This window comes from Hevea brasiliensis, chromosome 13 (assembly GCF_030052815.1).
Source record: "Hevea brasiliensis isolate MT/VB/25A 57/8 chromosome 13, ASM3005281v1, whole genome shotgun sequence".
Lineage (NCBI taxonomy): Eukaryota > Viridiplantae > Streptophyta > Magnoliopsida > Malpighiales > Euphorbiaceae > Hevea > Hevea brasiliensis.
In genome coordinates, this window is record NC_079505.1 from 63,133,849 (window position 1) to 63,205,937 (window position 72,089).

At 32.9% G+C, this 72,089-nt stretch overlaps 1 protein-coding gene and 1 pseudogene across 4 annotated transcripts; both read left to right on the plus strand.

Annotated features, from left to right (window-relative positions):
- The first annotated feature begins 41,878 nt into the window (after positions 1-41,878).
- On the plus strand, positions 41,879-51,805 carry LOC110662041 (AUGMIN subunit 8). Of its 4 annotated transcripts, none has more exons than XM_021820906.2 (7): positions 41,879-42,098; positions 43,761-45,197; positions 45,670-45,789; positions 48,275-48,391; positions 48,477-48,566; positions 50,099-50,206; positions 51,448-51,805. In XM_021820906.2, exons 2-7 carry the CDS (start codon positions 43,905-43,907, stop codon positions 51,556-51,558), a joined length of 1,839 nt encoding a protein of 612 aa, XP_021676598.2. In that variant the 5' UTR covers positions 41,879-42,098; positions 43,761-43,904; the 3' UTR covers positions 51,559-51,805. The 4 variants fall into 4 exon arrangements, with proteins under 4 accessions (XP_021676598.2, XP_021676600.2, XP_021676599.2 ...); XM_021820907.2 differs by lacking the exon at positions 41,879-42,098 and adding an exon at positions 43,120-43,453; XM_021820905.2 differs by lacking the exon at positions 41,879-42,098 and adding an exon at positions 43,121-43,657.
- A 6,226-nt stretch (positions 51,806-58,031) lies between these two features.
- On the plus strand, positions 58,032-59,271 carry LOC131172169 (UPF0481 protein At3g47200-like; annotated as a pseudogene).
- Positions 59,272-72,089: the final 12,818 nt, after the last annotated feature.

The following is a 72,089-nucleotide window of genomic DNA, read 5'->3' on the forward strand; positions in this document are numbered from 1 at the left end:
AAAAAGAAAGCAAAACCAAGGTTGATCCGATGGATCCTTCTTCTATAGGAATTTGAACTTAAATTAAAGATAAAAAGGAGATTGAAAATGTGTTGGCAGACCACCTCTCCAAACTCAAGCAAGAAGACATAGGGATTTCTACTGAGGGCCTGCCAATTGATGACTTCTTTCCAAACGAACACCTCTTAGCAATCTCTCAACCCCCATCTTATGCAGATATTGTTAATTATTTTGTACATTAATCTCTCAACACCAAATATGTCCTACTAGGGCTGTGCACAGTTCTTGGGGGAATTGAACCGAACTAAAGAACCGTACCGAACTGACAGAAACCATATCAAACTGAATTTATTTTGATACTTTGGTTCGGTTTTGGTTCTTCACTAAGAACCGAACCGGAACCGTACCGAAACTGAACTGGAACCGCACCAAACCGGTACCGAATTTATATATATGCTTTTCTATATTTTTTTAAAATGTATTATATACTTTCAATATAATTATATATACTTACGTATTTATATATAATTATGAACTAAATATAATTTAATATTACATTTCATTTTTTTATATTTTCTTCATAATTTTAGTTAAAAATATATTAAATTACCTTATGATTCTTAATTATAAATATACTATTATCTTATATTAATATATATATATATATATATATTAATTCTTAATTATATTTGTATCTTATAGTTAAATATTATATGATTAATAAATAGTTAAAATGTATATTATATGATATACTATTATATTATATAATATATTTAATCCTAAGTTATATATGCACCTTATAATTAAAGATTATATAATTTAGGTATAGCTAAAAGATATATTATATGATATATTATATATTAATAACTCAATTCAAAACTTAAATGCTAATTCAAGTATGACTTTTTAAGGAAATAATTATATAAAATTATTTTAAGAATCGAGAACTGAACTGGAATCGTACCGAACCCAATCCAAACCGAAGAATCGAGAACTGTACCAAACTGAAATCGAAACAATGAAGAATCGAACTGAAACTGTACCGAATTTTCAAAATTCTGATTCGGTTCCGGTTCCTAGGCTAATCCTAAACTGAACTGGAACCGAACTCCCCTATGTCCTACCAGTAGAAGATGAAGTTTTTATATGATGTAGGAGGCTATACTGGGAGAAACCTTTGTTGTACAAGAGATGTAATGATAAGCTTATTAGAAGATGCATACTGGAGGAGGAAATAGAAAATGTGCTACAGCATTGCCACTCATCACCTTATGAAGGATACTTCAGCACATCCAAGATAGCAGCGAAGATATTACAAGTATGGTTTTATTGGCCAAACTTGTTCAAAGATATAAGAAACTTTGTACTGATATGTAATAAGTGCCACAAAGCAGGAAACATTTCAGGAAGGTACGAGATGCCACTCCATGGAATACTTGAAGTTGAACTATTTGATGTTTGGGGTATAAACTTTATCAGTCCATTCCGATCCTCATTTGGCAATAAGTATATCATTATTGGTGTAGATTATGTATCAAAATGGGTAGAAGCAATAGCCTCACCAACAAATGATGCCAAGGTAGTGATCAAGTTCTTCAAGAAATACATCTTTACAAGATCTGGCATGCTAAAGGTGATCATTAATGATGGGGAATTCACTTCTGTAATAACTAATTCAAAGCTTTATTAAGGAAATATGGAGTGACTCACAAAGTGGTAAACCATACCACCTTCAAACAAGTGGACAGGTGGAGATCTCAAATAAGGAATTGAAGAGGATTCTTGAGAAGACAGTAAATCAATCAAAGAAGGACTAGTCCCTGAAATTAGATGATAAACTATGGGCCTACCGCACTGCCTTCAAGACACCTATTGGAACCACCCCCTTTCACTTGGTGTATAGGAAGTCATGCCACCTCTCTGTTGAACTTGAGCATAGAGCGTGTTGGGCAATTCAAACCCTCAATTTCAACCTAAATACTACTGGAGAAAAAAGGCTTATACAGCTCAACCAATTAGAAGAAATTAGGCAAAACGCCTTTGAAAATGCAAAAATCTTTAAGGAGAGGACTAAAAGTTGGCATGAAAAGCATATCACAAGAAGAGAAATCAAAGAAAGAGATCTTGTCCTGCTCTTTAACTCCAGATTGAAGCTATTCCTAGGAATGCTAAGGTCTAGGTGGTCTGGCCCCTTCAAAGTTCTGCAAGTCTTCCCACATGGAGCAGTAGAAGTATGGAGTGAAACCTTAAAAGCTTTCAAGGTCAATGGCCAAAAGCTAAAGCCATAATTCTCAGGAGAGCCAATAGACAAAGGAGCCACACACTCCTTGAGCAACCCATCTGCACAGTAATAAGCCAGAAGCAATAGTCAAGCTAATGACTATAAACAAGCTCTTCTTGGGAGGCAATCCAAAACTTTAAAATTTTTTTAAGTTTATTTCGTTTTTGTTTTCTTTAAGTTTTATAAGAATCTCAAACCATAACATTGGACATTGTAGGAAAAACCAAAGAGCGAAGAGTAAGGAAAGGATGGAAACGATAAGTCAAAACCACACAATAGAGAAAATTTCAAAACTAGGAAAGTATTTTTGTTGCTAACCTTTGTTATGCATTTCATTCATACATTTAGAAAGAAGTTAGCATCGAAACTTATGGAGATAGGGAAAAGAAAGCATTTAAAATGCCTAGAATTTTGGTCCAGAAAGTTACATGGGGTACCTCGTGCAAAAACAATGGCCCGTATAACCTACTAAACCCAAGAATACACACATGAATGCACTCCAGAAAGTTAACAGGGTGAGTCTCATACAGTGACACATGGCCCGTGCAACTAAGGAAGGAGAAAAGAAATTTGAGAAATAGAAACTTACATGGGGTGCCTCGTGTAATTCTACATGGACTCGTGCAAATTGATTAGACAAAAAGAGAAGGAGTAAAGAGAGGTAGAAAGTTACACGGGCCTGATCGGTGTAGTGATACACAGCCCATGTAACCTACCTAAGTTCGAAAAAAAATTAGCAGAAGATTACATAGGGTGACTCGTGTAGTGACACATGGCCCCATGTAATTCTTCACAGACTGCATACCGAAGAGGCTTGAAAAATTTCTCAAACGATGTGCCCATCCCTTTAAATCCCACTTAAATGTTCAAGCTATAAAACCCCTTGCTCTTCAAGAATCACTCACAAACTCTCTCCCTCTCTCTCTCTCTCTCTCTTGATTTATTCTCACAAATCCTAGCCCTTTCTTGAAAACTCTCTTAATGGCTCCTATAAAGAAATCTGTAGGAAGGACTGGTTCTTTCTCAAGGGGAAGGAATGACTCACCATCGCCACCCCAGAGGCCAAGAACAAGGCAAGTAAGGCAAGAAGAACCATAACCCCAACCATAACCATAAACCCAACTATAACCCAATTTTTCTTTGGCCTGGCAGTTCAAGAATGCCACCCATAGAGATATTTATGCCAGGTTGAATAACAAGAGGATCATATCCACCAAATACATGGATACAGAGTTGCTACAGCAACTGAGGCTCAAAGAAAAGGTGGATAGGTTATTGGAAAACATTGGATGGACTCGATTTGCCCAACTGCACTACCCAACGTATAGGGACAGCACCCTAGAATTTTCAGGTAGTTTTTAGGCCACCCTTTGGGCCATGAACAGGGGAGATAGGGACAGAATTGAGTTTAGACTCTTGGGTGTTAATAGGGTCATGAACATGGATGAATTCAACGCTGTCTTTGGATTTGCAATGACAGACTCCAGGAGATCCCTCAAAATAGATTGGAGTATGACAGCATCGCATTCTGGAGGACCATCACCCCAAATATAGATACAACTCCAACGGGTTGAAATCATTGGGATTGGCCAGCCTAGCATTGAGATACTTACATAGGCTCAAAGCACACACCATTATAGGGCACAGTGATAGCCTAAGCATGGTCAATGCCAATGAGTTGTTCTTCCTATGGTGTATGGTAAATGGTAAGAGATGTAGCATTGGATACTTCTTATGCCAGTACCTAAAGAGGATTTCTTATTAGGCCACTAGTCACATAGTGGTGGGAGGCCTCATCATAATGCTTGCCCTACATTATGGGTTCGTGCCAGCGTATGTTAGGCTGCACCCCATCCCAGGCATAACTAGAATATATCAAACTATCTGCATATCTATGGGATTATGCAGAAGAGTCAGGGACATATGCTTACTGCTCGATGCAGAGGAGAATGTCATTCCCAAGAGGACACTGGCAGTAGCAGCACAAGGGGAATCTTTCAAAGCATAAGAGCAAGCATGGTAGCAGCAGCAAGAAGAGTTGGACCCCCTCCTTGAAGGATCATTAAACAGGGTCTCTCCATAAACACCACCACTTACAGAGATTTTCCTAGCATATCGGTAGATGGAGATGACCATTAACAATAGAATGAGGACCCTAGAGACCACCATTTTAGACAGGATCGGAGCTATAAAGGATAGTCTCCAGGAAGCCCATAACAAACTGGATATGATCCTTGAGAGGCAGGGTGAAGGGGTACCTTCCTCACCATCACAGACTTTTTAGGCATAGGACAGTAGACTAGGACACATTTTGATGACCTATATAGGCATAGGCATTAGTCTTAGTTACTACCTAACCTAGTTGGTTTATTTTATCCAAACTATGCTCTTAATGTTCATATCTCTTGCCTTAATATATATATGCTTTTTTATTATCTGGTGTTTATTGTTTTATCTGTAATTAGCTTGCATACTATGTTGCTATTGAGGACAATGCCAAATTTGAGTTTGGGGGTGCATTCATGCGTTCATGCATTGCATTTTGTCTTTATTATTTCATATGGCTTTATTATACCTCTATCATACTTGTGCATCAAAATCCAAAAAAATTTTGGAAAGTTTGAAAATTTTTTAACTTTTTTAAAGGATTTTTTTCTCAGAACTATAACTAAAAAACTTAATAAGCTAATAAATTGTGACACAGCAAGTTATGCAGCACTCTATTTTTATCTTAATTAATTTTTTTATCCTAATTTTGAATATAACTTGTGAAATATAATTCATTTTAAGCCATTTATCGAAATTATTATTTCTTTGAGGTTGAAATTTTATAGAAAATCCTAAAAATGGAGAAAAATACTTCCTATATTCATTTTCCATCATCTCAACTCCATTTATCAAATTCTCAACAATGTTCAATCTCTCATTCATCCATCTCATATGATACCATGCATAAATCATAGATAAACATTCACTTTTCCATTTACAACCACACTTTTCATTATATACATGAATATCAAAATACATTACATAAGTTTCAAATACATATGAGAAAATAAAATCAATTACAAAATAAAAAAATGACATCTAGCGTCCTACCAATGTGAGGTGACCATAAAGCTTAGTGGTGCAAATAATAAAATAGAAAGAAATAATATGCAATATAAAAATCATAATTTCTTAGCCATTGTGTTCATAAGAACTGAATAATTACCAACTTAGTGTTTAGTCGAGGGCTAATTACGTTTTATGATATTAACTTCTTCATGAATTTTAAGTTTTCATTGTATTCTATCGTAATCATTCCTGATATTTAGTTTTCGTATTTTCTTAAATAATCAGTTCAATTATAGTTATACTTTTACATGCCCAAGTAACCATACCATGGCAACCACGATGGCTAAAAAGCCATGATATCACATAATCGGCATAAAAGCCATGAATACGGGCATAAAAGCCATGGATACGGGCATAAAGCCATGAATACATAAAAGCCTTTGCTAAAACAATACCCTATTGGCATGCCAAACTATCCAAACCAATCACATTAGGCCAACTAGGGCATTTTGCATTTTTAAGTTTCACAATTTTTGAATTTCAAGTTTTCATGTCACTATTCATTTCATTAGTCAACTAAAATGTTGACTTTTGCATAAATAATAGGTACATTGGTTTTAATACTCCCAACATACCACATTTTGTATTCAAAACTTGTTAGTTTTGGTCACTTTCTCAAAGTTTAGGTCATTTTGGCAAAATTGCCAATTTTTTTGTTTTGGTGTCACTATTCACCTCATTGGTCAACAAAAATGTTGACTTTTAGAATAAAAATGTGTACATTGACTTTGGCACTCCCAACATACCACATTTGGTGTTTAAAACTTGTTGGCATTAAGTGTTAATACCATTTCCAAGCATTAAACCAAAGAAGCAGATTTTTCAGTTTTGGTGAGTCAACTTCACTGTTCCATTGGACACTGTTACTGTTGGAATTTGAAGAAATGTAAAACATGAAAGTTGTTCCTTATTTTGTCTAGTTGAATTTTTTTTTTTGAATCACTCCATTTGGAGTTTTGTAGCTCCAGATATGGCTCAAAAACCCAAGCTGTCCTGATATGCATTCTGCAGAAATTTACCATATCTATAGTGCATGAACAGTAACTTGAGTCACTTGATTGAATAGTTTCTGGCCATAATTTGGGGTAGGTTCCTTCATGAAAGTTGTTTGTCTATGTCTTAACTTATTGCTGTAAAAATTTCAGGTCAATTGACCAAATCTACAGTGAGTTATGACCAAATGAACAGTTACTGTTCATTTGGTCATTCTGCAGGGGCTGTTTGCAGGGTATCCGGATTGGGGCCAACTTTTGGTCCACTTGCTTTGGTCTTTTGGGCATGGTTTCTTCAGCAAAAATGTGCCATTATAAGCCTAGTTTCATGTCCAATTGGCCAAACACCAATTGGACCTACACAGCCAAAGTTATGGCTGTGTAAATGGACTGAATTTTCAGTCACCATTCTGCACCCTCTAGGCAGTACACACCTTCCCTTTGCCATGCTTTATTCCAGTCCCAATTAAGGTCAAATTCCTTCAAATGGTCACTAATTGACCATTAGGATGTACTTTAACAATTTCATAAGCCAAGCTAATTTTTACTCCCCAAAACCCTAGTTTTCATATTCATTTCATGCAACCTATACTTTATCAACCCATCCATCACATATATACATATCTCATACCATCTCTAGGCAAGTTTAATATCAATTAAACTCATCATAACCGTATACATCAGAGCTGCCAAATTCATGCACACTCCCACAGATATGTTTTGTTCAATTTTTCATCAATTTCTCATTCAATTTAACTTCCTAACAAAATTTAAGAAAGGAAGATAAGTATATGCACTAACCTTTTTGAAACCAACCTTGAGCTTGTTATTCTTCAAGATTTCTCCTAGAACCATAATAATCATAATCAATTATAACTTCACTTTCCTAAATTAAATATCCAATAAAAATTCAATAGCATTTCAAATTGGACTAAACTCCCATCATAAATCTTAAATCCACAACCCATTAATACCCAATCTGGCAGCTTGTGCATTCAAATTTATATATAATGATCTAACCGTTAGATAAATCCCAAATTTATACCATATATTCAAGACATCCCTATACAATATCAGTAAAAATTTCAGCATCAAATCATCTCTATATCATGAGATATCAAAACATTCATTCAACCCTTCACAATCTGAATTTTTGCAGAAATCAGTCTTACTCAGACAGCTCATGCAAAACAATTTATATCTCATAAACCACAAGTCTAAAATTCACCAAATTTTAACACAGCAGCCTCAACATCCCAAATATCATTTGTACCAAATTGCATAATTTTATAAGCATCCTAACTATTTATTTTTCTCAAATTTCAGTAGCCAAAATTCAGAATTCAACCTACAGACAGCCTGTGTTCAACAATATGTTTCTCCAAATCCAACCGTTGAACAATCACCAAATTTTTACCATAACTTCCACACATACATAGCGTAAACATATCCAAAAATCAGCCTTAGATGTTGAGCCAAACTCACCTGGACAGAAAAGAAATATGCTGCCCTGCTGAACCCCTATTTCTGCTACTTCTCCTTCTCCTTCTTCCTTTCTTTCTTTCTTTCTTTTCCTTTTCTCTCTCTTTCTCTCTTATTCCAGCCCGTATGAAGAAGGAAGCTGCTGGTTCTTTTGTTTTTTTTTATCTCTTTTTATTAGTTTTATCAAGTGGTGATTGGGTGGGAGTAAGTGAGTGACATCATGTGATGTCATTATTTGCTTAATTTTTTATTTTTCTTTTCTTTTCTTTTCTACCACATTTCAATTTAATTTTTAGCAATATTTATTTATATTTAAGATCATAATAATTATTTACTTAACTGGACAAGTCGGCCAAAAATCACCTCTGAAGGCGAAATGATCAAAATGCCCTCCGTTTGGCTTAACGGGTCAAAATGATTGAAAAATTTTTCTAAATATTTTCTTGGCATTCTAATGCCATAGGAACCTCAATGACCCTTCTCTGGAGTCCCAAAAATTATTTTATAATTTTTCAACTTTCGTTACCCTCGCTAGGGCACCGGCTCGTTTAACTTGGTTGTATTTTATTTCTAAATTTTTTACTAAGTGTTTCTTATTAATATTTGACTTAATTATGATTCCTGACTTTAGTTTAAATATTTTGGAGGATGTTACATAAATAATATCTCTTGGAAAAAGAAATGGGTGCAACTGCATAGGCAAAAAGACTATAATACATTATTTGTGAAAAATTTAATAGCTTAAGTGAAGTCAAACCAATTAAACCCCTTCATATCCATTAGTTTGTCACATTGAACCTGTAAAACTAGGAGAAAATTTTTGAAATATGAACAAACTTAAATATGCCTTACCAATCATAGAACATGTCTCTTGGACCTATTGAGGTGAAATTCTAGCACATGCTTGATAAATAGATGATTAAGGCATTCTTTGACTATAAACTCATCATAACCTTAGCCATCCAAAATCAAAATTTCACCCCTTATAGCCAATTTGAGCCTACATCTACTCCCTTGAATGTTTTTGGCTAACTAAAAACATTACCTTAGCCCTTAGCCGAAACACTTATCCTACCCTATGAGGAAGCTAAAGTGCATAGGTGAAAGGTATGCTAGGTATTTGAAAAAGAGAAAAAAAGATGCAAAAAAGGATGCAAAATTCAAAAAGAAGTGCAAGTATGTAATCAAAAACTTCAAAGAACTACCCTTCCAACCCATAAAAAACAATGAGTTTGGGGGTAAATACTAAAGGAGCATAAATACTAATTTAATAAAATAATCAAAGTCCCAAATGAGCATCAAGCAAGCATACTTGGCACTAAAACCAAGTTATCAAGAAAATGCTTCCCTTTCCATCCAAAAAAAAGGGAAAGGGGGGGGGGGGGGGGCTGTGGGCGACGGGGGCTAATGTATTTGAAACTTTTGCATGATAGCAATTCTCATACTTGCACTCCTTAAAACCTTTTTCATTACTAGCCAAGTCACTACCCCCTAGCCCCATTACAACCCTATTAAAAATCTTTTGATCTTTTGAAAAGTATATGCTATATTAGTGGAGATAGAAAATCGAGGTATGCCTATGGGGTTAGAGATGTATCACCTCATTCATCATAATCATCCATAATAGAGGCAATTTGAGGTAAGTAAGCATTTCTCAAATCTAGCCTAGTAAAATAGATTATTTATGACTTATTAATGGCGTTGCAAGTGGAATGATTAGTTGAAACTCCATAAGGGGGGTGAAATTCTAACAAGCAACTGTTGATATCTCTATGCCTTGAAGGTAGGAAATTGGTATGAAGGTTGTAAAGAGTCCAATTATGTGCAAGTTAAGTCTTCGATTATAATTCTAAGAAAAGTCAAGTACCCTAATGAGTTTTCAAAGTTTTGTTTTGCTTGAGGACAAGCAAAAGTTTGATTTTAGGGGTATGTGATACGCTTGTATCATATAGGTATTTTAAGGCACTATTGCATTGTATTTTATTGCATTTAGATAGTTAATTGCATGTATTTTACTTAGTTTCATTAGTTTTTATTAATTTTTTTAATCTCTGCTTAATTTAATGTTTTCTGTATCTTTTTAGGTATTTTAAGAAAAAACCAAGGTATGGAAGTCAATTAGACAAATTGGGAAAGTAGGAAAAGCAAGAAGGGCTACTGCATAACATTACATGGGTCATGTAAGGATAGAATCTGACCTGTGTAACCCTCTGGCCAAGAGAAACTAAAGAAGACATGGATAAGCCACAGTACACAGGTCATGTAATAGACCTTGTGTATCTCACATACCCTCATGTAATCTTCTGGAAGCTAAAACTTGGAGAGTCAAGGAGAGATGACAGTACACGGGCCATGCTAATTTCCCCGTGTAAACTCTCTACCCCCATGTAACTTGCTATCTTCCTCATGAACAAAGCCCAAAATTAGTTTAGAAAATTACATGACCTAGGGCCGTGTAGTGCCATACATGTCGCGTACTTTGTAGCAGAAAGACTTCTATTTCGACTCCAATTTCCTTCCACTCATTTTGAAAAAACTTCTAAGGCTCTTAGGACTCTGAAACATGACTCTGAGGCACCTGATGTAAATACTAGAAGACCGAGACATATAGAAGAAGCCTTTAGGTCAAGTTAGAGTTAGTTTTAGTTTACATACAAACCGTAATTTTCTAAGCAACTTGGAGAGAATCTACATCAGCATTAAGGAGAAGGACTCTCAGCTGAAGTTCCAAAAGTTCAAGGTTGCAGAATCATTGTTATGGGTTCTTTTGTTATATTTCTTCAAATTGTCTTATGTTATTTTACTTAATTTTAGTATGTTTGTTAAGCTCACCATGAGTGAGTAGTTTATTTAATTCTAAAATTAGGAGAGTAGCACTCTTAATGTCTGTTATGGATATATACTGAGTTTATTTAATGGATTTGGGTTTTGTTCTTTGATTTTATAGTCTATGTTCTTAATGCACGCTATGTGTTAGTACCCACTTAATCATGACATAAGATACTAGATAAAGAACTGAAAGGTGAATATTAGTATTGGAAATCAGAATTTTGAACATAGGAAATCTAACCTAGAGACAGGCTGAAATCTTTTATGGAATATCATAATTAATCAAAGAGCTTAAAGGGTTTTAATTAAAATTGATCACTACAAAATTAGGGTTTAGATTAACTAAAATATACCTTAAGTGCCTTTGGAGAGGACTTAAGATATCTTAGGATTAATTTCCAACAATACAACTATTCTCAACCTATTAAATAGGTGAAGTTAAGTCCATAATAAGGTTGAAGTGTGAAATCATAATTCTAGAATTGTTTAGTCAATGGATTTCTAATTTAAATTTAGAGCTTTGTCTTCCTTTAATTCTCAGCATCTGTAGTAGTAGTTTAGAATAAATCTCTCAATGCATTCAGTAGTTTAAACAATTAAAATTATTGTCTAGCTTGGTACTTACGCTTATAAATTCCTCGTGGGAATGATACCCTACTCATTACTGTATTACTTGTTCTCGATCCGTGCATTTACAGGGTTGTAAACTAGCAAATAGGTTAAAAGGTTCAAGGTGACCTTCCAGCCATCCTTAAAAAGGAGTAAGTGTTCCTTCGGCCATCATGCAAAACTTCCCCATCGAGTTGCCATGGTCCCCAAAGAAGTAGATGCATAGCTTGCATAGGCACCACATCACAAAGCACCTCATCTTGGCACTTGCCATTGAAAAAGGAATCATCACTTGCTTGGTAACCTTAACTTTCCCACAAGAGTTTAACCATTGCAAACCATATGGCCTTGGATGCTTCAAGGTAGCTAAGCCCAACCTTTCCACCATTAAAGTGTTGGCCGCATTGCAACAACTCCCACCATCCACAATCACACTACTCACCTTATCTCTCATACAGCATGTAGTATGAAAAATGTTCTCCCTTTGTTCCAATTCCCCATTATCAACTAATTCAGCTTGTGTAGTCAAAGTGATCATAGTAATCAAGGTGCAAGCCATATCTAGATCCTCACACTCATGCTCATCCCCATCATCCTCTTCATTATGCAAATTTAGCTCACTCTTGTCATCTTCACTCTCTAACTCTCCATCTTCGGTCAAGATCATAACTCTCTTGTTAGGACACTATAAAGTTATATGTCCGTTTCCCAAACACCTAAAACACTAGATTTCCCTAGCTCTATTAGTGATGTTTGAAGCTACTGAAGTGACATTCTTTTCTTTCACTTCCACCTTCTCCTTTCCTTTCCACTCCTTCTTCTTGGATTTAGGAACAAACTTATCTTCTTTAGCCTTCTCACTATTCAACTTCCATGAAGGCTTAGGAGCCGAATAGGTTGCACTACCTTACTTAGCCCAATTCTTTTTCTTAACCTATTTCTCAACCTTCATGGCCATGGACACCATCTCATTCACATCCATGTAGTGGTGCAACTCCACTATGTTGGCTATGTCTTAATTCAGCCCACTAAGGAATCTAGCCATGGTAGCTTTTGGATCCTCTTCAATATTAGCCCTAATCATGGTAATCTCTATAGCTTTGTGGTAGTCTTCAACACTCTGGACCCTTGAATCAACCGTTGCTACCTTTGGTGAAGCTCCCTATAGTAATGTGGAGGCACATACCTATCCCTCAACAAATTCTTCATCTCCTCCCAAGTTTCTACCATTCGGCCCTCATTCCTCCTCCTCCTCCTAAATTGCAACTAGTCCCACCACACAATATCATATTCCTTAAATTCAATGGCTTCTTCTCTTTTGAATAATGGTGATACTCAAAAATCAATTCTACTTGCCTTTCCCACTCTAAATACACATCGAGATCATTTTTGCCATAGAAAAGTGGTATCTTCATTTTAATGCTCCCTATGTTCCCATCAACTCTCTCTCTCTCTTTTCCATAACCATAACCATCTCTCTCTCCAAAGTCATGTCTTCCCCATTACTCCCTCCTAGGTACGCTACCATTCCTTCTACCTCTCATTCCTCTTCCCCTAGGATGTGGTGGCCGAATTCCTCTCCCGCTTGCCTGAGAGGCATGGTCATCAAAATCATCATCTCCCCACTCTTCCTCATACTGGTAATCTCCCTAATCTAGATCATAAGGTTTTGTTGTTTCATGTTCATTCCTATTTCTCCTATTTTCCCCAATATGAATTCCCAAATTCCCTCTTTTACCTTGCCGCACATCATTCAGTCTACTCTCACTTTCCCTTTCTCTCCTCAATTCCTCAAACTATTCATCATGCTTTTTTAACTTGTCCCTTACATCTCTCATCAAGGCAAACATCCTCTCAAATTGTTGCTCTATTGTTTGCTCTCTCAATGGATTACTAGCTTCCTCATTCCTCCCTTATCTTCTCCTACTACTACTTTTTGCTTCATTCCTTTCTTGTGACATGGTTTAAGCTATAAAGAAACAAAGTTAGCAATAAAAATCCCTTACTTCACTCCCTTACGTGTTTACTTTTAAGAAGGTTCACTCCACTCGTGTCTAGCACAACTGGCTTTTACCTTCTTGCTGTGCTCACAACACTCAAGCCTTTTTCCTTTCAATATGCTCAATCCAAGGTTCTTTTAGAACTCAAATATATCAACACAAGAAATTCCCAAACACTGTCCAAGATTGATATCCACATAAACAAGACAGAACAAAATAAAAATTAAAACATATGTATTGTAACACTAGAAGCAAAGAAAAAAAAAGGTTAACTCCAGAATGGATGTTATGAAAAATAAGATAAGTAATTTTGAGAAACTGTTTTGAAAAGAGATTCAAGCAAATGACGGAAGTTCTTTGCCAAAATTTATCACTAACTTTCCCACATAAAAATTAGATGTTCCATAAAATTTCAAGCTCATTCTAAGTTGGTTTGCTATATGAAATACTTTGACTTATAGTCTAGTACCTGAAATTCGTTCTATAGGCAAACGGTTGAATTTTAACTTAAAATTTAGTGTGGAGACTCCCAATACACTTTCTAGACAACCTATAAAATTTCAAAATTTTTGAGCGGGTTTGCTTTGTGAATAATTTAAAGTCCGATTTATGGTCAAATTTTGGTACCATGCCAAACAGGAGAATTTAGCCCAAAATTTTTCGTAGTATCTCCTCAAACATATCTAGTTGGCCTACCAAGTTTCACAATTTTTTGGGTATGTGAACCAATAAAAGCCCAGTTTATGGCCAAATTTTGGTACTCTACCCAAATAGGCGAATTTCAGCCTGAAATTTTATGTGGTATCTCCTCAGATAGTTTCTAGTTGGCCTACCAAGTTTCACAATTTTCTAGTTGGGTTTGCTCAAGTTCCCAAAATTTAGTCCCAAACCTCCTATTAGGCCAAATCTACCAATTTCACTTCCAGGACTAACCAAGGCAGATTTCAACTCTCAAAATATTAGTTAACTCCTAGCACACATACGTTCAAGATAATACAAGATGCAAAATAGGTTAAAGAAAGGCAGTAAGGAAGAGCAACAACACAAATAGACAAAACTAAGGAAAATGTGATAAGTAAGAACAAGAAAAGAAAATTTTGAGAAGGAGATACAAAGGTACAGCTCAACACAAGGGAATAGACTTTAAAACCAAAGAAGAACAAAACAAAGATGAAAACTCACTTGGTTTTAAAGGCCAAGAGCTCTGATACCAAATGATGCAAGCTCATGTTTAGGCTGGAAACAAGCTCACATTCTATTGAAATGATTTTCCTCTGGAACATCCAAAGCCAAGCAACAATGACAACTTAAACAACTCTTTTACTAACAAGATGATATAAACACCAACATGTGATGAATAACCACTTTGATTAGTAGAAAAAAGTCAATGATCTAATACAAATAAGGCAACTTGTGCCAAATTACACCAAATATTAAAATGAGACAATATAAGTGACTAACTTATATTGAATCTAAGTTCTTAGTGGAACTTAGAAAGAACGTTCATAAAACTCTCTCAAAGGAGTTCTTAAGCTTACAAGCTTAACAAAGGTAGATTCTCCAAAAATTAAAATTAAAAAAATGAATAAGAAAGCCTTATAAGGCTGCCCATCTTTTAGCCAACACTTGGAGTCTTTATCCAAGAGTTTCTCCAAGTGTTGGATAAAATACATTCACCCCTATTTTAGGTAAAAACTACATTTATAAGTCTGAACTAAATCTGAATTTTGAAATCTAAATTCTAAAATCTGATCATAAAACTTTCTTTTGTCTTATAGCTAAAAATGACAATATTGTTTTTTCCTTTATGTTTTGGACAAGAGACTCTCCCACTTTCCTTTGCAACTTGGATAAAACTCACAAGGTGCAAAGCTACTGAATGGACAAAATTAGAGTCTCTTTAGAATGGAAAAGGTTTAGTTTGGAGCACTTAGTTGGACCTTGGTTTGGCTCACTTTGCTGGACCATGGTTCAGTTCACTTTGAATACTGAATTGCATCAACACGTCACACTTGTACTCCTCTTGAATTCCTTGTATGTTAGGCTGCCATACTTGATCAATATGTGCTTGAATTAGTCTTTGCGCCTTGGCCCTAGCTCTTGTGATTGCTCCTTTGAACATGGGAAGTGGTTCGGTCATGTCGCCCTCATGATGCTCATCACTGTGGATGATTGATTCTTCTTCTAGGAAACCCCCTTCCTTAGGGCATCAAGAATTGGACATACACATGACCAGAATTAATAATATCAACAGCAACTAATTCATGGGTTATCTCTTAAATGTATGTTCCCATAATTGTTCACTTTCTCTGAGTCTCTTCTCTCAATAATTCCTCATATTCAGCAACCTTGGTAGCAAGTTCATTGAAGTTTTGAAACTCTATGCCTTGAAATTTGTAACAGCCCAATCCTTCTCTAGCCAGTATTATTCACTTTGGCCTGTGGGCCTCACGGATTTGTCCCTTGGGAGGTTTCATTCCCAAAAGTGAGCTGACCAGGTGAGAAGGGTCCCACATATATGGCCCAAATCTTTGCTTCCCATTTTTTATGTGGGACATGAAGTCCACTCCAGTGCGTAGCTGGTTGAACGAGCACGTCCCAACCCCATCCCTGAGTCGTGACAAGCCCACCAGCTTCCACCTGGTGCATCTTCGCACCACACACCGTACTAGAGGGAGTCCAGCTCTGATACCAAATATATAAATGTAACACTCCCTACCTGGTCTACAGTGTAATCGAGCAAAGCGTGCTACATTCGGTGCCGAAATAACCTATCTTATCTTACTTTATCCCTTTAAAAATTTTGAACTCATTATATTTAAAAATAAATTAAATTCATAGGAGAAACTGACGGATTTTTCCCTAATTTAATTCTATTTGGCGTGTCTCACTATTTACCTGTTAAAATTTTCAACAATATCATCCCATTATAACAATCTCATCTATATTCATCATAACTAATTAGTTTAATATCATTTCCGTAACATTATCATTATCATAATTTCATATATCATCTATATATTTCAATTGCATTTTTATTTCCATACAAATATAATCATACTTAGTTCATATACAAAAAAAATTATCAACTTCATTAATCTACATAATTTAAAAACTAATTACATAAATTTATAATTTACATGATATACAAATTAATTATATATGAAAGAGCTAATCTATTAATTTACATCACATACATATTAAGTACAAATTCTTAATTTACATTACAACATAAGAAATATTTATAATATACCCATGCATGATATGACCTATATGGGTCATATCTATATGCATTGCTAAGGAGGTGATAACCTTGGACACTTTATAGATCCGAACTCCAAGATCCCAGTCTAGTGTCCACTGGGCTTTGTCTTCAGTACCTTTGCGAGGAAACAATCTATCGCGCTAAGCATTTATGCTTAATGGTGAAATAATACAACAAGAAAATAATATACAAATAAAGATAAAAAAAATAAAGCCTAATTCATGTAATAAAAAATTATTTTGTTTTCATATAGAATTTTAATACTAAATATGTTTTGTCATTCTTGACATTCCTTGGAAGCCCTTATCTCTTAATTTCACAGTAATATATATATTATACAAAATTAATTAAAATATTAAAGCTTATATTCGTAGTATTATAGAAGATGTATTTTTAATATTTATTTAAGTTAAATTTATTTTACTAATCTTTTTATCGCTTTATTTCACATTTTCTTATGTTTTAGATCATTTCATAATAAATAAAATTTTATAGCTAATATAGTTCATTTCAGGTATCTCTTACTCATTATTTAATTTCTATTATTATTAATTCCTAATATTCTTAACTTATTTTGCTGCCCAAGTAACCTATAATAGGCTGACTAAACTGGATAAGCGGGTTCATAGCACTGGACACGGTGGTGTTTTAGGCAATCATACCATGGGGCGTAAAATGTCAACCACGTATGCAATCAATATAGCTAAGAAGCCATGATAACAAATAGTTGAGCATACAAGCTATAAATGCGAGCATAAAGCCATAAATATATGCATAAAGTCTTACACAGTACTACTCAAACAATCCCTTATTAGCATATTAATCTATCCAATCTGACACACGTGTCGAGGTAATACATGGGCACATTAGTACTATTAAATGTTCATATACTTTATTATTTCATTATATTTTCTATTAATATTTTATAGCATTTTAATTCTAGTCATGATGGAAGCATAATTTTCAAATCATATTTCTACATAATTTATACATTCATTATATGATCTATATTGATCACAATTCACATCAATTATTTTCACATACCATTACACTCAAAACATTCTTCCTTTCTCTCAAGATGAGAACTAATATCTCATTCACACATTTACGTGATTCATTTATTCATTACAATATTTATATGAATTCATAATTCAAGAAATATTTTACTTACTAAGTATTTATGATTCACTTTAATTCCTCTCATGTACCATTTATTGTACACGGTGTTATTATCTTATTTGTAATAGAAACATAATTCCTAATGTTAACTTCATCTCATTTATACTTAACAATCTATTTAGGTTAATTTCATTTCATATTTTAAGTTGTATTACTTATGTCTTATGAGGTCTACTAGTGATGTGAATACAAATCCTAACTACCTATTCACATAACTTAAGTGTTCATTAAGTCATTTAGGTGAATTACCATTCCTATTCCAAGTAATCCATGAACATTTCATGGATTTCAAACTTCATACAAACTTCATACCTTAATTTCCTCTAGCAATTTAGTTCTTGCATTTTGTGTCATTGTCTTTACTATTTACATTACTATTCATGAAAATTTCAACTATTTAATAAATAATAGGATTACTAATTCTAAATTCATAATAATACTACATTTTGGGTTATACACTTGTTGGCACTAGTTGCCAATTGCAATTCAAAGTTCTCTAGATATATTTCCAAAATTTCAGTTTTGGTCACTTAAGTTTACTATTCTATTGAACCTATCTATAGTGGGAATTTGGTTAAACTTCCTTCATCAAAGTTGTTCCTTAATGTCTCTAATTTAATTCTCTTTTTGAATTACTCCATTTGGAGTTTTTTAGCTCAAGTTATGATATTTTTACCATAACTGGCTGGATTAGTCATTGTCCAATATTTTTGGGCAATTCTGGTTTTGGCAGTTTTGATGAGCTAATTTTGGTTAGTAATTTGATAGGTTATTGTCAAAATTTTGATTTTTGTTCCTCATAAAAGTTGTTTTAATATGTCTAAGCTTTCTATGAGTTTAAGAATCAAGTCATTTGGACCTCTCTACACAAAGTTATAGCCATTTGAATAAACACTGTTCATATGGTCATTTTTCCAGGTTCAGATTTTGGATACCCAGATTCAAGCCAAATTTAGGTCACTTTAAGTTGGTTTTCTACATAGGGTCTCTTCATGAAAAATGTGGCATTGTGTCCCTAGTTTCACCTCCAATTGGCCTTACACCAATTGAAGCTACACCAGTCAACTTATGGCTGCCCAAACTCGCTAGACTCAAGGTCCAGAATTTCCAGCAAAAGGGCAGCTCACTCAATGCACAATTCAATGCCACAATCAACTTCATTTTAAGCTTATACCATATGAAATGGTCACTAATTGACCATTAAAACTCCAATTAAACATCAAAGCACAAAATCCCCTATTTATTCACAAACCCTAATTGGTCATAATCTCAATCTCATGCAAACTCATATAATTTCAACTCTAATTCATATATACACATCAATTGACACTAGTATAAAAATTTAATTGCATCCAAACCATCAAAACCCTAACCCTCTCAAGTGGACCAAAATTTAGGATTTTCCAAAGTATACCAATTTCCTCAAATTTTCAATGAATTCTTACATAGTTTAACTTGATTTTTTTTTTTCAATAATCAAAGAAGAGAGAGATGAAATAGCACTAACCTCTTTTGAAGGATGTGCAAGCTTGCCTAACTTCAAGTTTTTCCTCTCCTTTTTGCTCCCAAATCCTTAATCAATGTCTAGGGATAAATTTTTGTGTTGGGACTTAGGGAAATTATGGAAGGAAACTAGTTGAATTTGAGCTTAAGAGCTGTAAAAATAGTGGAGAGAAAACTTCCATGGGGTTCGGCCATTTGGGTGAGGGAAGAAGATGATTATTATTTTTTATTTAATTTATTTTCCTTTGCCTTTTATACTTGTGCTTATCTCATTGTGATTGGTTAGAAAATTTTTAATGATGTCATTCTTACATAGTGCTTATATAATAATTCAATTTAATTTCATTTATGTTTTATGTTTCTTTTCTTCTTTCTTTACTTATTTTAATTAATTTTTTAGCAATATTTATTCATATTTTAGGGCATAGATCTCACTTACTTAAATGGACAAGTTAGTCAAAAATCATCTCTAAAGGTGAAATGATCAAAATGCTCTTCGTTTTACTTATTGAGCTAAAATTGTCTGTACTGATTTACAAAATTTTTCTTGTATTTTCTTAGCAATCTATCATCATCTAAACCTCCATAATCCTTCACTTGAGTCCCAAAGAGCTACGACTTATTTAACTTTAGTGCATTTCATTGCTTAAATTTTTTCTTAATGTTGGGTTATTTATGACTCCTCACTCTAGTTTCAATATAGTTCCAGATATTTTGGTTGTCCAGACAACATTAATCACCAGAACAGTAGAATGTACGGACTACCTAAAGTAAGAATGTCACAAAATTTCTTCCTTCACTTAATGTCAAACCACGCTGTGCCATTTTCATGAATTCTATTTTAGGTAAGAACACCTTGCACCAGTTCCTCATTTTTTTTAACTTGGCAATGAAACCATCAACTGAATCTCCACTTCTTTGTGATATCATTAATAATTTTTCCACACAAAGCTTCGGCTTTTCTTTGAAGAGCTGAGTGTGGAAGAGCCTTTCCATCTCCTGCCAAGAATAAATGGAATTCCTTAGAAGAGTAAAGTATCAAGTGAAAGCTATTTTTGTGAGAGAATTTGGAAGGCTTATGAGCTTGAAATTGATATTGTCATAGCTAGCTAGTTCTTTGCATTGTATGGTGAAATGACCTATATGTTCTAGAGTTGATTGGCTATCTTCCTTAGAAAATAGACTGAACTCTAGAATTTTCTATCCTTTTGAGTAAGGATTTTCTTTGTCTAAAACCTCTAAATATGGCATGTGAAACTCTAAGTGACTAATCTTTTTGAGGCTAGGCCCATAAATCTATTATACTACATCTCTCATGACCTCCATAGTCACCTAAGGAGCTGCTAAAACTAAGGGAACTAGTGCAATTAGAGGCATTACCTATTAAAATAAGACACCTGGGACCATGATCTGATAAACTTGGATAGGATAAGCAATGGTTCCCCTAGTGTTGTGATTGCTCCTTGAGCTTATTATCATCTGGGGTACTGGGGCTCATTCACCTTCATAAATAATTGGGTGAGTAAATGGGTTAGTGTTGCTATAGATTTGGGATGGGGCTACAGACCTACCATTGGGCCGGCTATATTGAAGTGGTGTTATGGGCTAGCCTGTTATCTGCTCTTCCTCTTATCAGGATATAGGTACTTCTCTTTAGGTTAAACATGATTGTTGTTTGCAACACCTTAAGGAACCTGAGGCCAGTGCCCTAAGTTCTTTGACACTCCTAAATGTGGAGTCAGACTCTTCAAGCCTGGGTGATTAGCCATTGAAAGATGTAGGAACTGAAATATTGAATTTCTTCCACTATCACTTGCATAATTGATGTGAGTTTGCCTAAGATATTATTAGTTTTCTCCATCCGCATCTCAAATCTTTTCTCCAAAGCTATAATAATGGAAGATGCATCTGTACTGTAAATAGGAACATGAACCATCTCACCTTGTTCATGGTTCAGGTCAGTAGCCAAGGTGGGAATAGTCTCTATTTGAGTTTGGGTTTGGGATTCTAAATCTCTGCATTTCCCTGAGGAAATGGCCCTCATTCAAAGCACTCCACTATTTGGGGAACTGTGGTATCGAGATCTACTACTGTAAGACCTCCCTCTGTGTCTAGAGACTCGGTAATGTCTTTCCCTAAAACACTTCTTGTCTTTGGTGGCATTGAGGAACTTGGCCAAAACTACAAAAGAAAAGAAAAGTAGGAGATTATCCTATTATAGTAAGGGAAACAAAATCTTTGGTCCCACTGGTGTCCCAAAAGATTGTTTGCTTGAAAACAACTGGCTGGCTGACTGCTTAACTTTGTGACATGCCAGACACTGGGTATATCAATCAAAGGTACGTTAACTAACTTCTAAAGATCAAACGAAGGGGGACTAGTTAGACTAGATGCAGTTTTGCTATTAAAATTTGGTGAAATTGAAAACTAATTGTAGTAAATTCAAAATTCTTGTATATTCTAGAATGAAAATGAAACTTTGTTTGATTTTGTAATAAATACTGGAATTAGGAATATAGGACTTAAATATGAAATTTCTAAACTAGGAATTACAAGGAAAATGACTGGAATTAAAATAAACAAGGACAATAAATTGAAAGGAAATTGGGTTTGAGTTAATTTACTGTGTTTATCGTTTGATTGATAGAGTTGTCGTTTCAGATTTCTTGTCCTCATGTTTGCAGTTCCTTTCCTTTTTAAGCTCCTCAAGAACATTCTAGATCTCTACATTCCCATACTTGCACGTCCAAAGCAGTCACTCTATCTCTACTGCTTTTAACTTTCCACTCTCAAATAACTAATCACACAAATATTTGTACTACTTATTTTTAATTAATTCAGTCTATGTAATTTAATCAATAAAATAGAATTAGCTAATAAAAAATAATTAAATTAACGTAGCCCAAAACTAATTAAATTTAAACTACGGCACTAACAGGTTGTTAAAAAAAAATTCAAATACTAAATTATCAAATTTTGAAACATTCAAACCCTATTAATATTATATATATTGTAAATCTTTTAATTCTAACTTGGATAGCTACTCCTTAAAAAATGTCTCACATAAATAAGACATTTGGCATCATAAAATATCGCCAAATGGCATTTTAAAAGAATTGAATTAATATAATTTAAAAATAATTTATTAATCAACTTATTTCAAAATCTAAAATTAAATGATATATATATCTTTATATAATTTGTTAAATATAAATTTTTTTTTGTTATTAAAAATATAAAATAATATATTGTTACATTATTATAAAAAATATTTAAAAGAAAATAATTAATAATCATTTAAGAAATTTAATTTTTTTTAGAAAATTGAGCAATTCATTAATAAGTATCAGAATATAAGTACATCATGATATTTTTATAAGAGGAAAAAAAATATAAAATATAGATAATTGAGAACTTCTATTAAAAAATGATTTAAGTAACCTTCTAGTTAATAACTAATCTTTTTTTATTTTCGACAATAAAAAAAACTTTCTGTAATACTGACTTTTGAGAACTTGCTACTTCTTTAGCTTGCAGAAAAATATAAATCACCAAACTTTAATAGATAAATAAGTCATATTATCAAGTTCCATTGATAGAAAATCATCACATATGCTTGAATATCGAAAGTCTACAATTAAAAGAAGTCAATTATCAATATTGTATTTTAAATTACCAAAAAGCAATCAAATACTGTAAAAAATAAAAACAAAATAAAACTCACCAAGGGGAGATATGACTCCCAATAATAAGAGAACAGGACCCCAATATGGAAAGATATTCTTATATCCATTTTGACACAGTTATGAGGAGATAAATCTAAATATGTTCCAAGCAGATACTAGGAGTTTATTAGGAAAAAAAAAAAGACCAAAAACAAACTAAAAAATAAATTTGGGATAGCTACAAATCAACTTATCAACTTATTTTAAAATTTAAAATTAAATAATATATATATATATATATATATATATATATATATATATATATATATATATATCAAAAACAAAGTTTAAAAATATCAGATATTATTTTGTTACATTCTTATAAAAAATATCTAGAGAAAAATAATTAATAATTATTTAAAAAATAAAAATTTAATTTAATTTTAATAGCCATATAAAAGACTTCACTTAATATAATTTAAAAAAATAAAAATAATCTATTACTTAACTTATTTCAAAATTTAAAATCAAATAATGTGGATTTTTATAACTTTTATAAAATAGAAAGTTATATTAGTTCCTATTAAAAATATAAAATATTATTTTTTTACATTTTTATGAAGAAATGTTTGGAGAAAATTATTTAATAATCATTTAAAAATAAAATTTAATTTAATTTTAATAATCATATAATTATTTAAAAATTTAATAGAAATATAAATTAATTTAACATAATTAATTAAAATTTTTAACATTAATAAAATTTTAGTATATTTTAAAAATATAAACATAAAAAAATTAATTTATATAAAAAAATAGAAAAAAATATATACGCGTGATCAAAGGACTAATTTTAAATGATGTATAGAAAAGAGACTTTTATGAATGCAATTGAAAAACAATGTGAGCTAATAGATAAACCTTCTAAAAATATTTTGAAATTGTCATTTCTCTTTGACAATTCCATGGAACCAAAAAAGTTGAACAGCCTTTTTATTTGATATTCTAGGTCAACCAAGAAAGCATATGAAGGGACAAGTACAATTCCCACCAATATTAATATTATTTTTTTAATAAATATTTGCAGTTTTAATTGTATATTTACTTTTATGACAAAATCTTAATAACTTTTTATTCTATAATTACGCCTTAATATTTTTAAAATTATTCATTATTAATTTTATTATAATACTAAAACAAAATTCATTCAATCTCCTCAAAGAAAAAAAAAGAAAAAAAAAAAAAGGGCATCCATGAAAGAGTTTTGAGGTTTGACCAAGAACAGGTACATGAGGAGGTGTCCAAACAAAACAAAACATATGATGTGAGAGAGACTCTTGTTTTTGAACGAGTACAAGTTGTGGACATTGAACCTTTCTCAGTCAAGGCACCAAGTTTCATTTTCTAGGATTTTCTTGGAAAACAATTATAGGAGTGAGCTTCAATTCAATTTAATTTAAAAAATTAAATAAACTAAAATTTATTATTAAGAAAATATATTTTTAAATATATTAATTAGATAAAAATTTTAAAATAATTATTTTATAACATTTAAACGATAATTTTTAACTTTTTTTTTTCAATTTATTTTACTTGTTAACCTCAATCTGAGACTTGAGCTTCCAAACACGAAAATAGACAATATTCACTATTCAGACAACAAGTCATTGCATTTGCACTCCCCCAAAAGAGGCCGGTGATCCAACTTTTCTTCAATTAATATTATACATAGATTAATTTAATTCTATGCATACATGAATGTGATCTTTTATAAATATATTTATATATTAACAAATTTTAAATATTTTTTAAAAGTGATTTCTTCTCTAGGGTTTCCAAGTAATTTCAATTCCTATTTTTATCGTACATAATATCTCAAAATTTAATAATAATATAATTATTTAGATTGAGCATCCATAACATTGAATAAGAATTTTAACTAGCAACATTTGTTTTCATTGGTTAGATCTTGATCCAAGTGGAAATATAAGTAAATTTCTTTTTTTCTTAGCTTAGTGTTCCACTCTACTTCAATTTCAATCAACTTGATTTATACTCGCTTTAAATTGTGAATTGAATTGAGATTAGTCTAAATCAAATCTGAAATCTATATAATAAATTCAAAATTGGCCTGGCCTTAGTTAATAGTTTAATTCATGAATCGGCCTGGAATCGATATATAGAAGACAGGTGATGGTATCCCATTTTTAAACTTGAATCATAATTGATCTGAAATCGACTCGATTCAAATTCTTTTTTTTTTTTAAATTATATTATGTTTATATTTAGGTCCCTTTTAGTTATTTTATATTAGAAAGCTATAAGTCCCTTTTAGTTATTTTATATTAGAAAGCTATAAAAACTAAATAAATGATGTTTAAATATTTATTATAATTTAATAATACTATATAGACTGAACTGAAATTGAAATTAAACTGAAATTATATCAAAACGAAATCATTTCAAATGGAGCTAGTCCGAATTGTAAGACTAACCAAACCAATAATTCCAGCCCAAAATCACACAACTGGCCCATAGCTATTCTAAGTTGACCAAGTGATTTGATCAATTTGATTTAAATTACAAAAATTAAAACAATTTTGAAAAATTTTTTTCAAGCCTTTACTGGATGTATGAGCATGTATTTATCTGTAGTTGTGAAGAATTACAATATCATATGCATATATTAATGGAATACTTTTTATTTTTTATTTTTTTATTGTCTTAGTTGTCTATTCATCATTTGAACACAGTTTTATAGTTGGAATCATTTCCTCTCTAAGGGATTCTCCTTTTTCTTGTGATCATTAACATGGGATTTTGGAAAATAATTAATGAATGAAACAAACATATAAATTAAATTATATGGCTATTAACAACATGCTTTGAAAGCTAGCTGTTTGGACAACAACTATGGCCAAAGGCAAAGACACACAAAACTCCTTCCATGAAAAGTGGAGATTTTTTCTATATTTGATCTTGTTAAAATAATAAGGAATGATGACATGCTTTCCCTTCAAACTCATTTCATTATTATTATTTTTTTTAAAGAACCATTAAATATATTCTATGCATATTATTATCAATGATAATTAAGCTTTAATTATTCATTTTTTGTTGTTTTTTTATTAGTATATCATATTAAAAGAAATTGTTGTAATTAAATTTATTTTATTGAGACTAAAAGCATATAATTTTTAAAAAATAAAATAAATAACAAAATAATAATATTTACATGATTCACTCTTTTGATATAAAGTTATATTCATAAACATGTCATTTTCTATTAATGTTAAATAATAATTATAACAATCTTAAAAAATCACTCTATCGATGATCCCAATTATATCCCGAACACATTACACAACTAACTACTCAATTACACGCAATACAGACAAAACTACTAATTCTTCATTGTAATTATATTAGTTTATTCCTTTTATTCTTCTCTAGGTATGATTAAACTATCAATAGCCCTCTCCTTCCATAGACTATAATGAGTAAGTTCCTTCATCTTGGACTATGCTTTTTCTACTTTCATGGACAAAAGACAAATAATCTAGCCAACAATGCTATTATTTATAGTGTTCGTACTCTTAATCTTACTTTCATAGAAATTCTACTCAAATAGGAATAATGCAAAAAACAAGAGCCCTAAACTACATATGAAATAATCGTCTATCAAATTGAATAATATTTCTATCACTCAAATAAGGAAAAGGATTTTCAAATCCACAAGATTTTGAGTCATTAACCTAAGAAATCTTCGCCTTGATTTAGGTGTCTTCAATTTGTTAAATCTCCATGCTTAGCCTTATGCCCTTGATAAAATCTTCAAATCTTCAACCTTCATCTTAGGTGTAGTTTCCCTCTTTTTTTTTTCAAAATTTTTGCGTTAAACTTTCTTATTTTACATTAAGGGATTCACCTTAATTTTGACTATTTAATATCTTGAGCTTGCATTACCATTATTGCATGTTTGACTTTTACATGTTACAATAGCTCCTCCTTCAACCAAATGATCACTATCCCCATACTCTAATACCAATTTGTTACAGCCAAATCTACCTTGTTCTAACTATGAAAACATATAATCCATGAAAAAATAAAGTAAACAACAAAACAATAATTTTTACGTGATTCACCCTCTTAACATAGAGTTGAAGAAGTAGAAGCATGAAAATTGTTACATTAGAGCATTGAATTTCAAAATTTTTCTTCTAGGGTTACATGCATCATGCCATATCTCTTATGTGCCTAATTAATTTCAATGCTCAATTGCATATTAAAACACTTTTAATATGAATTAGGATCTATATTTGCCATTCAAGATTGTGAATTAATAAATTAATTCATTTAAACCCTAGTTTAAAAGAGAAGTTAGAGCACTAACCTCTTTGATGTACTATGGATGTAATTGGCACCTTTAGGAAGCACCTACGACCCCAAGTGTTGTCCCTCTAACTTGTCCACACCAAGATCACCAATGGGCAGGCCCCAATTTGCTTCTCAAGCCTTTGCCAACCAATTATAAATTGAGTTTTTGCCTTTAGAGAGGTAGTATGTATGTATAGGATACTAGAAATAATTTCTAGCAATTTTAATTCAAAGGATTTTAGGCAATTCTCTTTGAATTGATGAGACAAGATGAAGAGGAGAGGGAGAGAGGTATGCCGCCACACTTGAGAGAAAATAAGAGTGTTATATTTTTTCTTTTCTTTTCCTTTTTTATATAATTAGGTCATTAAGTCACTTAAACCCTATGCCACATGTCACCACCTCATTACATCTTATTTTTAATTAACTCAATCACATTAAGCCAAGTGTAAAAACTAGACTTAATCATGACTTTGATCATCTTACATGATAGGAAGACAAATGGCAAGCTTATATGATACCATGTGTCACCATCTCATGGTGCCACATGTCACAATGTGAAATGACCAAATTACCCTTATGTTGTAATTTTGAGTTCTCAACTCAAAATCATTATTTCTCCTCTTCAAATATAAATTAATTAATTAATCTCTATTAATTAATTTCTCACAATTAAATTCATATTTAAACACTTTAAATATAAATTTAACTTATGTTATACATCCAATAACCTAGATTTGGTTTCAAGTCATGCTAGGGACTTTGTAATCTTATTGCAAATCAAACCTATTTAATTAATCAATTAAACTCTTTAATTAATCAATTAAATCACATTTTACTTGGTGATTATCTTGTGTATATGTGTGACTCACTAGGCTCATCACTAATTGTCAATGAGATATGATATTAACTCTTAATATCATCAGAACTCTTTCTTACTATAAATGATTTCTCTAAATCATTTTAGGCATCTCATAGACAATAGTTGACACCTAGCATAGCATGCCATGGCCACCCAATCAGTAATAAGGAATACCTTAAATGAACCTTTAATCATATGTTACTATGCATTAGAATCTCTCTGTTACAAAATCCCAATTCGAGCTAGAGTCATTGTTTATGTCAAACCCCATTTGCTATGAATATTATGTTCTCTTTTAATTTCAGTTCTTGATTAATTAGATTTTCTTTTCAGAAACTCTTTTCTGACTAAATCTGTCTGTCCTGGCTAGGAACTTGAAATATCAAGAACAATTAAATGAACATAGGATTTTATCCCTATTTACTTAGGATAACAGATTTCATCTTAATCAACACCTAACTCCATATATAACTAGTAAGAGCCAACACCTATCTCCACATATTCCAGCAAATTCTCCAATTCTAACTCTATTTGCCTTCCTTTGCCTCCTTCTTGAATAAATTGTTGTTCAAGAAATATGGCATCTCTGCTTACCACAATCTTTTGTGATGTAAGCAAATAAAAATAATATCCAAAAACTTCTTTTGAATATCCAATAAATCGACCTTTTTTCTTATCTGGTTTTCAATTTATCAGTATTCAGGTTTTTGATATAAGCTAGACAACCCTAAATCTTAACATGCTTATGACTTAGTTTTCTTCCATGCCATATCTTATAAGGTGTGGAAAAAATTGATTTTGATAGAATCCTATTCAGAATATGCAAAGCTGATTCTAATGCAAATTTCCAAAAGGAGATTGGCATATCAATATAGCTCATCATACTGTGTACTATATCTAATAGGGTATGATTTTTCCTTTCAGATACACCATTCAGCTGTGGCGTTCCTGGAGGAGGCAACTGGAAAACAATGCCATGCTCTTTCAAGTATTCATCAAATTCGGTACTTAAGTATTCACTACCATGATCTAATTGAAGAGTTTTAATACTTTTTCTTATTTAATTTTCTACTTCAGATTTTAAATTCTTTGAACCTTTCAAAAGATTCATGTTTGTATTTCATCAAATACAAATACCCTAACCTTGATTTATCATCAGTAAAGGTAATAAAGTAATGAAAATCGCATCTATCCATTTCCTTAAATGGACCACATACATCACTATGTATTAGCTCAAAAATATTTTTAGCTTTTAGTCCTTGTCCAACAAAGGGTGATCTAGTCATTTTGCCTTGAAGACAGGATTCACAAGTTGGAGTAGGTTCAAAACCCAATGAGGATAAAATCCCCATTTTCTTCAGTTTTGCAATCCTATCTTCTATAACCAAAGATATTTTGAACTTGAGTTTATTTTCATCATGGCATTGCATTTTTTTAGATTGCTTGCATTCAATTTGTGTTTATCATTATTATCCAAATAATAAAGACCATCAAGCATAAAACCCAAGCTAACATATTTATTTCTAAAATAAATATTGCAAATATCATTTGTGAACTGAAATTCATAACCATTTCTAGTCAAACTAGATATTAAAATGATGTTCTTAAATGCATTAGGTACATACAAAATATTATTCAAACACAAAACATGTCCACAGATATAAAAAGATTTAGATCTTATGGCTAAAGCTTCAATAGTTGAGCCATCACCAATCCAGAGTCTATCATCTCTAGCATGCAAGCTGCTACTGTTTGCTAGTTCCTGCATATCATAAAAAATATGAGAACTGGCACCAATATCTAAAACCCAAGCTGTAGACAAACTATGATCATCATCAACATCTAAATAACAAGATATAGACATACCTTATGAAGGTGTATCCTTCTTGTCCTTCAGAGAAGCAAGACACTCTGGGCAGTTCTTTTTCCAGTGCCCATCCTTCTGGCAGTGGAAAAACTTTCCTTTGCCTTCATCAGCTTTGGTCTTCTCTTTCTGCTAGGCTATCTTCTTGGAAGGTCCTAGAACTTGAGGTTTCTTATTCTTATTGCCTTTCTTCTTCTTGGACTTTCCAGTAGAAGAAGATGTAATCAAAGCTACCTCTTTTCCTTTATTGCCCGGCATATTCTTTTGGGCAATAACCAGCAAGTTAAGTAAACCAGCCAAGGTGTATTCCTGCTAAGTTATATGGAAATTTGTCACAAAATTCCCAAATGACTTAGGTAGCGACTGAAGGATCAAATTCATCTGCAGTTGGAAATCCATGTTAAAGTCAAGATGTTCCAGCTACTCTATAAGTCGAATCATCTTGTGGGCATGATTCCTAACATTCTGTCCCTCAGACATCCTCATACGAAATAGCTGCCTAGATATCTCATACCTATCATTCCTGCTATGCTCACCATACAACTCTTGTAGGTGGAGAAGGATCTCACTTGCACTTTGTATATTTTCATGCTGTTTCTGTAACTCATTACTCATATAAGTAAGCATGTAACACTTGGCTCTCATATCATGCTCCTTCCACTTGTCCAAAGTGTCATGTTCCTCTTGAGTGACCTCTGGAGGTAAGGGACCAGGAACCTTTGAGTCTAGAACATAATATGTTCTAGGTTCAGGACAAGTTTTAAGTTTCTTAGCCAATCAAAAAGATTAGGTCCCGTCAACCTATTTTGATCAAGTATGCTCGCAAGGATATTGGATGGTGGTGGTTGTTGTGTGCTCATTATTATCAGAAAATTAACTGCAGAAAATAACTAGATTAATTAGTAAATGTATAAAGTAATTAACCAAAATGATTATGGTCTTTTAATCAAATTGGTCCTCCTACTAACTTGGCGAATCCTACACTTTCAAAGTAGGAAACGGAAATCTTAGTTGGATAGATTTCTAGTGGGTGATTGAATTCTTATAGTCTTATTGATCATCCTCAGGCACATCCATTATTGGAATTACAATAAACTATAAGTGAGCAACTCTTTGCCCATCACTTCTCATGTGAGGTTCAATCATTTATATAGCCCCTAATGCTCAAAATCTCAGGCACATCCATTATTGATTTATCTTGCATTAGTTAAGTTAATCCCATTAAGCCAGTAAACATGCAAATAATTTTAATATCCTCAGGCACATCCATTATTGGCCATCAACTATTTACATATTTACAACATCTCATGCTTAACAATTATTCTTAAGAAAATCTCTTAAATTAAATGCATCACATGCAAGTATTTAAAATTTCTTAAAATAATTACCTCAATGGAGGGCTCATGATATAATTACTTTAATTATACCATTTTCCAACTTAATCATTTGTTTGAAAGATTTAGTGGTCGGCTTAATTACTATTATAGTCTCACTTTGCACATTATCCAATTAGCATGCATAGATCATATAGTTGGATACATTCCCATACATCTCATGCATACATGGATAAAAAATTAATATGGTATGATCATGGACTTTCTAAGGGATTCAATTCTAAGCCACCAAGAATTGAATCAGGGCATTCTTAGATGCATTTCATTCATTCATTTTACAAGAGTTGATGAAGGAGTATATAATCAATACTTGATCTTTATTTCCTTCCACTGGTCCCACCAATGCTCTTGAAGCCCAACAACCATGCGCACCATGAGGTACACAACTATGTCGCCACCTCTTGGTGAATCTAAAAAGCTTTAAATCAATCATAATTTGATCAAAATCACACAATTAAATCTCAATATTCAATCTTAAATGGCAAATATAGTGGCTCTAATACCAATTGAAGGAGCGAAAGCATGAAAATTGTTACATTAGAGCATTGAATTTCAAAATTTTTCTTCTAGGGTTACATGCATCATGCTACATCTCTTATGTGCCTAATTAATTTCAATGCTCAATTGCATATTAAAACATTTTTAATATGTATTAGGATCTATGTTTGCCATTCAAGATTGTGAATTAACAAATTAATTCATTTAAACCCTAGTTTAAAATAGAAGTTAGAGCACTAACCTCTTTGATGTACTATGGATGTAATTGGCACCTTTAGGAAGCACCTAGGACCCCAAGTGTTGTCCCTCTAGCTTGTCCACATCAAGACCACCAATGGGCAGGCCCCAATTTGCTTCTCAAGCCTTTGCCAACCAATTATATATTGAGTTTTTGCCTTTAGAGAGGTAGTATGTATGTATAGGATACTAGAAATAATTTCTAGCAATTTTAATTTAAAGGATTTTAGGCAATTCTCTTTGAATTGATGAGACAAGATGAAGAGGAAAGGGAGAGAGGTGTGCTACCACACTTGAGAGAAAATAAGAGTGTTATATTTCTTCTTTTCTTTTCCCTTTTATATAATTAGGTCATTAGGTTATTAAGTCACTTAAACCCTATGCCACATGTCACCATCTCATTGTATCTTATTTTTAATTGACTCAATCACATTAAGACAAGTGTCAAAGCTAGACTTAATCTTGACTTTGATCATCTTACATGATAGGAAGACAAATGACAAGCTTATATGATGCCATGTGTCACCATCTCATGGTGCCACATATTATCATGTGAAATGACCAAATTACCATTATGTTGTAATTTTGAGTTCTCAACCCAAAATCATTATTTCTCCTCTTCAAATATAAATTAATTCATTAATCTTTATTAGTTAATTTCTTACAATTAAATTCATATTTAAACATTTTAAATATAAATTTAACTTATGCTATACATCCAATAACCCAGATTTGATTTCAAGTCATGCTAGGGACTTTGCAATCTTATTGCAAACCAAACCTATTTAATTAATCAATTAAATTCTTTAATTAATCAATTAAATTACATTTTGGTGATTATCTTATGTATGTGTGTGACTCACTAGGCCTATAACTAATTGGTAATGAGATATGATATTAACTCTTAATATCATCAGAACTCTTTCTTACCATAAATGATTTCTTTAAATCATTTTAGGCATCTCATAGACCATGGTTGATACGTAGTATAGAGTGTCATGGCCACCCAATCAGTAACAAGGAATACCTTAAATGAACCTTTAATCATATGTTACCATGCACTATAATCTCTCTATTACAAAATCTCAATTCGAGCTGGAGTCATGGTTTATGTCAAACCCCATTTGCTATGAATATTATATTCTCTTTTAACTTCAGTTCTTGATTAATTAGATTTTCTTGTCAGAAACTTTTTTCTGACTAAATCTGTCTGTCCTGACCAGGAACTTAAAATATCAAGAACAATTAAATGAACATAGGATTTTATCCCTATTTACTTAGGGTAACAGATTTCATCTTGATCAACACCTATCTCCATATATAACTAGTAGGAGCCAACACATGCCCATATACCCATACACAGTACAAGTATGAAAGCAGTATCAAACTCAAACCACCTATATACAAGATAACTATGTTATCTCAGGTCTAAAGATTATATGTACTGATATGATATATGACAATGCATTGACAATAGTTAACTCCATGTACTTGTCATATGCGTCACTGGTTCGGCCTACTTATTATGTATTAGTGCCTATCATGTTTGTTATATGACATGAGACTCCCTATTCCATCTTATTTATATGTCATATAAATACTCTGGGAACAAACATGATTACAATCTTTATGGATAAGTCATGTCCTGTGTGAAGTATCCTCGATTATGAACCAATTTATGATACTTTGTACTAAAAATATTGTCACTCATATTCTTAACAACTTAAGAATATAATTTCTAACAAAATATCAATGGACCTTTTCTATTACACATAAATACATTATGTAAATGGAAAAGTAAAATTGTCTTTTATTAATAAAATATGTATAAGATACATACTAAATGATATGCTCTAGGGCATACTACTAACAAGAGTTACATTTCCAATCATTACTATCTTCCACTATCAATAATAATTACAACAATAAGCTTAAAATATCATTCTAACCATCATCTAAATTACATTTGAAAAACAATACACTATTAACTACTCATAAAAAAAATGTTATTTTGTCAATCTCACTATCTACTATTACAATATATAATAGGCAATAGCTCTTCATAGCTGCAATGAACATGCCCCTTCCTTTAAATTGTGCCATTTCTTATGAGTTAAAGCCAAATAATCTCTTGTTGGGAATATTCATGTGTTAAAATTTCCACATTATAAAGAGATAAGATGAGTGAAAGACATATAAGTGGAAAGAACCCATAAAGCCATTGCCTTAAGGTTTTGGGTTAGATGTGACATCAAGCCCATAAGTGTGTTTTTCACAAGCCCTATCAAGAAGGATCCTCCCCAAGTGTTTAGGCTTTTGGATGTCTAATAAATAGTATCAAAGCCAATGGTTCAACAAGAATAAGTATGGAGATGGTGGTTAGTGATTCCTGTGGTGCTTTGACACGTGGATGGAAGAGCGAGTAGACTCTCGGTATACCCAATGGAGCAAGAAGACATTCTTTTAAAGACGAGCATACCGATGGAGTAAAGAACCTTAGTACACGTGATGGCTTTAACATAGCTCTTAAAAGTGCATCTCGGATGGGTTTAGTAGAGTAATTAGGCTTTTGGTAACACTGTAATACTCTAGTTAAGAAAAACATATTATGTTCAAGGGGAAGCAGACTCAGTAAGCCCAATAAAAAAGAAATTCTCACTTAAGGAAGAGATTGTTAAGAACATTCAAGTGTTAGAATTCCCATATCGAAAAGAGATGGGATGAGTTAAGGATATATAAGTAGGAATGACCCATAAATCTACTACCTTAAGGTTTTAAGTTAGACGTGGTATCAAACTCAAAAAAGGTGTTCTTTCACAACACCTATCAAGAAGGATTTCCCTAGGTGCTTTAGGCTCCCTGGGGTCTCTAACACATCTCCTACAATGCTACTACACTATAAGAATTTACTAATATACAAATGGATTTGAAATTTCATTTGTAAATTACAAATGAACACTAAATAGCTTGTAAATTGCTTAACTTGAAGAAAATGAGTGTGAGATTTATAAACGGATTTATACAAATAATTAGAAACAAAAAATGATAGGAACCGACTTATTCTATTTGTAATCCGTTTATAACTAATTTTACAAATGGAAAAATTAATATGAAAAAATTCGTTTGTAATTTAGAAAATTCTTATAGTAATATTTATAGTGTTAGTATTCTTAATAGGAATTCTATGTAAATAGAAATCCTAAATTATGCAGGAAATAATTATATGTGAAATTAGGAATATTTTTAATAATATTTCTATCACTCAAATTAAGAAAAAGTTATCTAATCCACAAACATTTTGAGTTATTAACCTATAAAAATTATATAAAAATCTTGCCAAATAAAAATAATTTAATTAATTTTTTCTTTACCTCTGAAATTATAAAGAGTATAAAGATGCTAAATGTAAATTTCTCCATCTACTAATGGTGAATTTGTGTCGTTTTTATAACAAGAATGATTCATTTATTATTAGACCTATTAAAATTGAGAAGTAATCAATATATATATATGTATATATATTAATTTTTCTTTATAAAAACTTAATGAGTTAAAGTAATAATTATATGTACACATTAAAAAGGTAGTGGTCCTAAAAGTGAAGGACAACTGCATACAGATCTAGGGACCAAGCTTCCCACAATATTTCCAACTTTCTGGATTCTTAGTTTTTGCCTTATGCTTTTGATTTTTAGATTTACATTATGTTTAGAACAAATGAATCCATTTAATTAATTTGAAAACAAAATTTATCTAAAATAATTTTTAAGAAAAACGCAAATGATAATTTATGTATTAATTATATAATTTATTTTAATATTGTAGGCTTATTAATTTGTAGCCTTGTTATTTTTCAAGTAATATATATATATATATATATATATATATATATATATATATATATATATATATATATAATTCTATTAATTTTTCATATAAAAATTTGGTTAAAATTAGGTTAATTTTATAAAATTAAAATTACACCAAGCAAACTCTTCATCTTGTTTTAATTAAAGAGAATGTGCACACAAAAAGAGTGCATAGATGAAGAGAGTAAACAAGAGCGAACGTATGAATAAATCTAAGGAAAGAGCCAATATTTAAATATCAATTTATTTTCATTATCATGTGTATTGTCTTAAAAAAATGTATCTTTTTTTTTATGTTATGAAAATTATTAATAAATAATTTTATAGTAAATTTTTCAATAATTTTTTTAAGATATAACAACAAGCAATCGAAGAAAATTTTATCTTAAATTACCAAAAGATCAATTGTGAATAATGAATATATATTTTTTTAAAATTTAAAATTAAATTAAAAATAAGTAATTCTACCATTTGATTACTAAATTTATTGTTTAAGAAATTGAGAGTTAAACACGATATTAAAAATGTCAACTTTGTAACGATGCTCTATTAAAAAGTTAAAGTGCTACAAAAAAAATTAAATTTTAAGTGTTTAAGTATGCATAAAGATACTTTAAAATTAATTATTATTTTAAAATAATAATTTATAATTATTATTACAATAAATAATAATTGCAAATTTTGATTTTATAGGAATAAAATAAATAGACACAAATTTTTACGTCATAAAAATTAGATTTTTTTTAACTTTAATATTTAATTTATTTTCATAATTGATAGTAAAACTAATTTTAAATATTAAATTTAATAAAATTATTATTCTCAAATTTAGAAAAAAAAATTTAGAGACATTAATAAATTAATTATTAAAATTAAAAATTTTAATAATTTAAATATAAAATTGTTAAAACTTTATTTTTTTTTATGGAGTTGCTTAACATATCAATTTTAAAAAACAATTAAAAAATTAGGGGGAGATCCCCGCATCATACACGTCTGTCCGCCCCTTAGAGAAAAGGTGGCAGAAAAAGAGACACCAAAAATGTGTATGTGCGCGCATGAAGAAATCAAGAGAGGAGGACGGTGCTTCGAGAGAGCGTAAAGAAAAAAAAGAGGAAAAGAAAATAGAAAGAGAAAGAATATTTTAATCATTTTAGATATTATTAACAACAATTCTCTTCAATTTAGATAATGAGGGCTTTATTTAGAAAAAAAAATTATTTACAATAAAAGAATTTAAATAATTTCCACACAATTATATTATTTTTTGTATAATTTTTATTTTTAAATATTTTTAAGTTTTAAAATATGAAAAGTAATAAAAAGAAAATCAATTTAATTAAATTATTGTAAATTCTAATTTTTCAATAGAAAAAATATTTTTGTTGATAAAATTAAATTTAAGAATCCAAAATATTTCATTTTTAAATATGAGAATTAAACTATAATTTTTCAAATTTCAAGATCATTTTCTATTTAAATTTATATGATAAAAAAAACTAATATGAAGTACGATTGTAAACGAGTAGATTGCAAATAGTCAATTCTTTAAAAAGAAAATACCGAGAAAAAAAAATCTAAAATCAAAACTTTCTTTATGTAAACTCCTCCATTTATTACTTTCAAGCTCAATCTTATGCAGATTTAATTACTGAATTTTTTTAGAAATTTTAAAATTAAATAAGATTATAATAATATTTTATCAAGATAAAATACATAATTATATGTGGGCTTGCTCTATTGTCAAATTCTCATAAGGAAACTTTAACAATTCCTAAGCAATGTGTGGACTACGCAGGTATCTGTTATTTTCAAATTTCATGCCTTCTGTTGTTCCATATCCTTAGGATCTTGGAAATCTTGCCAAAATAGATGAGTATAGTCAGAATCAGAGGATTTAAGGTCAAGTGTCAAAGTAGAATCTGGCTCAGGGAGTAACTATACTTAAGTAGTCTTGTTTGACATCTTGTGGCTTAGGACCGAGAGAGGTGTAGTTCATCATTTTCCCTTTGGCCCGATAATTGTTTATCGCATAGAGGTCCGAATATTTGAGCCCATCCTGCACAGTGCACTTATCTATATTGATGACATAGCCCAATCTAATATTGAGCTTTTGGGCATGAAATTTGAAAATGATAGATACTAGCTTGGTCCACACATTGCTCAGGAATTCAAAATCAGAAGGAGCTTATGATAATGAAAACATCTTTGGAATTGTGGTAAAAGGCTTAAAGTTTCTTTTGAATTTTAATTCTGTGGGAAGGATCTGCAACTTCTGTGCTTGCTGATAAATATTAAATCTAATCAACAAATCTTTATTTGGAAGATTTGTGCCAATGATTTTTGTCCATATAATACAGTCAAGAAAAAATTGTATTCCTATGTGTTTTTTAGTGATAAGCTCTATCTTGAATATTTTGTCATCTACAGTACGAAAATACTCTGAATGGAAAACCCATGCTTCATCAGAAGGATAAGTGGCTTCATCATGCTTTTATGTACTTTAGTATCAATAAATTTGATAACAAGGATAGATCAGGTACGAGGTTATATTTCCATTTGATGTGTTGGACCATGTATTTATACTTTGAGCCCCAGTCAGAACTCCATGTGACCGTTTCAACCTTAGATGCTCTTTGGATACTTTTATGTGATCATCTCCAATGCGCTTGCTTTAGTCTATAAGCTTTAGTCAGTGTCTGTACTAAAAGTTAAAGGCGTCTATAATAATGATGACAGTTTGTTTTAAGTCATGTGAAAGGGTCATAGGGCCCTATTGTCTACTGTTTATATTTGGCTTTTCCTACCCTTTTCTTCTTCTATTTAAGAGAGAGTTTGTAATATGGAAGGATCATCAGAAAATCAATAAAACTTTTATTGTGTTTCTCTATCTATGGCATTCTAAAGATACTCTCTCCCTTGAAAGTCTAAGAGCTTATGGCATTCTTGAGTTCTTCTTAGCATAAATGCTCTACACTTGCTTTACTAGAGGATGCTCTACACTTGCTTTATTAGAGGATCCTATATATTAGAAATGATTAAGTCGTCATCCATTACTATTATCCCCTTATTCTAATAAGGCTATTGAAACAAAAGGGCACTGCCTTATTTATGGCCTGGCCATACAGCCTTGTTTATAGCATTGCATGAGTTTTGTTAGGTTTGTTAGGGTAAGGGGCTTATTGCAGACACCTTTAACTTTTAGTACAGACACTGACTAAGCTTATAGACTAAAGCAAGTGCACCGGAGATGATCACATGAAAGCATCCAAATATATTTGATAATACTAATAATTTTGTAATTTTTTTTTTTTATATATTTTTAGGGTCAACCCAATTATATATATATATAATATTTTATAATTTTTTTATGTATTGATAAAAAAAATTTAAATCCGCCACTATAAATTTAAATTTAATTAAAGTTAAAGATGTATCAATAATAATTATAAGTAGAAATGTTTTAAATATTTTAGGTGATGAATATGATATATTCGGAAAAAGTTTAAAACTATACTGAAAGGTATAGTTACCAACAAATACTATGCCTTTCCCTATCAACAATTGAAATGCCAACAAATTTGTTTGACCTTATTATCTAACAACCCATTTGATGTAACAGTTGTTTCATGCTGTGACCTTTGAATCCCCATTTCTTTTCATTTCAATTTAACATTTTGACTTAATTAGAAAATGAGGCTATTTGTATGGAGATATTTAAAAAATGCAAGCTGGATCTATTCAATTTCAGCTCAATCCAAACTTATATATTTAACCTAATATAATTATATATCGTAATTGATAATTTAGTTTTTGAAGTATGATAAAAATTATAACTTAATTAATTAATTTATTTATGTGAAATAAATTAATTCATGAGATATATAATTAATCTATTAAAATTTACCACTAATGAATAAAAAATTGTAATAATTTAATCTATTATATTTCACTTTTCTTTAATTTTAATATTTGTAACAATTTAATGTTTTAAATTTGAATTGATTTTTTCTGTTATAGTTTATTAAATTTTAATAAAAAGAATCTTTTATTAACAGAAATATTTCAAAAATTAAATGATTCAAATCATGACTGCGTATACTTAGTCACAGATTGTTTCGGTCTAATTTAGGATCGGAATTGCCGGTTTGATAGTTGGATTCATGATTCGAATTGATTTTAGTTTAAATGGTTTAATATGGTTTTATCTTTTGATTCAGCTTTTTTTTTTTTTTTTTTCATTTTAAAAGAGTAAATGAATTTTGTGAATCCAACCAATTTTAATTCAGAACTGCTGATTCGAATAAGCCAATTTAGGTTAAAAAGAGGGATAAAAACTGATTCATATACCAAAATTTAGGCCGGTTCATAAATTAAAAAATTTGATCCGATATTCGATCCCAAATTTGATTCGGGCAATCTCAATCTAATTCACTATTTGAACGAATCCGTGGGTGCGTCTACTTTTATGTAAACATATTTCACATGTGGAGTCTTTATGGTTTGATTGTAGTAATTTGTAGTAATAAATCAATAAACATATTAAATTGGTTGATTTAGGAGAAATTAAAATGATAATTCAATAAGAGATGAACACATACAATTTTATTATTAAATTAAAAAAAATTATTTACACAAAAAATAATTATTTTTATCGTTAATTATTTTTTAAGTCTAAATATTTATTATGGCAGTGGTTCATAGATAATTATGAGTGAAAGTTAGTAATTAGTAGGGAGTTATAAGATAGTTATCTTTTGAGTATGAAGTTGAGAGCAGTTACATACTTGCTTTGCACTGTTATTGAAACTGTTGTTTAAAAAATTATTTTTTTAAATATATTAATCAGAAAGTATTAAAAAATAATTAAAAATTAAATTAAATAAATTTTAGTTATAATAATATTAAAATAATAAAATAATTTTTTTAAAATAATTTTTTTTAATAAAATCTAAAATAATATTTTTATTCAAAAAGTAATTTTAATCTTTATAGCTCAATACCAAACAAATTGATATTAGGCAGTAACCTTCTTCAAGTAAAAAAATGAGTTTCAGAGACTACTCTATTGGTAGAAGCCCAAACAACTAAATCACTCCATCAAATTAGATTTCAGCAATAAATTTATTTTTATTTTATTAATTTTTTTATTTTTTCAACTCTATAATTAATTTTTAAAATCTTATTATTTAGCTTCTTTCAGCTCTATAATCATTTTTCTAGTAATCAATATAAACTTCCTTTAATTTTTGTCTAATTCGTTTTATGGGATTTAATAAATTGTGTTCAGTTTAATTAAATTTTTACAATAATTTATTTTGGAGTTAGTAAAGTATCATTTAGTATATTCGATATTTAATATGCTCATAATTTATAAATTGTTAATAAATTAAATTATTTTTTAAAAAATAAAATTATTTAATTATAATAATTTTGTAAACCTCACGTGTGTGTATATACGTTTGCTCTTTATTAATTTACCATTTCATTATTCTACATAAAATCACCACGGTAGAATATAAAATCTCCTAAATTATGGGATAAAGTGGTCAAACGAAGAACATATTAACAGTAAAAAACGAATATATATATATATATATATATATATATATATATATATATATATATATATATATGGTAATGGCGTACGAAAGTCTTATTTGTAAGTGGGTGGCGCGAAAACAACGTCTCTCTCAACTGAAAAACCGTTTCCCTCAAATTATATTCAAAACATTTCTTTTTTTTTTAATATTATTTATCAGCCAATTTCTTTCTCTCTCTTTCTGTCTCCCCAGAAAAATCTAATCGCTATCCCTTGCCGCTTCCTCTCCCACCCCCCACCCCCCCCCCTCCGCCGCGATATTCTATCTCTGATCACTGTCTGATCTCTCTATCTCCCTCCTCTTCCGGCGACGCCTTGTATATTCAGCCTCCACGGTTTCTTTTCAATGGGAGTTTTGAAATATTCTTTGAGAAATTAGAGACATTTGGAGAGAATTATACAAAGTGATCGGTAGCAAAAATTTTTAGGTTTTGATGATCCAAGAACAGTTTGATCTATAAACGTCATTTGAGGTGAGAGATTTCCTTAAATTTCAATTTTTTTATTTCTTCTTTTTTACTGATTTTTTTAAGTAGATTCATTTTTTGTTTCAAAACATAGAGGATTGTGGAAATATCCTTTCCGAATAATCCAAAATTGAATTTTATTTTTGAAAAATATGAAAACCATGTTTGATTCGATGATCCGTCTCTCTCCTCCCTTCTCTGCCATTTCTGGAATTTACAGAGAGATTTACATGAACAGTATTGATCACTTTACGTGTCGTCAAAATCACAGACATGAACCTGTCAAAATAGCATTTATTATGCTAATGGATTCTTCATTAAAACCCCACTTTCCTTTTTAACTTCAAAAACATTGCCTCTGTGGGCTTTTAACATGCTATCGATTTTCGTTTCCTATATGGGAAAATTGAAAATTTTCCTTCTGGTCAAAATGGGAATTGATTCAATTTGCAATTTGATATTTCATAATTTTTCTATAAAATGATAGGAAATTATACTGTTAATTTCTTAGGGATGAAATATGATATTGCTTGCACGTGGTCTTCCATGTTTCTACCCATATCCCCTAGAATATTAGCACCTGCAACTCAAATATTTTAATTATTCAATTACAAAAAAAAAATCACGTTATTTTTAAATGCATTTTTTATCATATTTAAATTCAAGTACATGACAAAGGAAGAAAACCAGCTAAAAGAAGGTTGATATTTATTTTGTGATATTTATTTTGTGATCTCAAGATAGATCTTTGTTTCATTAAATGGCAATTCCAGTTTATTCATAAATAACTGTGATTTATTTATTTATTTTTATCGACATTATTCACTTAAGTTAATTACCTATATGAGATTTATTTGTGACACTTTTAGTGACAGATAGAGAAAGATCTGTTTTGTAAGCTTTGAAATCACCTCAATTGAATCCTCTATCATGAAAAAAGGGCAGTGATTGAAGAAAAAAAAAAAAAAAGGGGAAGGGCGGGGTTAACATAACCCGGTTATATGATAGTTGATTCACTATAAATTTGGGTAAACGAGTCTAGGCGAGAGAAATTTGGGTAAACGAGTCTAGGCAAGGAATCCGTTAGGTGAAACCTCAATTGCCAGCCCAGCCGACCACGGGAGTCCCGTGAGAGGGACAAAAGGCAAAGAGGGACAGAAGGCAAATTTTAGGGAAAAAAAATTGTGAAATAAAAGAACCCTCTTATCTTTCTCTCTCTCTCTTTCACTCTCATTGCTGTAGTCTATTCTCTAGTATTCACATTTTCTTTTGGGGACCCCTTAACCCAGCATTTCATTACCAGCAACCCAAAAAAAAAAGAAAAAAAAAACTGTATGGATGACCGTTAAAGCACGTTGGGGGTATTCTTCGGATTTCTCTGTAACTCCATCTAAATCTGATGTTGTTTTTATTATCTTCACCATCACCACCATTGCCTAGATTCTTTGTCATGGTCTTATCAACTTGGACTTGGTTCTTTCTTAATGAAAATTAAGTACCCATTGGCATTTAGCTGTTTTAATTCTCAAATTCATCCTCTATCAGATCTGGGTCTTTCGAAAGATGTACTCTCTTTTGAATTTTCGGTTTCCTTTTTCTTTTTGATTGGTTTGTTCTTTGCTTTTTCTTGCCATTCTGTATTATCTTACTTTTTCTTGTTCGTGGCAGATTTATTGCAGGGAAAAGTATCTTCTTTTTGTGCAGTTGGTTTGATTCGACCTCTAATGTGGAATACATGAAAGCCTAAGCTGTCAAATTTGGTTCAATTATGTGAAAAAATCCACCAATGTTGTCTAATTCGGACAGTGTTTGATGGATGCATGCGAATCACAGAGGCACACGGCTGTGGATAAACCAAGAACTCCCTTGGTTCCAGCTGAAGGGAACGGCAATGCAGCAGCCGCAGCCCGCCGCCCTCGAACGAGGGAAGTTAGTTCTAGGTACAAATCACCAACACCTTCTGTCTCTAGGCGTTGTGCATCACCAAGCCTATCGAGAACACTGCCTACAACTCCCCAAGTGGTGCCCAAAAGAGCGAAATCAGCCGAGAGGAGGCGCCCTTCAACTCCAACTTCACCCTCGAGTCCCTTTACTCCAGTTCATGATTCATTTGTTGATATGCAGCTGCCGTCTAGAAGACTAAGTACGGGCAGCCGGTTGCCAGAGAGTTTATGGCCTTCTACAATGAGAAGTCTTAGTGTTTCCTTTCAATCCGATTCTATTTCCATTCCTATCAGCAAGAAGGAAAAAACAGTCAGTAACAGCTCCTCTGATCGCACCTTGCGGCCATCTTCAAATGTGGCTCATAAACAGGTTGAAACACCTGCTGGATTACGGAAGCCTACGCCCGAAAGAAAGAGGAGTCCTCTTAAAGGGAAGAATATAGAGGATCAATCAGAGAATGCTAAACCGATAGATGGCTTACATACTAGATTGATTGATCAGCATCGATGGCCTAGTAGGTTAGGTGGCAAGTTATCTTCTAATTCATTGAATAAAAGTGTAGATCTCAATGATAAGAGCGTGAAAGATTTATCCATACCAGTTGGAATTGGTTTATCTTCACTCAGGAGAATGTCTCTGCCTGGTGGTAGCATCAAACATCTAGAAAAATCAGCTAGTGATGCTGCAAAATTATCATGTCTAGAAGATATTGGCAGGATTGTGTCTGTGGCAAATCCTGCAGATGATAGTCCACTGCAGGCGTCCGGAGCTCATAAGCTTGTTGCAACAAATTTATCAGATAGAATGTCTTTGATAATTCCTCCAGTTAGATTAAAGCCCTTGCGTACCCATGGATCATGCCCTCCATCACCAAGTGGGACCTCCGTTAGTAGAGGTGCCAGTCCGTCTCGTGCTAGGCCATCCACTCCTCCTTCTAGAGGGTTCAGCCCGTCTCGGACAAGGCCATCAAGTGTCTCTGGTCAATCCAATAGTTCTAGCTCAGTGCTTAGCTTTATAGTGGATTTTAAGAAAGGGAAAAAAGGTGCAAGCTATGTTGAAGATGCTCATCAGATACGGCAGTTATACAATAGGTATTTGCAGTGGCGATTTGCTAATGCCAGGGCAGAGACTGTTCTTTATATTCAGAAAGTAAATTCAGAGGTAGGGTATCATGCATTTCAAGCTAGCTTAAATTTTTCTAAACGTAGGCCTCCTGAATTTTTCAATTATCTTTCTTAAATCGTTTCTCAACAGCATGATGCTTTTGATGACATTTTCATGCGTGCCTGAGTAGAAATTATTATGATAAGTAGAATATATATATATATATATATATATATATATATATATATATATATATATATATATATATATATACACACACCTAAAAAATTATAAAAAGTGGAGAGATTGTTGCTGCAGAAAATATCCCCTAAGTTGTTAAAATGCACCTCTCTTTATGGTTTGATTAAATTGCTTTTCACTTATTCTACATTGAATATAAATAAACCCTGACTCTGGTATTGTTTTCATATGTAGTGCAGAATATTTTTTAGTGGTTAACATTGCTGCTGGAATGGAATTTCCTTTCTATGAAATTTTAAATTTCATTGAACTTTCTTGGATGGTGCAGAAAACTCTGTGCAATGTTTGGACCAGTACTTTAGAGCTGTGGGATTCAGTAATCAGGAAGAGGATCAATCTCCAACAGCTGAAGCTAGAGCTTAAGCTGATTGCTGTTTTGAATGATCAAGTAAAATCTCTTTGCATTGTATTGTTGCAGCAATATCTAATTTTTTACATCAATCACCTGAGTAGATTTTTACATCAATCTTGTGCCAATCCTTATTATTTATTTATTTGTTTCTTCCTTTTTTCCTTTCTTTTTTATCTAGCAATTTAGGGGTTGGGTGGTGGGAGAAAAGTTGGGACGAGGGGGGCCATGAGGAGGCAGAGGAGTAGAATTAGAGTACACGAACTCTTTTATATGGATTTGGATGTTTTACACTATTCATGCTTGGTTGCATTCAGGTTTGATAGAGATATTCAGTTATTGGCATCATCATTATAGATGTACTTGTGGTCAGCAAATTATTATTATTATTATTATTATTATTATTATTATTATTATTATTATTATTATTATTATTATTATTATTATTATTATTTTGCGTAATCTTACCAATCGAAACTAGCATTGTTCAGAGTTCTCCAATTTTCATTGCAAAAATCTTTTGTGATATTACAAGAGGCAAGGAGATTTTGATAACTTGGAAGCCTTGGGAACCGGAGCTGTCATCCTGCCAGCTGTAACAGTAGACTAGTAAAATTAAATCTGATAGGTGTTCAAATAATTATATCTAAGGACACATTTTATAGCAAACAAATAGGTTTGATTCTTAATCTCCAAGTTGTTGTAGACTAATATTAGCAACTAGTCTCATTTTGGAGTCATCTGCATAAATGGTTGCACATTTATTTCTGACAATCTAGTCAACTCTGTTTTTCTCCTATCGCATGTAATTTTGCTATATGCACCTGATTTAGTCATATGAAGAATAACGGTAGTATTTTCTTCTTTCACATAAAACCAATAGATATAACCTTGACATGGTTGTTATGATGCAATCACGTAAATGTTAGGGTTTCGGAACCATAACAGAGCAGTTACAGAGAAACTTAGAGAAGAGAAGAAAGAAATTAGGGAGAAAGTGATAGATTTGGAAGAGAAGAAAGTAATCTTTTATTTCTGAAAATTATGGAATGAAACACTGCAGAAATATCTCCTCCTATTTATAGTTCTTTAGATTAGTTAACTAATAGTAACTGTTTGCAGTTACTGGAACTGCCTCCAGCTGGCAATAACTACCTACAGCTGACTACGTCCAGTTGTTTAAAGCTACTATAACTACCTACTGAATATTCCGTCTCTCTTGAATCCTCTATCTTCCCTACTGCTCTCCTGTAATCCATTACTCTTTCCTCTCAAACTTCCTCCTCCTATTATTTGCCCAAGCAACAACCAATTATAGTAAAGTAGGAAACATATGGTGAAGCTGAAAACACATTGGAAGAGTATTTGGGCAGCAGTTAATGCAAATTAAAAGTAATGGTTTAAGTATTGAAGTCATTCGTAATCTAAGAGGTAAGAGCCATCAAATGGGCAGAAGTTTTAGCTTAAAAAAAATTTAGAGAGAGAGAGAGAGAGGGAGAGCTGGATTGGCAGATGGAGAGGATCTTGCATAATCAGAAAAATAGGGAGGAAAGGAATAGAAAAGGTTTATTGGGTTCATAACTTTTGTAATTTTTAATTCAAGTAGAATTAGCTGACAGAATTAATTGTTGACTGATTGATCGTTATGTGGTGAAGTTGCCTAAGATGCCTTTGCTGAGTGAATTGGAGTCTCTGGAGACTAACAACAGCATCCATGGATAAGGGATGCTAGATTTGATGAGAGGTGATGAGAGAAGAAACATTTGACCGAAAGGAAAAATGTTATGGGTTGAGGCAGCTGGAAGGGGACGACAGTCATGATTTTATTTTAATTGACCAGTATTATTAGGATATTAACATTTTTATCTACTTGTTGAGGTCATTTATGTTGAATAGGTTTTTTTTCTTTCTACTTTTTTGGTAAAGATTGGAATAAGTGAAATTTGTTTTCTCACCCTTGGAGACATTTTATGGCAATTAGTCATCTGTGGAATGCTGCACCATCCTTCACTTTCTGCATCTTGCTTGCATAATCAAATTGTAGTTCTGAATATTATGCAATGGTTTTATTCTGAACATCTGTAGAATTATACTTTTGTATACAAACAAACAAGTGTAATCAAGCATTTTTGTTGGTCATCATCTGAAAAACCCAGAGTGTGCACACTGCACAGGATGCCATTATTCTATGAAATCATGATGTATATTTGAGCAGGGCTCTGAGCTGGTTCTGGATCCAGAAAATTATAGCTATTATCACAACAGGTTAGCTGTCCAAAATTATAGGATGAAGTTGCTGATGATGAAAATTCTGATGTATCCTTAATGCTGCTTAATCCAAAGAAAAAGAGAGAATATTTCTGTGCAAGTAAATGTTCTTGTCAAGAAGTACTACTCTTTAAGAGTTAACTTATAAACTTCTGTTCTGTTTTCAAACCTTCTTTATTTTGAAAACAACTATTTTCTATTTGTTTTGTCAATTCATTAGTTAGCCATAATCTAATTGCTTCTATGGTTATTTCAGATGGCACACCTAGATGATTGGGCTTTACTTGAAAGAGAGCATTTAAATTCGTTATCTGGGGCTTTGGAAGATTTGGAGGCAACCACTCTTCGTATTCCAGTGACTGGAGGGGCACAGGTATCTTTGGTTGTAAAAGATAACTGGGTTTGGTTTTTGAAGAGACAAAAATTTGGCATCTTTATTATATATATACTTTTCTCAGGCAGATATAGACTTCTTGAAGGTTGCTATTTGCTCAGCTGTGGATGTGATGCAGGCAATGGGATCCTCCATCTGTTCTTTACTCTCAAGGGTGAGATATACATGTCATCTCTCCCTTTCTTTCTCTCTCTTACACATGCGCGCGCGCACACACACACACACACACTCATATATATATATATATATATTGACATATTGTAATTCACATGTAAAGCAGTGAATTTTGCTCTGCCTTGAGCTATTAGTTTACCATTTTTGGGACCACACTTGTCACGCCATGATGCAATTATTTCTTTGGTGATTCTGGAATTAATTACTATGTTACAATTGATAGACTATAGGGGTAACTCTATGTTTAAGATTTTGGTGAGTATTTGATTGTTTGTAGAGCCAACCGTAATTTATTTTAGTAACATGCAATTTGAAGGGTGTTAATAATTTAATATTATAGGTGCAAGTGATATATTTTGTTTGTGGTTTCCATGTCACTGCTGCTTCATTAGAATATCTTAGCTGGAGAGCTCTTCTCTTGACTTCAAATTCTGATGATATTAGGGTTTCATGTTTTGATAAAATATAATGCTTGATTTTCTTCATTGTTTTGGAAATGTTTATTTGAGAATAAATCAGTTGTTTAGATGACATAATTGCCCTTTAAAAGTTAATATTCGCAAAAGAATATGAGATTGTCTATGCTGCCATGCGGATGGTATTGAGGGCCTAATGAAACATTGAAACTCGTTAGAATGTTTCACACATAGGTCCTACTTAGTTTTAGACAGATCCTTGCTTTTACCATCTCAAATGATTTGGTTGAGTTTGTGTGGAACACCAGATGGAGTCATGGCATAACTGTCATTCAGAAAACTGGCTCCTTTGAAGCATAAATTCCAGCAACAGAACCTTGATAACCTTGAGGTGCTAGTTGCAGTTAAACACTGGGAAATTTTATTGCTCCAGTTCTCATACCAATTCCATGCCATCAATTGCATGCAACTGGAAAAAGTTGAATCTTATACAAGAAGATACAATTTTGAAAAAGTTAAAAGATTTAGGCATATGTATTTTGCTGAAAGTCTACTTTCGATATAAGCCAATGACATGGTATTATTCTGAAACAATCAGTAATTACATAAATGTTTAATTTACACATGGCAATGCTTTGATGATATAAGGAGACTCATGTCTAGGACTTCTATTTCTGTTTTTCATTTGCAAAATGTGTCTTTTTGGATAATGTAAACCTTTGCATTGAGAAGCTTAAAAAGGTTTCCATGGTGAAGTTAAAGTTGTAAAACAAAAAATCAGTACTTTATTATGTTGTTGTTCTATGCATCAAATAAACCGCAGTTGTTTGATGAGTTTTCTTAGGTTTCCTTATTTTAATTGCTCTCATTTATGACATCTTGTGCATTGACTTGCCTTGTTTATTTTCCTCCTTGTTCTACAAGGGCATATGTGATTTCATGATTTAAGATTCTTAACAGCAGTTTGAGTTTGAACCTCATATCCTGTGCCTTTCCAGTGTTTATACAAGCTGCGGATTGTTGTTGCCAATAATTATATGCATATCTTATGCTTATTTCTCGATGCTCAACTTTTTTTTCTACTCTTGTGGTATAGGTGGAGGAGATGAATAAATTAGTTTATGAGCTTGCTGTTGTAGCAGCAGAAGAGAAAGCTATGCTTGATGAATGTGAAGCTCTATTGGCTTCAACAGCAGCTTTGCAGGTGAGAATAGAGATACATGGTTTCAAAACTCAAAAGCTTTTGGTGGGGTGGGTGGGGGTTTGGGGGTTGGGGGGGTGTGGGATGGAGAAGGGGAGTTACAAAATTATGCACTTCGATGCAATGAAGCAGTAATTGTCTTGATTAGATATCTTTCATTAATGTGCATCAGCTTTGTTAAAATCATGGTAACTTGTAAGATTGTGAGATAATCAACCTGAAAGTCACATTTTGATAGGAAATCAAACAAACACAATTCAGAATAATTATTGCTGTAGTTACATTCATTAGGCATCATAAAATTAAGCAATTATATCCAAGTCCTTGAGGTTTGGTCATAATTACATATTAAGACAATCCTTTATTAAAATTACAACCCATCCCAATCTTTTGATTCATTCATAACAACCAAGTCCAAAGGCATATAATTTTGTAATTTTCCAAAATGACCCTAAGACCCCATGAGAAGTCTAAATTATCTCCTAATTTAGACCCAGTGGGAAGTATTATACTATGCATTTACATGGATTTGGAAAGTTCTCTCATGTATTACATTTGATGTGGCATGCTGGCATGCTTCAATATGTTTGCCATTTGGGTGGCAGTAGGTCAGGTCTATTTGATCTAAGATTTGAGTCGCTCACTCTTGTAAGTGCAAACTGGAATTATCCAGCGAATTCATTGGTTATAAGAATACCTGCCCTGTGAAGTTTGTTTAAGTAGCATTCTATCTTTGCCGTATCAATCCAGTGGAGGTTAAATTTTTGTTCTTGATCATTTCATTTATTTGATATGGTTCAGGAATGGCATTGCTAACTTGGTTGGGCATTTAAATTGATCGGGTCAAAATACAGGCTGTCAATTGCTTCTTTATCCCGTCATATGTTCTATAGTCCTTTGTCTGGTTGCAATTCCATGTCATGTTTGTGGCTAATCTGCAATGTCCATCAGATTTGATGGCCTATATTAGTCTCTTAATTAGTTGCATTGCTTCAAAAGATTGCTAGAAAAGTTCTCTGTGTGTGTGTGTGTGTGTGTGTGTTTGCTTTTAACTATTTTTTGGTCTGTGGACATGCGTGTACCTTTGGATTTGCGTATTCATCAAAATATGTGAATGCTTGATCAGCATGCTTGCAGAAAAGTGTTGTGTTTTGGCTTTATAAAGTGTGTTTTATTGTTTTAAAATGCTCCTTTATCATGCATGTCTTGGATGATATTTGATTGCTTTTCTTGCCATCAAGCAGGTAGAGGAGTACAGCATTAGAACACATCTCGTACAGGTGAAACACGCCCTTGAGAGTCGACGGATCTTGGCGACGATAACCCCTACATGGCCTTATCAACTTCTAAGCTAACTTTTACCAGTTACCACTCGAGCAGAGATAAATCAGTCTTCTATGAGCTAAATGTAAACTTCTTTTTTTTTTTTAACTTTTTTTTCCCTCTTTGGTGGGAAGTTCCATCTGGGTTCATTCTTTTCTTTTTCTTTCTTTTTTTCAATAGTGAGCTGTTGGCTCCACGGCTTCCACTTGTAATTTTTGTCTCTCTCAAAAGAAAAGAAAAATGAAAAGGTAATAAAGGATTGAAAATTATATTTAAGAACAGTTTTTGAGGGGAAAGGGCAAAAAGAAAAAAAAAAAAAGTGGTAGTCCAATTCGATTTCGTGTGTGCATAGCTGCAAGTTTTATCAATTATTGTCATTGAAGTTTCAGATCAGTAACTAAACTTCACTAAGTTTTTGCTAAAATTATTGAAATTTGATTTAGTTTAATAATCTCACTCAAATACAACTACCAAAATCAATGAGGTTTTGGTTTAGTGATGCGCGAATTTGAATAAACTAATGCTAATATAAAAATTTGTCAAAAATCTGACTTGTGAGGAAGTAGGAGATGTACCCAGTGGCCTCACTTGAAAGGTTGTTTGGTGGAATTAAATAGTTGAAACGATTGTCCGTCAATGACGTCTACTAATTTTTTTTACTTGAATAAATATTAAAATCGAGTACAAATGTGATTTGTACAAGTGGTAAAAAAATTTATATTTTTAAGTAAGGTCAATAATTTGATCCTTATAAATGGAGAAAATCCTTATTGGAAGCATTTTACCCTCATAATAGGCCTCTCAAACATAAATAGATCAAATCTAAACCAGTGGTTTAGGAAATGCTTATAGTTTACCATCAAAATATATTTTTCAATCGAATTTTGAACTTTATTTTAAAAGTTTTTATAGTTGTTATTGAACATCCAATATTACTACATTCATATTAACTATGAAGTATCAAATGATGACAAAATTTGGTAGTAGTAAGGAGAGTGTGTGACTAAAATCTAATTTGATCAAATGACTAAAAATTTTTATGCACAATGAATGTCAAAATAAAGTATGTATGAAAGTAGTTGATAGTATTGGTAAATTTGGATCAGCCAGAAAATATAATAAAAGAATTTCTCAAAAAAAAAAAATTGAACAAGTTCTCAAAATTTGAAAAAATTTGAATAAAATTTTGGCAAATTCTGCCAAGATTAAAATGATTAGATATATAAAATTGCCAAAAGTTTTTTTTTTTTTATTGTCAATAAGCCATTAAAATTAGATTTGTTGATGGATTTTGGAACATCTCATGCTTGCCTGATCCAGCCAGCGTAGAAAGTTAGATTTTGACAGTTTATTATAATGATAATGTCAACTCAACTAAACCTTTATCTCAAAAATTTGGAGCCGGCTATATGAATTCACTTTTTCCACTCTAAACGATTTTGGATTAAATCCTTAGAAATGTGTAACGCTTCTAGGTCATGTTGTACTACTCTCCTCCAAGTCAATTTAGGTCTACCCCTTTTTTTCTTTTTATCCTCTAACCTAATGTGTTCTACTTGTCTAACTAGAGCCTCCGTATGTTTACGCTTCACATGACCAAACCACCTCAATCTCCCTTCTCTCAACTTATCTTCAATTGGCACCACTCTTACCTTTTCTCTAATAATCTCATTACGGACTTTATCTAGTCTAGTATCGCAACGCATCCACCTTAACATTTTCATTTCTGCAACTCTTATCTTAGACGCATACGACTCTTTCAGTGCCCAATACTCACTACCATATAACATAGCCGGTCGTATGGCTGTACGATAAAATTTTCCTTTCAACTTATTGGGAATCTTACGATCACATAAAACTCCCGTAGCACGTCTCCACTTCAACCATCCGGCTTTAATCCTATGACTAACATCCACTTCACATCCCCCATCTACTTGAAGGACTGAGCCTAGATATTTAAAGTGATTACTTTGGGACAGTACCACTCCATTTAAACTAACTCCTTCCGTATCACCAGTTTGGCCTTCACTGAACTTGCAATGTATGTATTCTGTCTTCGTTTCACTTAACTTAAAACCCTTTGACTTCAGAGTACTTCTCCAAAGCTCTAGCTTTTTATTGACTCCTTCTTGTGTCTCATCTATCAGAACAATATCATTTGCAAACATCATGCACTAAGGAATACTCTCTTGTATATGTTTCATCAATTCATCTAAAACTAATGTAAAAAGGTAAGAGCTTATGGCTGATCCTTGGTATAATCCAATTGAGATTGGAAAATCTCTTGTGTCCCTTCCCACTGTGCGCATAATAGTAGTTGCTCTTTCATATATATCTTTCAACACTTGTATGTACCTAATAGATACCCTCTTTTGTTCTAACACATTCCATAAGACATCTTTCAAAACATTATCATAAGCCTTCTCCAAATCAATAAAAACCATGTGTAGATCTTTCTTCACATCCCTATATTTCTCCATCAAGCTTCTAATGAGAAAGATTGCTTCCATAGTTGAATGACCGGGCATGAAACCAAATTGATTGAGAGAGATAGAAGTATCATGACGTAGTCGATGCTCCACAACTCTCTCCCACAACTTCATAGTATGGCTCATGAGTTTAATTCCCCTATAGTTTGAGCAACTCTGTATGTCTCCCTTATTTTTCAAAATAGGTACTAAAATACTCCTCCTCCATTCATTAGGCATTTTCTTTGAGTTTAGAATCTTATTAAATAATTTAGTTAATCATGCCACTCCCATATCTCTCAAACACTTCCACACTTCAATTGGTATTTCATCGGGTCCACAGGCTTTACCCACTTTCATTCTCTTAAGTGCTTCCTTTACTTCTAAAGATCTAATCCTTCTAGTATAATTCACATTCTTTTCTATTGTTCTATAGTCTATATTCACGCTATTACCATTTTGACTATTATTAAAGAGATAATTAAAATAATTTCTCCATCTTTCTTTAATGTCCTCATCTTTCACCAACACTTTTCCTTCTTTATCCTTAATGCACCTAACTTGATTGAGATCTTGACATTTTCTTTCTCTCCTCCTTGCTAATCTATAAATATCTTTCTCCCCTTCTTTAGTTCTAAGTTTCTCATATAACTTTTCAAAGGCTTGTGCTCTTGCTTGACTAACTGCCTTTTTTGCCTCTTTCTTTGCTATCTTGTACTGTTCATATGCCTCATTATTATCATATTTAGGTAATTTCTTATACCATTCCCTTTTTCTCTTCACTGCCTTTTGTAGTTCCTCATTCTACCACCATCTCTCTTTTGAAGGTGGTCCATATCCTTTAGACTCTCCAAGTACTTTTCTAGCCACTTCTCTAATCTTTGATGCCATCTGTATCCACATATCATTGGCCTCCATATCCAGCTTCCATACTTCAGACTCGAGAAGCTCATTTTTGAACTTCACTTGCTTTACTCCTTTGAACTCCTACCACTTTGTTCGAGCTACACTATTTCTTCTGACCTTACTTGAATTGTTCCTAAACTTGACATCCAAGACCACCAATCGATATTGACTTGTTAAAGTCTCTCCTGGAATGACCTTGCAATCCTTGCATAGAGCTCTATTTGTCTTCTTGGTTAAGAGGAAGTCGATTTGACTTCTATGTTACCCACTTTTGAAAGTCACTAAATGTGACTCTCTTTTTATATAGTAGGTATTTGCTAGTATTAGGTTGTATGCCATAGCAAAATCCAGGATGCTTTTTCCCTCCTCATTTCGACTGCCAAGACAAAAAACCTCCATGAACATTCTCATACCTTGTCTATCACTTCCTACATGTCCATTCAAATCTCCACCAATGAAAACATTCTCTTCATTCGGTATGCTTTGCATTAAATCATCCATATCTTCCCAAAACTTTTGTTTACTCTCACTGTCTAGTCCTATTTGTGGGGCATAAGCACTAACTATATTTATTATTTCTCCTTCTAGTACTAGCTTTACTAGTATAATTCTATCTCTTACTATTTTCACAGCTATTACTGCGTCTTTCAATGTCCTGTTTATGATTATGCCCACTCCGTTCTTGTTTCTCTTCTTTTTGGTAAACCATAGTTTGTACCCTGAATTACCCATTTACTTACTTTTCTCTCCTACACATTTAGTCTCCTGAATGCAAAAAATATTCACCCTTCTCCTTTCCAAGGTATCCACAAGCTCCATTAATTTTCCTGTAAGTGATCCAACATTCCAAGTACCAACTCTGATCCTCCTCTTATCCTGCTCCTTCCTAATTGGTCTCCTTCTATGATATATTCTATTGTTTTCTATGTCTATCTTGTGTTTTGTTCCACTATCTATTCTACTATCTGTCCTATGGACTAACTTTTTTACCCACACCCGTCCATGATGTGGGAACCCTTGCTCACTTAACACCACACCCGGGCGTTGGCATGGCGTGTCGCTTTGGGTGAATGCTCTATATCCTTGCATATTTCTCACTACACCCGGGCTCTGATGTAGCGCGTCGTAAGTAGAGGACGCTCCAACGTTTATATCATTTGAATCCATATCATAAAGTGTGACGAAATTTTTACGCTGGTTGTCACTTACCGCAAACCTCCTCCTTTATCCGGGCTTGGGACCGGCTAAGTGCAAATTACTTAGGCGGAGTTTATAATGATAATGTCAAAAGAAAAAAAAAATACCAAACTAATGTAAATTTAAAATAATTTAAAAAGTAATGTTTGCTCAATAAAACAGCAATTGAAAAAGCAATTTCTAGGGAAGATGCTTAAACAATAAAACATTTTCTATGATTTGCAATTTGCATTAGAAAATGCCAATCAAATTAGTATCACATCATGTCACATCGTGCAGGTAAATTGTAGGATAAGAGAAAACACCACTGCACCTAGTGTTTTCTATGATCTATAATTTCTACAAGACAGCCGATGACTAAGGAAACGTCTCAATTAGACCAATGAGCTCTCTGCTCAACCATCGCAGAACAGTATGTCACCCTTTATCCATTTTAGTATTTGAAGGCAGTTAAGGCAACAACGGATGAGTTAGGAGCAGATGATAATAAGGTCATACAGATGCCTGGTTTTACCTTAAAATGTAAAAGAGCAAATGAATGTTATCAGGGACACATGGCACATAGAGTGAAAAGCATGACCTAGCAGCAGTTTGTAATTAACTTTACAAAATGGGCATTTTCAGAGAGTACTAGAGAGTTGAAGATAATTGAGTTTGAATAGCTTAGGCAAATTGAAACCATGAGCATTGATGAATACACCAGCAAATTTGAGGAATTACTACAGTATGTGGAAAACGTGTGATACAAAAGAGAAAAAGACTATGAGATTGAATTCTCATTATAATTCCTTTTCTTGTTTTTGTTGTATTATTATACTTGTTCTTAATGAAAATTTCTATTAGTTTTAATGTTTACTAGTTAATTAGAATATAAATTTTTCTAAAATTACATATAAAGAATATTAATCACGTACGTAGAACAAGTATATACAATGTGGAATGCAGATTGAAAAAATACTAGTAAGATGAAATGATTGAAAGACTTTAATAATAATAATAATAATAATAATAATAATAATAATAATAATAATAATAATAATAATAGGGTCACACTTCCATATATGTTCAAAGTGGGAGGATAGATTGATTGTCTTTGGCACAAATCCACTCATTTCTTGATGTATTATCTGGGTTTATCACTAAAGCCCTGTTTGATATTGAGTTTCAGAGTCTGAAATTGCTTTTTTGAATAAAAGCACAATTTTAGTTGCTGTTGAGAAAAATAGTTTGGAAAAAGTTATTTTATTATTTTAGTGTTCTTATGACTAAAACTAATCAAATTTAATTTTTAATTATTTTTTAACACTTTCTAACTAGAATATTTAAAAAATTAATTTTCTCAACAGCAGTTTCAACAGCAATGCCAAACAGGCCCTAAGTTTCTGTCCTCACGATATCTTCAGAACTCATCCACCAATATTATAGTAGGTTTTCAATTGCAATTCTATTTAGTCACTTTTGCTTTGTTGTCCATGTTGCATGTAGTTTAAATCAAAGCATATGTTATAGTCATTTGGTCTTTTACATTCTTGGAATATTGGCCAGAAGTGAAGAGAATAAGCCTTGGAGACCTGCAAATCTTCTTTTCTTTTCTTTTCTTTTCTTTTCCTTTTTTAGAGAAGAGGCCACAATCTATGAAGCCTTATTCCACTCATTTCCTTTTATTGTGTTTCAAATCATTTCGCCGATCACCTTGCTAAGTAATGAGTCTACAAATTAATTGCTTATATAGTTCTTTGTTATCTAATTAATTGTTTTGTTGTGTTTTTGTGTTTTATCATTGAAAAGTGGCTCTATATTTGTTGGCCTTATGTCATATGATCAAGATTCTTATTGTATTTGGCTTATAAAAAAAAAAAAAAAAATCGTTTGGTTATTTCTTATATGATTGGTTATATTAACAATCTCACAGTGGAACACATAAATGTGAATAGATGGAGTTAACAAGGTCCTTGAGAAATGAGATGGAAATCTTGCAACCTTTATCTAACGAATGTTGTATTTTTAGAGTACCTATGCGAGTTCGCAAATTAAATGAGAAAGCTTACACTCCTTAAATAGTCTCCATTGGGCCCTTCACTATGGGAAAGAAGAATTGAAGGCAATGAAAAAGCATAAAATAAGATACTTGCATGATTTTCTAGAATGGAGCGAGGTGAGTATGGAGGATTGTATTAAACTTATTATGAATGGTGAAATAAGATTATGTAATTGTTATGCACAAATCATCATATTTAGTATTGAGGATTTTATGAAAATGGCATTATTAGATGCCACCTTCATTATTGTGCTCTTGGTAAAAGCCTTCTTTAAAGACTTTTGGAGTAGCAATTATCGTATATTCAACAAATGATGGTTAATTATTGATATAAAGAGGGACATGTCATTGCTTGAAAATCAAATTCCATTCTTTACTTTTGAGGATTTGTTTAAGCTATCATGAAGGGCCATCTATGATGTTCCATGTCAGAGTTTATCTATAATTTAATTAAAACGAGATGGCATTCATGGTTGGCAGATGATAATTGGAAGAAGAGACATGACCTCTTTAAAGTACGAGCATTTTATGTAATTCTTCAGAATTTGTCAGCAACCATCAAAATTAAAGAATTCAAAGAAGGAACTGAGAATGCTGAATGAACCAAATATGAGAGAGCTCCATCAAGTTGGAGTGAAGTTTAAGTCAAGTTCAAGCAAAAATTTGTTAGACATAACATTCAACAATGGGATTTTGGAAATTCCACAAGCAATAGGAGATCACACAGGAAATTTTATTTAGAAATCTTTAAGACTATGAACAATGTCATTGGAATATTTAAGATTATTTTGTAAATGACTATACATATGCACAATGGCTACGATTGTGAGTACTCTTGAAGATGTGAAATACTTGTTCAAATGGAATATATTGAAATTTATCTATGGAAAAATGAATCTGTCTACAATTCTTCATAAGCTTGATGAAGAGAGTACAATTTCCATAATTGCCTCTACTTTTCCATTGTCGCTGAACAACTAAAGGAGTATGGCAGGAATTCATGGCACAAGTGGAAGGCAAACTTGTGGCAAAATTATTTCAGTACTCCTTGGGCTAGCTTCTCTATGTTTGCGGCTATTCTTCTCCTTATACACACTTTCATTCAATCACTTTGCTCTATCCTTCAAGTAGTGTAGGTTTCTAAATGTAGTTTCAATGCCTTTCATTGTTTGAATTAAGTAATAGTGGATCACGCATGTGTAAGTTTATGTAATGTGTAGGAATGATCATGTGTATATTTCAACTAGTGTTGTAAATTCTAGTCTTCTATCATTTCTAAGTTTACGTTTGCTGTCATCATTTTGCCTTTATTTTAATAATCGAACCTTTGAATTTTTATCAAAGATTTAAAAAAAAAGTAAGATAAAATTTTCTATTTTAGTAATTATTAGAGCCTTTTTTTTACTAGCATATTGATTGAGAATATTTATAATGGTGTTACATTTCAGGCCTTGAGATACCATTTATCGAATGCCAATTATTGAATTGAAGTTAATTTATTGAATGTCAATTATTAAAATTTAATTGTATTCTAGTTTTTTAATTATTAAAATTAGATGATTGGAGAACACTTTTTAGACAATTTTAGATATATCTCTAGGAAAAAAAAAAAAAAAAAAACTGCTAAAGTAAACTATACCAGTATTGCTCCATAAGTTGAGAATCTACCATTCCGATTATTTGGACTGTTGTGGTAAAAGAATTATTTTTAAATATCATTTTATATGTAATTTAAAAAAAAAGTTTTTAAAAAGCTGTTGGGTTTAATTTATATAACTAAATTTTAAACATTCTATCACTAACATATATAAGGGGATTTTCTTTTAATAATAATTCAAATGGTAATATTAAATATACTATGCATGTCTAGTGAAATTTGTTCATTTCTTGGTTTATAATCTTAATTAAAATGAAGGAAAAGAGAAATGGTTGAGGAATCAATTTAATCCACATTTAATGTGGATCAATGGATTCCCAACAATATGGAATACCTTATTTATCCTTCATGTTTTTGGAGGTAAAGTTTCTCTCCATTTTTACTCTTCCCTCTTTCTACAATTTCCCTCCAACTACATTTATTTATTCTTTTTTTTATCAAACAATAATAAATTATAATTGTAACAATTATTATTTAAATGATTTAGTTAAATATACATTTGAGACAATTGAATCAATTTGAGTATGTGACATGTTACATTAATCATATATTTTAATCAAATGAGCCTTTAATTTAATAAATTGAATTAATTGATTATGTGTAATGTAACATTAATCATATATATGAGTCAATTATGACAATTATCATTTAATTGATTCAATTGAATATATATTTGAGTCAATTAAATCAATTTGAGTATGTGGCATATCATATTAATTATATATTTTAGTCAATAGTATTTTTAATTGAGTAAATTGAATTAATTAATTATGTGCAATATCACATTGATCATATATATTTTGGGTCAATTGTGAAAATTATTATTTAAATAATTTAATTGAATATATAATTTAGTAAATTGAATCAATTGAGTATGTGACATATTACATTGATCATATAATTTACTCAACTAAGCCTTTAATTGAGTCAATTGAATTCATTTGAAATTATAACATTACTTAATTATATATTATCATATAAGTCAATTTAATCAATTTATCTTGTTAATTTGATTGAATCAATTTGATCAAATTAAATTGAAATTGATCATTTGTTCATATATAGTAAAGTAATATCTATTGTATTGTTTTTTAATATTAATTAATTGACACATTTAAATTAAAATATTTTTTTATCTTTAAATCATTTTTTTAATTTACATAAATGAATTCTATTTCTAAATGTGAAAAGCTTAATTAAAAAGAAAATTGTGGTATAATTAAAGAAAAGAGGGGAACAAGAGCAAGAAAATTTGCTTTGTACGATTAAACAAAACAAGAATAAGTGATGCATATAGATTACTCTTGAAAAAACATGGTCTTTTCAAATGTTTGTTTTCTATGGGTCCTTTCCTTTTCATAGAAAGAACAAGAAAGAGAGAGAGAGTAATGAAATGAGACTATAATTTATGTGGGAACTTGTAGCTACAATAAATGCAGTAAACATAATTTGAAATTAAAATCTCAAACCCTTACATTCTCCCATGAAAATTGTTTAAAGGGAATTTTAGTAAATTGACTTAATTTTTATATATGAAATGACCATACTATCCCCATTGATTCACATTTAATATGGATCAAGTTGACCCCTCAATCACTATCTGAAAGAAAAATTAAATAGATTGGTTCTAGATAGCATAGACAATCTTGTCATTTTAGTCAATCTAAACAATACAATACACAAGGTATACCACATGATAAAAAGCTAATATTTGGCCATCTTTCTTATGTTCCCATCTCAATTTTCTTAGGCCAAATATATCATTTGGCCCCTGACCTTTACACAAAAGGTTAGTTGGCCCCCTGACCTTTTTTATTGTCAACATTTAACACCATACCTTATTAATTTTGTAACATTTTGACACCAATGGACATGACGGACAAGCACGATGACGTGTTTAAAAATGTTGACATGGTTCTGATTAATATGCTCATGTGGACAAAAATTGACAAATAAGGAAAAAATATATAATATGTGAAAAAATAAGAAAAGTAATCGTATTTTGCTCTATATATAAGCCTAAGAAATTAAGTTTGTTAATAATAGCATAGTTCATTCTTCTAACTTGAGGGGGAAAAAAAAATCTCTTAGGGTTTTGATTGAGTACAAAGATTATCTACTGAAATTGAGTCTAACCTTGAAGAACATTAGGGAAAGGGTAAGTTTTTTATATATTGAAATCTCTAATTTAATTGCATGAATGGTGTTTTGGAGGTTGGGGTGTTTGTGTTATTTCTGAACAAAAATAAAGGCATGGGTTATTTTGTGCTTACACTGTAAATGCACATCCATCGTTTAAGTTTCTTTTACTATCAATGTTGTAACACCCCTGATTTTTTATATATTATTATTGGGCTTCGTGTAGGTATCCTCAATTCGCGGAAATTCGACAGTTGTCCGGATCTGTGAATTTCTGGCCAGACAGACCAGCTACCGGAAAAGTCTCCGAATTGGATCGAGGTTTTGGCTACCCCACCATTGTCAGGCATCCCGAGCGTTCTCAAGTCGGAATCGGCAAAGGTAAACCCGAACCTTTCTTTTTCGTAATTTTCTAGTGCTTAAATAGGATTGAAAATCCATAAAATATTCGTGGTAGCTTAGAAAATTACGATTCTTTTTGCAATAGCTTAGTAATATTTCTAAGGACCGCGGGGCAGAGTTTTATAATTTTTAGAGCTTATTTGAGCAGTTTTTGCAAAAATGATCAATAATAAGGACTAAATTGAAATTTTGCGTATTGTGATGGGTGATTGATTTGATGGGCCCAGGAGGGGCTGTGTGATATGATTGAACTGTTGATATATGGATTGTGAATATAGAAGTGCGTTTTTTAGCCCTTTTGCAGGTTGGGTAGGTCCTAGGTATAGGGAAGATTCTGCCGGATTTTCGGCACGACTTAGGACGTACTTGATCTTTTTCTTTGTTTGTATTGAGTCAAATTTATTAAATAGATGTAATGTAATTGTCAGGTGAGCCGACCTTTCTTCCTCCGCCACCCACAAGAATTTGTCGTCAAGTTTGTGAGTAAAATATTAATTTTAATTGTAATTTCGATATTATTATATGTTCAGCATGCCCATGCATCACTTATATGCATATATTTATGTAGTTAAACTCTAGGCACGAATTATGTTGCATTCATAACTGTTAATGTGCCATGAATGTTGTTGTGGTAATTTGGAGCAGTGTGCGTGCGTTGGCGTGCGTGTGATGTGGTGTGGACTATGGATAGGGCCAGGCGATCCACGGCTTGAGTAATTCGCTGGGACCCGATCCTTCGAGGGGTAGTCACGGCTTGAGTAATTCGCTGGGACCCTCGATTTGGTTATTAAGTGGAAGTCCGAGCTTGAGTAATTGGCCGCACCAGTTGGATTTAAGAGAGTCAGATAGGGATCAGCTCCCATATGTTATGATTGATACTACAGGGTGTGTGAGTGCTCCAAATTTCCTTTTTGATGTTATGATGTGAAAATGATGTGGATGTTGCATTTCACTCTACAGGGTGCATTAGTTTTAGATAGTTATAGAGATTATGGTTAAAATTGATATTTTACTCTCTGAGTCGAACGCTCACTCTGCTCAAAAATTTTTACAGCCGCAGGAGGATATTTTATTGCAGGTTAACTCGCTTTTATACTGCAGTTGTTTATCGATATTTGTGTAATTTTATTTACTCCTAGAATTTCCGCATGTGTTAGCAGTAATTATTTGAATTTGGTCTGTAATATTATTATCATGTTGGACCTGTAAACTTAATATTTTAAGTCTGTTTTGATGGATTGGATGAGGGAGCTGAGCTCCCATTTATTATTATGTTGATGAGTATGTGGAGGGTGAGCTGAGCTCCCCAATGGATTGTTTATTGTGTTTACAGGTCGGGTGAGTCAAAAACTCCCCGTTGGTAAGTCCATTTTATGGCCGGACTCTGTCCGTTTGTTTTCTTGAAATTGGGCCCAAATGGGCCTCAGCATTGGGTAAATGAACAGTTAGGCTTACTACGGGCCTCGGGGCTTTAGGTGGCCTGTCCTAGTCTTGGTCCGGCCCATAGGTTGGGTCGTGACAAAGTTGGTATCAGAGCTTAGGCTCTAGATTCATGGGAAAGAATATACTTGGGAGTGTAAAAAGAGTCTTGTTAGGATGTTACATGCGGAGTATAGGATTCTGTTTTGTCTTTTCTGTAATTCTTTGTTTCTAGATTCTACGTTATACCTCGGGAAATATAAGATTACCTCAGTTAGTGTCTTGATTTTCGTGGAGTACACAGAAATGTGAAATAGAGTTAGTAGACATGTGAGGTCTATCATGAGGATACGTACTCCAAGAAATGTTATATTTTTGTCTGTATGGGTTTAAATGGTGTGCCCATTTCGTGCAAGGCACGAGTACATAAAGGTGAGTCTTGAAAGTACAGTTGCCCTAGATAAGGATGAGGATACCACTGCTAGCAGTCATCAGTGGATGACCCAGTCAGAATAAGTTTATGATAATAGAAGATTAAAGAGAGATAAGAAATTAGGAGACCTAGTCGGTCAGGACGTATCGTAGTAACTATACAATGTTCTCGATGTCTGCTCTGTAAGCTGCAGATTACAGTACCGACATGAGATTATTGTGTAGAGCTGCGTACCTCCCTGTAGTGCTTATGATGAGGATGTTGCAGGCAGTCTCTGTTTTGGTACAGTAATACCAGAACAAAGTTCTATATCTGCAGAGAAGTTGGGAACTCCTGGTTAAGAGTCTAGAGCTAGAATATCGAAGGTCACAGTTGGGTGATAACTAGAGTCAGTGACTCAGTTACCCTAGCATAAGCTAGAGTTGCATTAAGAGTTGCCATCAGACCAGAGGTTTCGCACTAGATGCAAGTAAAGGTGACACTTATAGGGGGAGATCATCTAGTCTTCAGTATGGAATTTTGGATCGTTTTTGTAGTACGACAGACGTTTTGCTTAGAGTTTAGTGAGAATAGTATACCTTGTGTGTATCAGTAAGGAATAAAGTACAACCCTACTACCTAGGGAAGGTTGGAACTATGAATTGATGATTTACAAGCTATGATATGATAAGAGAGTCATTAATTTGACGCGGTTTTGGCAAGGTAGTAAATGTAGTACCTTTGTTGCAGCAAGTTAGGATATAGTCCTATCTTTTCAGAATGGATCGAAGGTTATTACTGATAATGATGACTTATGGAATAGTGTCCCAGATGGGACTGTAGAGTGTGGTAGAGAGTAGTTGGCTCGGGTATCCTGGAGAGGATACAAGTTCCATTATAGGAATCATATATAATCAGATCACGATGGATGTAAATCCTTTGAATTGGATGACGGGTTTGGGTGCCCGAAATCTTAAGTTTTGGAATTGAGTAAACATGGATAATAATAATAATGACAAATAAATAAAATTACTACAGAATCAGTTCTCGAGGTGGTAAGGGTATTATGTAAGCTAAATGATAAGAATAGAGATCATACAATAAAAGTATGATCAGTAATTTCTTTGAGTTCCTTTCTAATTTCAAATTATTCAAAACAATAGTATAATCTAATTATAATAGTGTTAAGAGTAATAAATTAGTGAAGATAAATCACAGAAGGCCAATGGATAAAGAAAGTGCAGAATGAAAGTTTGGACAATTGATTGCAGATGCAATATAATCTAAATTCTAGTGGAAGTACTAGCTAGAGTGGTCAAAGGACCAAATCTGAGTAGCACAGACATATGATAACGCGATAGAAACTCTGAAAGATATAGTTAGCAAGTACAGCTATTATGTTAGGAAGAAGAATGGAACCAGGGATAGAATAGTCAAGTTCTATTTTGGGTAAGACAAAGGAAATAAATGAAAGGACAACCTAAAGAGCGTATAATAAAAGGAACAAAGTTAAGATATAGGATAGGCTAAGTGTTATTCTTGGCAAGGAGAATGACAAGGATGGAAAACCCAAAATGGGACCACATTAGTGAGAAAAGTGATGGGGGTATGGAATACAATAATAATGAGTAAATGTTAGAAGGTGTGCGATGGTATTGCGGACTACCTAAATAGGTAGAGAAAGAGAAGTTAGTAAGCAGTAAGTTGAATAAAAGCCAGTCTAAGGGATCAAATAGGTATGATGAGAGGAAAAGAATGATAGATAATGACACATAGGTTTTAGGTTAGACTTTTGAGATAGTGAGAAGGTAGTTAGAGGTTCGTTATGAATGTCAGGCAAACATTTTTAGTGTGATCAACAGAATCACTTTGTAGTGAAGCAATAACGACAGGACAATAGTAGGGGTAGAACGAAAAGTGACAAGTCTGGATGGTTATAAATCACTAGAAAGTTCAAGGATCAAATTAATGACCCTAGATAAGGGTGGAATTAGTGTTGGAAGAATTTATTAGTGAGAGAAATCTTTCAGGAATCAACAAAAGTTAAGGGCACAATAAAAACGATGATAGATATGAATCATAGGTCGAGTATAAGTAAAGTTAATAAATTATAAAATATTATGTCAAGAAGGAAAATGGTACGGTAAAGGGTTCATGCAGATGATACCTTATAGGTAGAGCATAATTGTGCTAGGAGATGATGAAATTTGGAGAGAAAGACCAAGAAACTTAGGTGAAACGTTATAATATGACAATCGGGTGTAGTTGAATATAAGAGGATATTTTCTTTCTTTTCAAGTTTAGCTTGTGCTTTTGGTTCTAGAAGGTTATATAAGGAACAGAAACTGAGTCAAGGAGACCTAGTTATTGAGAGTTTGGTAGGCACAAATTCATACATAATTTCCTGATATGAGAATGACAGTAAGTGCATACCTAGTATTAAGTATGAAAGGACGAACAGAGTAATGACAGGAGTCAAAAGGAGTTAGCTACCAAGGCTTGCCACCGTTTTAAACTATGAGCTAGAGGAAGTACTATTTATGGATGAGTTTCAATAGATGAAATTGTTGCTGGTGGATAATTTGAGGTTGAAGTTTAGAAAGCTATATGTAGTATATGTGATTATATTAAGGAGAATAACACGTGAAGTATCTTGTTTGGAATTAAGGCATGACACATATTTCCTACAGCCGTGTTAGTTCAGATGGAACTTATAGTTTATGGGGCTCATATTCATCCAGGATAAGCAATTTCCTACTAAGGCTGATAGGGAATGATAATGTTCTGATAGTTAAGTTGGAAAAAAGGGGATACAAGAAAAAAAAATTTTCTATGGGTAATTATAAGTGTTACATAAGGTGAAGAATGTGCTGGTAGGAGTAAATCATAGGGTTAGAATTCTTGAAGTAATGAAACTAGTATTCAAGATAAGACTAAGAAATAAAAAGAAAGTTAAAGTTGATGATGGGATAGACATCTTTGAAGGAAAAGGTGTAAGGATGAGATAGGACTAAAATTAAGGAATAAGTACAGCAGGTTGAAATGATACCAACAATACCAAAAATAGGAAAAGGGAAGTGGATAAGATCCAAAGGACAGGAAGAGAGCTCGATAGAGTCAGTTATAATGATGAGGATAAGGAGTGTCTAACCACTGTCCCTGTGTTAACACTACCTATGAGCGGTGAAGGATACACCGTGTACTGTGACGCCTTCAGAGTTGGCCTAGGGTGTGTTTTGATGCGGAATGGAAAAGTAGTGGCTTATGCTTCAAGGCAGCTGAAGAGGCATGAGCAGAACTATCCCACCCATGATTTGGAAATAGCGGCTGTAGTCTTTGCACTAAAAATCTGGAGACACTACCTGTATGGTGAAGTGTGCGGGATATACACCGACTATAAGAGTTTGAAGTACATCTTCCAACAGAGGGATTTAAACTTGAGACAGAGGAGATGGATGGAGCTTCTGGAAGACTATGATTGCACCATCCAGTACCACCCTGGGAAGGCCAATGTAGTAGCAGATGCTTTAAGCAGAAAATTTTCTGGCAGTTTGGCGCACATTTCAGCAGAGAAGAGACTGTTGATTCAGGAGGTACATGAGTTGATAGATCAAGGTTTAATCCTAGATCTTTCAGATGAGGGATACGTTGGCTCACTTTTCAGTGAGGCTAGACTTGAGGGACAGAGTTAGAGTTTCCCAGCACAGAGACCAACAATTGATGAAGATTATAGAAAGAGTACAGCAAGGTGAAGGTGGTGAGTTTGGATTTGCCAATGATGGTGCCCTAGTGCAAGGTTCTAGGATATGTGTGCCCGATGTGGACAACCTCAGGAATGAAATCATGCGAGAGGCACACTACACACTGTACAGTGTCCACCCAGGTTCCACCAAGATGTACCATGATGTGAAAGATAGCTATTGGTGGAATGGCATGAAGAGAGACATAGCAGACTTTGTGTCCAAGTGCTTGACTTGTCAGAAGGTGAAGTTTGAACACCAGAGACCGTCAGGGAAGTTGCAAGAGCTCCCTATCCCAGAATGGAAGTGGGAAATGATCACTATGGATTTTGTGACTGGGTTGCCTCGTACCACGCGAGGATATGATTCGATATGGGTAATTGTAGACCGCTTGACCAAATCAGCTCACTTCTTACCTGTAAAGACTACATACTCTGTGGCACAGTATGTCCGGCTCTACATTCGAGAAATAGTCAGATTGCATGGAGTTCCGGCTTCCATAATATCTGACAGAGGGCCCCAGTTCACTTCTCGGTTTTGGAGAAAGTTGCAGGAGGCACTTGGCACACAGTTGAACTTCAGTACGGCTTTCCACCCTCAGACAGACGGACAGTCCGAAAGGACAATCCAAACACTGGAAGACATGCTTCGCATGAGTGTTTTGGATTTTGGAGGTCAATGGGATGATCAGCTAGCTTTGGTGGAGTTTGCCTACAACAACAGTTATCACTCCAGCATAGGAATGGCGCCCTATGAGGCACTATATGGAAGAAAGTGTAGGTCTCCTCTGTGTTGGACAGAAATGGGGGAAGCGAAGGTGCATGATGTAAACCTAGTGCAGTACACTTCAGAGATAGTTCCTTTAATCAGGGAACGACTGAAAACAGCTTTCAGTAGGCAGAAAAGTTATGCAGACCCCAGACGGAGGGATGTGGAGTTTGCAGTGGGCGACTATGTATTCCTGAAGGTTTCTCCAATGAAGGGAGTCATGAGATTTGGAAAGAAGGGCAAGTTGGCACCTCGGTATATTGGACCTTTTGAGGTTACTGATAGAGTTGGAGCAGTTGCCTACCGGTTGGAGCTACCACCCAACCTCTCTCACGTTCATCCCGTGTTTCACATCTCCATGCTCAGGAAATACATTCCCGATCCTTCTCATGTACTGCAGCCGGATGTGATAGAGCTAAAAGAGAACTTGACATTTGAGGAGCAGCCTGTAGCCATAGTGGACTACCAAGTGAGACAGCTGAGATTAAAACAGATCCCTATGGTTAAGGTTTTGTGGAGGAGTCAGTCAGTGGAAGAGTGCACCTGGGAGTTAGAACGGGACATGTGTAGCAAGTACCCTTATCTGTTCAATGTATAATCATGTGCTTTATTCTGCCTTGTGTAAAATTCGAGGACGAATTTTCTGTAAGGGGGGAAGAATGTAACACCCCTGATTTTTTTATATATTATTATTGGGCTTCGTGTAGGTATCCTCAATTCGCGGAAATTCGACAGTTGTTGGATGCGTGAATTTCGGCGAACAGACCAGCTACCGGAAAAGTCTCCGAATTGGATCGAGGTTTTGGCTACCCCACCATTGTCAGGCATCCCGAGCGCGTTCCCGAAGTCGGAATCGGCAAAGGTAAACCCGAACCTTTCTTTTTCGTAATTTTCTAGTGCTTAAATAGGATTGAAAATCCATAAAATATTCGTGGTAGCTTAGAAAATTACGATTCTTTTTGCAATAGCTTAGTAATATTTCTAAGGACCGCGGGGCAGAGTTTTATAATTTTTAGAGCTTATTTGAGCAGTTTTTGCAAAAATGATCAATAATAAGGACTAAATTGAAATTTTGCGTATTGTGATGGGTGATTGATTTGATGGGCCCAGGAGGGGCTGTGTGATATGATTGAACTGTTGATATATGGATTGTGAATATAGAAGTGCGTTTTTAGCCCATTTGCAGTTGGGTAGGTCCTAGGTATAGGGAAGATTCTCACGGATTTTCGCACGACTTAGACGCATTTGATCTTTTCTTTGTTTGTATTGAGTCAAATTTATTAAATAGATGTAATGTAATTGTCAGTGAGCCGATGCCTTTCTTCCTCCGCCACCGCCACAAGTAATTTGTCGTCAAGTTTGTGAGTAAAATATTAATTTTAATTGTAATTTCGATATTATTATATGTTCAAGATGCCCATGCATCACTTATATGCATATATTTATGTAGTTAAACTCTAGGCACGAATTATGTTGCATTCATAATCATTAATGTGCCATGAATGTTGTTGTGGTAATTTGGAGCGCAGCGTGCGTGCGTTGGCGTGCGTGTGATGTGGTGTGGACTATGGATAGGACCAGGCGATCACGGCTTGAGTAATTCTGGGACCCGATCCTTCGAGGGGTAGTCACGCTTGAGTAATTCACTGGGACCCTCGATTTGGTTATTAAGTGGAAGTCCGAGCTTGAGTAATTACCGGCACCAGTTGGATTTAAGAGAGTCAGATAGGGATCGGCTCCCATATGTTATGATTGATACTACAGGTGTGTGAGTGCTCCAAATTTCCTTTTGATGTTATGATGTGAAAATGATGTGGATGTTGCATTTCACTCTACAGTGGTGCATTAGTTTTAGATAGTTATAGAGATTATGGTTAAAATTGATATTTTACTCTCTGAGTCGAACGCTCACTCCTGTTCAAAAATTTTTACAGGCCGCAGGAGGATATTTTATTCTGGGTTAACCTGCTTTTATACTTCGCAGGTTGTTTATCGATATTTGTGTAATTTTATTTACTCCTAGAATTTCCGCATGTGTTAGCAGTAATTATTTGAATTTGGTCTGTAATATTATTATCATGTTGGACCTGTAAACTTAATATTTTAAGTCTGTTTTGATGGATTGGATGAGGGAGCTGAGCTCCCATTTATTATTATGTTGATGAGTATGTGGAGGGTGAGCTGAGCTCCCCAATGGATTGTTTATTGTGTTTACAGGTCGGGTGAGTCAAAAACTCCCCGTTGGTAAGTCCATTTTATGGCCGGACTCTGTCCGTTTGTTTTCTTGAAATTGGGCCCAAATGGGCCTCAGCATTGGGTAAATGAACAGTTAGGCTTACTACGGGCCTCGGGGGCTTTAGGCTGGCCCAGGTCCTAGTGCCGGTCCGGCCCATAGGTTGGGTCGTGACAAATGTCATTGTGCTCCTAATAGTAGTAGAGTCTTTCATTTGTTTATTGCTTTTCCTTTTTTATTTTATGAAATGGAAGATGTTTTCGTATGTTTGAGATTTGACCATGGTGGCAAATTTGTAAATGATCCAAACCCTAGCTATAAGGGGTGACGAGTCAGTTTTGCTCCTCAAGTTGACCCTGATGAACTTTCTTTCATAGAGCTTGCTCATTGTACTAAAGACTTAGGGTATACGATTACTGAAGGTGTCTATCGTAGGAAATGTGGTCAAGAGAATAAGGATTTTATGAAGGTATGGTCTGATTCTATTATGCTAGAGATTACTTAGGGTCTTACGAATGGTGCTATATGAGATTCTTATGTCTCTCATTTTGTAGACACTCCTGTAGTTGCAAACAATAATGTACCACTTGCAATAGGAAGTGCATAAGCTAAGAATGTGAACACAAATGATGAAAACATTGAGTTTCATGAAGAAAAAGTTCAATATGAAGGTATAGAAGCTTTAATATAAATGCAGTTAGTTCTGTTAGGGTTGAAGATCGTATATAATGGTGATTATGGGTTTGAAGTTGAAGAGGGTAAATATGGGCATATTATTGATCTAATATTGCAAATTTGGACATGTAAAGCTTGGCAATTGAAGGGCATACCTTATGCACATGCTATATGTGCTATGTATCATAAGAAATTAAATCTAGAAGATTTCATTAGTTCATGGTATTCCAAAGAAACATTCATGAAAGCATATGTTCATTTATATAGTTAGTAAGAGGCATGAAGTTATGACCAGAATCTAATCATCCTTATTTAAAACCCCATGAGATAACCACTATGCTAGGAAGGCCAAAAAAGAATAGGAGGAGGGACAAAGATGAACCCAAGAGGAAATATGGAAAAATTTGAAAATCTAGGATCTAAATGACATGTAAACTATGCAACCAAGTTGGTCACAACAAGAAAACATGTGCAATGAGGAATTTAGTACCAAATTAGGTACATTATTT

Bases quoted from the DNA above. Each gene is read 5' to 3' on its own strand.
- LOC110662041 (XM_021820906.2), top strand. From the start codon at position 43,905: ATGGATGCATGCGAATCACAGAGGCACACGGCTGTGGATAAACCAAGA. The intron at 45,790-48,274 runs GTAAAATCTCTT...TGGTTATTTCAG, and splicing joins TTGCTGTTTTGAATGATCAA to ATGGCACACCTAGATGATTG. The intron at 48,567-50,098 runs GTGAGATATACA...CTTGTGGTATAG, and splicing joins TCTGTTCTTTACTCTCAAGG to GTGGAGGAGATGAATAAATT.